Source organism: Coffea arabica, chromosome 9e (assembly GCF_036785885.1).
Source record: "Coffea arabica cultivar ET-39 chromosome 9e, Coffea Arabica ET-39 HiFi, whole genome shotgun sequence".
NCBI lineage: Eukaryota > Viridiplantae > Streptophyta > Magnoliopsida > Gentianales > Rubiaceae > Coffea > Coffea arabica.
In genome coordinates this window covers 26,287,446-26,359,534 of record NC_092327.1, presented here as the reverse complement: position 1 = coordinate 26,359,534, position 72,089 = coordinate 26,287,446, and the positions used below count along the sequence as shown (strand labels likewise).

General features: G+C 36.3%; 3 protein-coding genes across 5 annotated transcripts; 1 reads left to right on the top strand and 2 right to left on the bottom strand.

Annotated features, from left to right (window-relative positions):
* The first annotated feature begins 28,511 nt into the window (after window positions 1-28,511).
* LOC113710274 (auxin response factor 6) lies at window positions 28,512-36,656 on the top strand. Of its 3 annotated transcripts, XM_027233189.2 has the most exons (15): window positions 28,512-29,608; window positions 30,031-30,143; window positions 30,770-30,868; window positions 30,985-31,041; window positions 31,152-31,310; window positions 31,411-31,495; window positions 32,360-32,450; window positions 33,034-33,198; window positions 33,296-33,418; window positions 33,766-33,841; window positions 33,958-34,105; window positions 34,322-34,890; window positions 34,993-35,514; window positions 35,670-35,860; window positions 36,296-36,656. In XM_027233189.2, the coding sequence occupies exons 1-15, from the start codon at window positions 29,566-29,568 to the stop codon at window positions 36,492-36,494; spliced, it is 2,640 nt and encodes an 879-aa protein (XP_027088990.1). In that variant the 5' UTR covers window positions 28,512-29,565; the 3' UTR covers window positions 36,495-36,656. The 3 variants fall into 3 exon arrangements, with proteins under 3 accessions (XP_027088990.1, XP_027088989.1, XP_071921697.1); XM_027233188.2 differs by having other exon boundaries at window positions 28,513-29,608; window positions 34,322-35,514; XM_072065596.1 differs by lacking the exon at window positions 30,031-30,143 and having other exon boundaries at window positions 28,514-29,608; window positions 34,322-35,514.
* A 3,078-nt stretch (window positions 36,657-39,734) lies between these two features.
* LOC113709288 (F-box/FBD/LRR-repeat protein At1g13570-like) lies at window positions 39,735-40,703 on the bottom strand. The gene is made up of 3 exons (XM_027232016.2): window positions 40,605-40,703; window positions 40,355-40,513; window positions 39,735-40,049 (listed from the first exon to the last, which is right to left on the bottom strand). The coding sequence occupies exons 1-3, from the start codon at window positions 40,701-40,703 to the stop codon at window positions 39,735-39,737; spliced, it is 573 nt and encodes a 190-aa protein (XP_027087817.1).
* Window positions 40,704-40,768: 65 nt separating this feature from the next.
* Window positions 40,769-41,443, bottom strand: LOC113709940 (F-box/FBD/LRR-repeat protein At1g13570-like). Its single transcript, XM_027232782.1, has one exon. The coding sequence runs from the start codon at window positions 41,441-41,443 to the stop codon at window positions 40,769-40,771; it is 675 nt and encodes a 224-aa protein (XP_027088583.1).
* Window positions 41,444-72,089: the final 30,646 nt, after the last annotated feature.

Genomic DNA, 72,089 nt, shown 5'->3' with positions numbered 1-72,089 from the left:
CTCAAAAAAGACCACTCCACTCTATCAAAAGCTTTGCTCATGTCTAACTTAATAGACATGGATCCTTCCTTGCCAGAATTTTTACTGTTTAGAGTATGATTTACTTCATAAGCAATTAAAATATTGTCAGTAATAAGACGACCTGGGATGAAAGCTGATTGAAAAGGAGAAAGGATTTGTGAGAGAATTTGATTGAACCTATTAGCAATAATTTTGGATGCTATCCTATAGACGACATTGCATAAACTAATTGGACGAAATTGAGAAATGTTGGATGGACATTGACACTTCGGAATAAGAACAATATATGTGTAATTAAAGGAATCATCAAAAACCTCATGATTTAGGAATTGAAGTATTTCCGAACAATATGCCAGAATTTTTGGTAGAAAATTGGGGACAAACCATCTGGACCTGGGGATTTAAGAGGATGCATTTGACCTAACGCTTTGGTGATCTCATTGGTTGAGTAAGGTCGTAGAAGCGAGTTGTTCATCTGAGTTGACACCTTACTTTGCACTCTGTCCACAAGAGCATTAATCATCTCGTGTGACGGCTGTGAAGTGGAGAAAATGTTACCGAAATGGCCCAGGATGATGTCTTCTAAGTCTGCATGGGAAGTACACCATTTACCCTCCTCATTAAGGAGTCCCTCAATCTGATTATGACGCTTTCTCTGAGATGCCCAAGCATGAAAAAAGGAAGTGTTTCTGTCTCCCTCACGATACCACTGCACTTTACTACGTTGCTCTCATTGTGATCTTTTGTTAATTATCCTAAATTGTCCAAAATTATAAATATTAGAGACCATATTTATTTTGGTGAAAGTCTTAGAGACCAATTTGATACATAGACTAAGGGTCTGTTTGATAACATATAAAAGTGGTGAAACTGAATTTCAGACTTTCAGATGTTTTGACTATTCGATAACTGAAAATACATCTACTGAATTTATGTATATTTTTTTCAGCACAAGAATCCTAATTGAATGCTTAATTCTAATAAGAATCAATAGAATTATTTCAACTACCTTATCTTTTCTACCAAATCTATCCATATTTGTTAATTATGTTCAAAATTCTTATCTAATTAAACAATATGATATTCTCTATCTAACGATTTTCTGTTTCTCTTTTCGCCCTTTTTAATGACTTTCACATCTTCTCCATACTTCTTATATAATATATTTCATCTTTTATATTAATTTGATTTAAAAATAAATATTGTCATTTTCATACTTAACAATTTTAAGTTAATTAAATCATAGGTTCTGTTTCTTTTTTGAATAAAAAGATGTAAGGGCAAAATTATCAAATTAAATTTTTTAAACATTCAATTATAAATATTTATCAAACAATATAAATAAGTTTAGCATTAAAATTCAAACATTCATTAAAATTCAGACATTCATATATTTCTTTTCAGTGCTCAAAATTCAGCAAATTAATTGGTTCAGTATTTAGATTTCAGACTTCAGAATTCAGATTCAGTTTTATCAAACGAAACCTAAGGGTCTGTTTGATAATATAAAAAAGTTCTGAAACTAAACATTTTCAAACATTCAGATGTTTTGAGTGTTTGATAAATGAAAATCCATTTGCTGAATTTGTTAAGTAGTGCTGAACTTGTGTGTACTTTTTCAACATAAAAATCCTAACTGAATGCTTAATTCTGATAAGAATCAATAGAATTACTTCAACTATCTTATCTTATCTACCAAATTTACCCTTGTTTGTTACTTATATTCAAAATTCTTATCTAATTAAACAACATGATATTTTCTATCTAACGGTTTTTTATTTCTCCTTTCTCCTTTTTTAATGACTTTCACTTCTTTTCCATACTTCTCATATAATATATTTCATCTTTTATATTAATTTGATTTAAAAATAAATATTATCATTTTCATACCTAACAATTTTAAGCTAATTAAATGATAGGTTCTATTTCTTTTTTGAATGAAAAGATATAAGGGCAAAATTATCAACTTAAACTTATTAAGCATTCAATTATAAATATTTATCAAACAGTACAAATAGATTTAGCATTAAAATTCAGACATTCATATATTTCTTTTCAGTGCTTAAAATTCAGCAAATTAATTGTTTCAATATTCAGACTTCAAAATTCAGATTCAATTTTATCAAAAGGAACCTAAATGTTGGGGTTCAAAATTCAATTTTACCCTTGTATTTCAGTTACAAGGAATAAAAGTATATTCGAGTTGAATGGCCTTTGAAGGAAATTAAATCAAGCTGTTTTAGTATTTAGTTTTCTAATTCTTTTAATTTCTTGTTTTGGTGGCCTGTCTGTTCAATTTCCATCTTTGCTTAGAAAATCTCAAGTCAAATTCCAAATAAGTCTCAATTTGCAATTGTGTTTGTTTAGAAAGTTTTGCAGTCTATAAATACTACTAGTCTGATAGATTAATACTTGGAGAGTTGAGTTGAGTGAAAGCGTTAAGTTGAGAATTGCGAGTTGTCATAAACGAAAAGATACAACTTGATATTATTATTGTTGAAATTTGATTCAATAAAATTATTGAGTTATTGTTGTGTATTTATTCTTCTCATCTTTCCACATAATTTTATATGTGTAAAAATTATTTCCGCTGTGTGTATGCTTCTTTTTGTGGCAACACCTTTGCTTTCTGGGCTTCTCCGTGCACCCAAAAGGGGCTAAGAATAAAATATGTAGATTTCATGTCTAACTCGAATTTCGAGTATGTTAATAGGCTAACAATGGGTTTGTTTGGATAGAAAATTATTAGCCAAAATTTATTTGTTTACATCATCATTACAATTTTCAACGCACCTTTTTATCTCACATACATCACATCACAAAAAAGTGTTACAGTAAAAATATCTCAAATAATTTACAATCCAAACAGAGCCATTGAATGTAAAGAACCTTGAGGATGGAAAGTGGAGAACGCTTCGGATGTTGTAGAATATTTAAGAGAGAATTGCATAGTTTTGGTCCCAAATATTTAGAATAAGAGAGTTTTTAGCCGCTAAAGTTTGGAAGAAAGCAAATGTTGCATCAAATGTTTCAATCTCTACACACATTTAGTCCTATTGACTGATTTTTATCAATGACTACTAGGATTTGGTCACATGCTATTACAGACCAGTAACTAATTTTTTAAAAAGAATTAAAAAACTTGAAATAAATATTATTGGCCATAATTTGTAATAAAAAGGACTAATTACTCACAAGCCAATCACGTGAGTAATTAGTCTTTAGTTCAAAAATACAAAAGTTCAATTGACAAAGAAAAAAGATTTAGGTTAAAGACTAATTACTCACTTGCCCAGTGTATGAGTAATTAGTCATATTTTATTACAAATTATGGCTAGCAATTTTTATTAATTTATTAATGTTTTTCAAAAATTAGTTACTAGCACATATCAGATTTTGGTAATAATTAGTAAAAATCAGTCATTAAGATTAAATGTGCATAAAAACTGAAACATTAGGGACTATATTTGCTTTCATCTAAACTTCAGGGACTAAAATCGTTCATGCCCCAAACATTTGAGACCAAAATTCAATTCTCTCAATATTTAGTCAACTTCACACTAAAATTTAGGTGTCACTAATTCTTGTTTCTGTCATCGAAAACCTCTTTTTCCTACTGAGTACAAAGTCCAATGTATCTACATTTAAAGATATTTATGCATCTATCCATTATTTGCTAACTTTGAATGTTGAGAAATATTTGTTTATTACGATTAAAGAAAAGTAGAGAGGATAACACGCAAATTAAGGTTCTTTTGAAGGAAAAACTAAGGTTTACTTACAGAATGAAAAATTAATCATCTATATCTATATGTATTCAAGAAGGGGTTTTTAGCAGAAACCCTCTCAATGGTTTCTAAACTTCTCATTCTTTTTTCTAGATTTTTGTATTTATTTTAATACATAAAAAGTAGTGGGTCATAACCCACCTTATCACCAATCAAATTTAAATTTAAAATATTCCCACTATCTCTTAACTCATCCTACAACCACTCCTACAAATCCTCTAATCATCATCCCACGTTTCTTCCTACATTTCCTCCCACGTTTCTCACTCCAATTAAGAGTCCACTCCAACTATCTCTTAACTCATCCTACAACCACTCCTACAAATCCTCTAATCATCATCCCACGTTTTCCCCTACATTTCCTCCCACGTTTCTCACTCCAATTAAAAATCCACTCCAATTAAGAGTCCTCCAATTTAAGAATTTCACCCCAATTAAAACTCCTCCAAAGAATTCCAGCCCCAATTCCCCCACCCTCTCTCTCAGTTTCTTATTTGTTTTTGGTTCTCTATTGATTTTGTAAATGTATTGATTTTGTTTCTTTTGTGAGCAGTTATGGAAGAGATTATGTGCAGAGACTTCAGCGGAAATCAACCTTCTTGTGGAGAACTGGAAATATATTCTTGCCGGCTTAATTTTCCAGGTCAGTCCCCTCTGCATTTTAAGTATGTTTTGCTTTTGATTTGTTTTTTGTCATGAATGATATTGCATTGATTTTCTGATCATCCATTATTTCTGAAATTTTTTTATAAAATCCTATGAATGGTCGTTTGCTTATTGTTACACCATAAAGCAAAGATACTCAACAGTGGGATAAAGTATAAACACAAAATCACAAGCACATGCTTCAAAAGACCCATTAAAGGCATGATTTATGTGTCGACCATGCTGTTGCTACTCAAACAGCAGCAATTCAGCGAAAATGGAAAGTGGAAACGATGTGTGTGAAAAACAAAATTGTAAAGTTTAGTTGCACTTATTGTTCATGATAAGACACAAACTCGAACCATCAGAGTAGGGCCTGTTAAACCTCTAATAATTAACCGACGTGATCTTCTGGAATCTCAATTTTTAGGCCTGCAATAGCCTTGCTCATTAAAGCTACTTGGCAATGTACTTGAAGGCCCTGTATTGAAAACAAACCACTTATTGATATATCATTTGTAGAAATATATCATTCCCTTTTTTAATATAAATTTTTATTTTTTTTTCAAGATCCATCTTCCGAAAAAAAGACAATTCTTGAATGATATACACATTTTATTATATTTCAAACTATTGTTAAATATATATTACATTTTAATTTTGTTGGTACAATTTTTTCACCTTTATTTGTTCACCATTTTATTTTTATTTTTTTTCAATAATGTCAGCATCGTGCGTAGTACGGGTATGCACACTAGTTAAGAAGTAAAGGGACAAATAAATGGTTCTAAGGGGAAGAATTGATTGAATGATACTTGGGAGAGAGTGTAAATGAGAGTTCTCAAATTCGAGACTTATCACTTACATAAAAAAAAAAAAAAAAGAATGAATGATTCTAAATAATTGATCTAAAGTATATGCAGACCTATACCTATCAACTCATGATGCATGTCATCTTAACCATTTCTACTTAAGGTGTCCAAACTAAGAGTCCTATTGCCAATCTACGTTCATTGTGTTAGCGATTTACTATTTTGGGGAACAATAATCTTGGGTTTTGTAGGATATTATCTAGAAAAAATTATTTCAACTAATACTCTTAACACTTTTTTGTGATGTGATGTACATGAAAAAAAATTGTTAAAAATATAAAAAAGATAATTAAACAACGTGTTTCTAATTTTTATTGACTTTCAGTACTATTGAATTTGACACTGCCAATTTTTGGTACTTAAAAATTAACAAAAAACTAAAGTTGCAAACGAGCCGAGTTGAACCTAATTTTAATCTAATTGATTCGAATCTCGACTTAATTTTACCAAACTCGAGTTCGAACTTAAATTCGATGAACTCTCAATGTAAAACTTGAGTTCGAGCTCGATCTCAATCTCAAATTCAAGCTAAGTCGAACTTGAGTTCGAGTTTGGTAATTTCACTATTAAAATAAAAAAATAATATGTTTGTGTGCATTAAAAATCGAACCGACTCACAAGTTAATAAATTGAATATCTTTGAACTCAAGTTCAATCTTGAACTTGATTTGATCAGGTCGAACTTGACTTGATCTCAGTGCTGACTAAGTTCGAGTTGAACTTTAACTCAGGTGCTCATGATCTGTTCACGAGTGATTCGACTCATGTGCAGCCGATCCTAAACTAAATGCCAAACTTCAAAGTAGTGACAAGTACAATTTCTAGATTAGATTTGCATATGTGAACAAGCTTTAAATTAAATGTTCACCAATAATAAGAAGATTTTTGTATCTACAGCAAAATTTTCTTGACAAAAATGTTAACTAAAAATCAAGAAAGTAGAGCTTGTAGTCCCCTCTCCAATCATTACTGTTCAACTGTATTCAAAAATTGTGGTGGCAGAGACCTCTAGTGAAAAGAGAGAGAAAAATAAAAGTGGAGTATAAAAGCGATAGATGTCAAAAGAGAGACAGCTCATCTCTTGGATTTGTAGGGCCTATGAAATTTACCGTATCTAGATTTCGTCGCCCACACACTCACCATCTCTCGATTTCTCCGTTCCACTTTTTGACGTTGACTGCTTCCTGTTAGAAAGGTGGCGTCAAAACTTGGACGTTTGGACTGACAATAATGCTGTACTAGTCTGGTCTTCTAATACTTTCTTCCACTAGATCGAGGGACATTAGGCTAATTTCTAGGATATTGTTTTCCACAACCGCAAAAGAAGGAAAAGAAATGAATATCTCTAGTTCTTTTTTTTTTTTTTTATCAGTTTGGTTAATAGGTACTCAAAAGATGTTCATTGAGGGGGATTTCAGATGTTATATTTTCTAAAAAATAAATTAATTTAAAAAAGTGTCTAAATGTAAGGAGAGACATTAATTGTAACTGTGCATATCATAATAGTAAATTAGGCGTAATTTAGGTGTGTCATAACTCATCGTGCGCCGGCACAAAAAATTCTTTTTTTTTTTTATATGATAGGACTATTAGTATTTGTACTTTAGTCCTTGTATTTATATTAGGATTTCATATGAGGGAAGCATTTTTTTTCTAATTCTAGAAATACTTAAAAACTTAAACTCTATTTTGTAAGCCAATGTCTTAACTTCAGAAGATAAGGCGAGTGATTTTAAGCGAAATTTTGAAGAAAATTAACGTGGTAAAAGAGGCCAGCCAATGACTATATTGAAATTATCATATACACTACCTGTGTTGTGCAAAAGCCTCACATCATCACATAAATTGCTCTTCCCAACTTATTTTACCCATCTAGATGGCTAGAATTATTTATGCAAGATGAATTACGTAGGAAAATTTTGGCTTAGGTGTTATCATCCACATATATTTTATGAACAAGTGAAGTATCAGGAAGAATTGTAATTTGAGTCCCCAAACTTTGGCAACTACATGAAATAAATTTCTAAATTTTCAATAAAACAAATATTGCCCTTGATGCTTTAACTTTTGAAAAAAGAATAATGACAAAGTATAAGCCTAGATTTTTCCATGTCAAAAAGACAATGACAAAAATCTAGTACTTGATTTTTAAAAATCCATGCAAATTTGTGCATTAGTTATTTTTCATTTCCATGCTAATTTTAGTTGCAGTTCCAATTTGCTAATTCTTGGGGGAAAAAATATACTACTCTTTTGCTAAAAGGGAAATAGACTTTTTTTTTAGACAATTTCAAGCTTTTTTTAGTTATTTTAACTAACAGCAAAATATACAATGGTTTTAACCAAATTTTATCGACTGTCTATCTATATCGTTCAAAAAAACATAGGAGATCATAGTTTGGTTGAAACTTTAGTAACTAATTTGTTCAAAACAATTTAAATACCAAATTTATTCTTTTTGAAACTTGAGGAACTAAATTGATGTAGTGCCTAAACTTTGAGGACCAAAACTTCAATTCTCCTCTCACTTGTTTTGGATTGTCCATACGTTAATAGGTTTGGTAAAGGCAACTAAATTAGCAACTATTTGCTCAACTAAACTTATCATTGCAAACCTAACTAAATGTGTTTAGCTAAGCACCTCCCTCTACCAACCTTTGTTTTCTTATAATAACAGGCTAACAGCATCAGTCTACTCTTACTCCTGCACTCCGGGAAGAGAGAGCTCGACTGGATTTGTGCCAAACCACATTCCACTCGTTTAATCTTTTTATATAATGCATTCTGTAGTGAATGCCTCATGCAGCTTGGACGTCTGCATTATTGATCTGCAACCCGGGGCCTACGCCTAACTTCTTGTCAATTCTTCGCTTAGAAATCCAACCCTATCCCTGGATCAATTGCAAAGCGTTACGAAATGCTTTATGGAGCTGATTAGTCGGGGCAAAGGTAACCAGTGGATTCGACAAAAAAGGCTGAGCAGGAAAAGAAAAATTAGTGTTTATTCTAAAAACATCTCCCAAGTTTTATGACAATTTCACCTAGCACCTCTCTTATTTTGAATATTTGACTTATCTCTATTATTTCCGCTATTTAGTGGAAAAAAAAACCTTAGAAATAGCACAAATTTCGAAGCAAAATCCCAAACTATCCTTCTACCAAAGGAAAAAAAAAACAAAGAAAAGAACAAAAGAAACTACCATCATCCCTTTCATTTGAGTTCCACAACCAGTAAGACAACCGAGATCACAGCACCATGACCGCCATCTCTGTCACTCACTACCATGACAATCACATACTACCAGCCAACAAGGGGAAAAAAATGATGCATAGATAAATGAAGTATTGACTTAGAATTTTTGTTTAACAAAAAGATAACTTTTTCACTGATCAGAAAACAAGGGCGCAAAATGGCTCAAAGTACATCCAGGATCATTGTAATGAGGAAAAAAGAAAGGTTGAAAAGAAGGTGAATTGCGTTTGTCGTTTTGTTTCCTTTTTTTTCTTAAATTTTATTAGGTCCTCTTATTTGATATGTGAACATGAGTCTCAGAGTGATGGTTAGTTTTGTGATCTTATAGTAACAAGGAAGGTAAATGTAATATTCAAAACAAGAGAAAGGTGCTTAATAAAATTGTAGAAACCTCAACAGATGTTTTCCTTAATTATTCCACAAAACTAATTAGGGGTTAGAAAGTACAAGCTGTAAATTCACATCAATCAAACAAAATTTGGCTCTTTAAATGATTATGGAGCTATTTGGAGCATTTCATGACTTAAATTTTTCATATTTGAAGAATTTACCACATCAGATACAGAACGTGAAACCGATGACTTCTGTATATGCTAACAACTCTAGGGAAGCTATTGCGTTTATATATATATATATATATATATATATATACAGTGACGGAGCCAGGATTTTTTTTTTGGGGGGCCAAAATTGAAATTCCATTCAAAGATGACTAATTCATATATATATATATATATATATATATATATATATATATATATATCAACTCTCATAATATAAACTAAAATTGAAAAAATTTAGGGGGGGCTAATTTTATTTTACACACATATTTACATATTATGAATTAAAATTCTCAAAACTTAGGGGGGGCCATGGCCCCCCTCTGCCCCCCTTGGCTCCGTCATTGTATATATATATACACACTAATAACAACTGTAGGGAAGCTGTCGCGTTTGCAAATAATTTGATGATTCCTAGCTTTATCATTGAGCGTGATGAATCTTTGCTTATCCAGCATTTGCTAAAATAGAGGGGATGATCTTTCTATTATACGCCCTACTATTAATGATGTCCGATCTATATTGGTTAATTTCAAAGATATTTCTGTAAATTGAGTTCTTAAAAAAAATCAAACAAAGTTGTAAATGTCTTAGCATCTTATGCTAAGTCTAGCAATTCAGTTGAAACCTTTTGGAATTTATCTTTTTAATTTGTAAAGTAATTAGTACTGGACGACTTCCAATGAGTATCTTAATGAAATTTACACTTTCTTATTAAAAAAATCGTGAACAAGATGCGTAAGTATAATGACTCAAGGATTAACAGTTTTACGTTCATAACTGATTAAATATAAGTTCATTATAACCAGCTCCTAGTGTTTATCTCAGTATTTGTGTGTTATTACTGTTGTTCAGTGTCAACTCTAGTATCAAACATTTCATATTGAGTTACTTGTAATTATTATTTTAAAAAATAAAAACAAAAATATATCCTTTGATGTGAGAACCAGCACAATATACTTGGCTGTGACATATCCACATGAAAAATTAAATTATTACTATATTAATTATTTCTTTTTTTTTAACTTCTTCTTCCAAGTGCAAGATAACTCCAAAGTTTGTGGTTTTCTTTTCTACCAATTGGGACTCTCCCTTCCATAGATGATGGTATATAGGATTTTTAGTTTAAAATTCATCTTATTTCACAAAATTCATCTTACTACTTGTGGGCTATCCCTGTATTATTAATGTTCAACCAATGTACGTATCAAATCTTCCATTTTGAGTTACCCATGATCTGATAAATTTTAGAAAAGGGTGCTACTATTCATGGTGTTTTAATGTCATTATTGACATTGGTGAGAGTTTATATAGAAGTTGTCTTACAAAGATAATGACTATAAAAGATAAAAACTTATCAAACTAAAAATCAAATTACAAGATAAAATCCTATCATACTAGAATTCAAATTACAAATCAAATAATTTGATACAACAACTTATCAAATAAGATGTTGTTAAAATTAAAATTTAAAACCTAACTAATCTTCGAGATGATTATTGTTTGACGAACCCACTTTCTCTTTGGTTTTTCAACCATGAGAAAGCAAAGAAGTACAGAATTCATTACATTTTGTTTTTTGCGGCAAATACTAGTAGATTCATAGATGTCTAGATATCGCATAGAATAGGTCAATCTCTCCCAAGTTGTGGGGGTGGTCCATCAGTTAAACTAGTACCGACTTCCGTACTAGAAGTGCTTTTCATTTCTCCTTTCTTCATTTCGTTTTTGGGTTTTCTGCCACGTTATCTCATTTATTCTTTCCCAAAGGACAACAGTGCATTTATGTAAGAGTTAGGCCAATCGTTAGGTCCCAAGCTATGAACCACTTCCATGATTATGACATTTTATTTGTTTGGTTAGCAAATTATTTTCCAAACCCCTCGTCCATACATGAATGGATATACTAGTACTGTCACATTGTTTTTATCGTGAAGGTTGTCTAATTCATGTTTGCTCGGTATCTGAATGAAATAGGGGATTTGTATCAAAGGCTTTGAAGAAGGAAAATGACAATATACCGACAGAAAATATAGAAGCATGAAGATGACCTAGATTTATGAATGCATGAAAATGACCTAGTTTGCACCTATTATTAATGCATCTTACATGCAAGAGGCTGAGAGTGTTTCTTCAGAACAGGGACAGATTCTTATTGAAATAACAGTTAATATTCTACATCTTCATCGTCTAATTAACAAAAATAGTTCTGAATTTTTTGTGGTTATTCCTTGTTATATGACCATCCTGATTAATTTTTCTTTTGAAAAAAGAATATGGCCATCCTAATTGGGGGTGCTTGCCTGCCAAATTTCTGAGAAAATGACCCTGCACCATGTATTTTTGGCTTTAAATAGTGATTGATGTATGAGATAATCTAAACATATATGCATGATGAACATGGTCTATTTTAAGATATATATCCTTAGATTTTGACGAACTAATTACTTCAGAAGACATATATCCTTCAATGTAAGAAATTTGCTGTTTGCTAGGGATGGAGATAAAAAAGGAAGGGAAATTTTGCCTTCTTGTTAAAAAAAGGTTAGAAAAAAAGAATTCACGAAACTGCACAAATCATGATAGGGAAAACAAGGGTATAAGGTGAGTTTTGTGTTATTTTGCCTATAAAAATTTAAAATTGTAATATAAAATTATGGAAAAATAAATGCAATTCAAAAAATTTCTAAACAATGGATTTATAGCAAAGTCGTACTCTCTTTTTGATGCTTATCCTGTGACTACATATCAGAGAATTGAAAAACCCTATGCTAAGTTAGATACATTAATGAAACTATGATTAAATAATAGGTAAAGAATGCATCATGCCACCTCCCATGTTGCGCTTGTTTCCAAATTATTTATAACTAATACAGATGAAGATTTATGCCAAATCACCTACCCATTTTTGGTGGATTTCTTGTGTGTGTGTGTGTAAGAGAGAGAGAGAGAGAGATTGCAATTGTCAAAAAAAAAAGTAGAACTATAATCCCTGGTTTGGTACAATGGAATGCCGAGAATGGAAAGGATTTTGCACCCATAATGTCTTTCTAATCAGAATGATGTGGAAAAAAAAATTTTCATTCTAATCTATATCTATATCTATATGTAATAGAGAGCAGGTTTTTGACGAGGAGCTTCCACAAGTATCAGAAATCTGAATCCCTTTTTACTATAATTTTAGATTTATTTTAATTCAATAACTCTTATCTTCTCCTTATCCCTTTCTACTCTTCAATTTACGTGACCCACTAACCCACAAAATTAAAACTCCTAAAATTTAACCAACACATAATAACCACCCCTGCAAAATGATATCTGCAAATTACAATTCACGTCGCACATTTACTATTGATATTTACCACATCACTGATAGCAATAACTAACTGTTAATTCAAGAAACTCGTAACTACGAAAGTCACATATCCAAAATGTAGGAACCTGTTTGAATTACAATTTTCACAATTCTACGTATCTTATCATCATAATGTATTTTATTCTCATAATCACTCACAAAACTGATGATCACTAACCCATTTTATCCATTTTCATTTGTCATCACACAAATTAAATACAGTGAAAAAAAGGACTATGTATTATATTCTCACTATGGATGAATCCCACTAACAAGCATTTCAATCAGTGACAAAGCCAAGATTTTTTTCTAGAGGGGCTAAAATTTTTCCTAACATAATTATTTTTATGTGTTATGTTCAAAATAATTTTTATCTATTTAAATATATGACATCTAAAAATATCAAATTTTAATTTTAATTATAAATGGATGTAAAAAATAAATAAAATTTTTAAGAAAAAATTAATTCAAAGGTAGTTAATTCACACACACATGCATACATATATACAAATATATATTCTCATAATATAAACTAAAATTGTAAAAAATTAGGAGCGTTAACTTTGTTTTACACAAATATTTACACAATATGAATTAAAATTTTTAAAAATTGGGGGGAGGGCTATGACCCCCATTGGTTCCATCATTGATTTCAATGGTGTTTTAATTCCAATCCTGCAAGATTACAAAGGAGAAAAAAAAAACTGATCACAAAACGAATTTTATACCATAGTGATCCCACTGAAATATTTTAAAAAGGTTCAGCAAGTTCACTTCCAAGAAATATAAGTCTCACTGAATATTTTTTTTTGTAGTATGAACTCCACAAAATTCAACAGAATTAATTAAACCACCAATATTGGTTTTCATACTAAAAGTTGATTGATGTAAAAAATGTTCGCATCTTTGTACAAAATTATTAAACTGAATGCATAATGTTTGTAAGTATTTCATTTTGAAATAATTTTCATCTATTTAAATATATGACATCTAAAAATATCAAATATTAACTTTAATTATAAAAGGATGTAAAAAATAAATAACTTTTTTAAGAAAAAAATTAATTCAAATGTAGTTAAGTCACACACACACACACATACACACACACACACACACACACATATATATATATATATATATTCTCATAATATAAACTAATAGTGTAAAAAATTAGGAGGACCAACTTTGTTTTACACAAATATTTACACAATATGAATTAAAAATTTTAAAACTTGGGGGGGGGGCTATGGTCCCCATTAGCCCCCACTGGTTCCATCATTGATTTCAATAGCATCTTAATTCCAAACCCGCAAGATTACAAAGAAGAAAACAACTGATCACAAAACGAATCTTACATCATAGTGATTCCACTGAAATATTTTAAAAAGGTTCAGCAAGTTCACTTCCAAGAAATACAAGTCTCGCTGAACATTTTTATGTACTACGAACTCCACAAAATTCAATAGAATTAATTAAACCAATTATATTAATTTTCTTACTAAAAGTTGATTGGTGTAAAAAATGGTCACACCTTTGTACAAGATTATCAAATCGAATGCATAATGTTTGTAAGTATTTCATTTTGAAATCAAATAAAATATGCAATTACATTTATTTCTATGCATATATCATTCATTTTCTAATATAAATTTTTATTATTATTTCAAGATCCATCTTCCGTAAAAATGCAATTCTTGAATGATCTACACATTTTGTCATACTTTGAACTATTGTTAGACAAATCTTAAATTTTAATTATAACTTTTTTCAAATTTTCCCTCTCTTTTAATTTCTTTCAATAACGTAAGCACTGTGCGTAGCACGGGAATTCACACTAGTGTCTAGTATTCAAATCAAAATAGTATGTCCATCCTATTTTCAATGTTTGGTATAATCAATTTTTAAATGTCAGAATGGAATAAAATATGTATAAAAATTACTTCATTACCTTTTTTTAATAGCAATGCTCCTACTCAGGGTTGGGATGCTAGCTCAACATTTTATTAAGAAACGCAAAAAGTACAGGGTTCACGTGTGGCCAGGACCTACACGGAGCTGGTGGGACAAACTAAAGTTAACATTAATTTCTAACATGCTGAATACGACAAAATGGAAATTCTATGGTATCTAATCCCAACTAAGCCTGAATTGAAGCTGGAAGTTCTTGAACATTCATGCAAATAAATTCCCCCTCATGACCTTGCAGTCCAGCTATCTTGTCTGCTGCCGAGTTTGCTTCCCGAAAGATATGTCGGATGGAAGAGTTGAGGGAGGCCATTAGTGCTCTAATCCTGCGAATAATATTACAAAGTGGCCATTTAGTTCCACCCCGAAATTCAATCAAGTGAACTAGCACCTCTGAGTCCACCTCTAGCTCCAAAGGAGCGAGCCCTCATTCATAGCAGATTTGTAATCCTTGTAGCAGCGCTAGTGCTTCAGCCATCAAAACGTCCATATCCTCAAACTCTTTGTAAAATGCAAAGACTAGAGACCCATTGTGATCCTGGAGAAGTCCGCCTCCTGATACCCGTTGGCTGCCTCTACTAGCATATGTATTCAGCTTCATATGAGGGTGTAATGGTCTTGACCAATTAACTGGAATTGCCTTCCTAGTTGTGGGTATCTGTCAGATGTACCTAGACCAATCACAGTCCAGATCACTGTGAAAGTGAGCTACCTTGAAGCCCACAGCTCTCCCAAGTTGGTGCAATAACTTGCCAGTATGGGAAATAACATCCTGAGACGTAACACAACCTCCCCGAAACCTAGCCTGGTTCCTTGCCTTCCATAGACTCCAAATAATAACCATCGGTAAAACAACGCGAATATGAGTTACTGAAGTCTCAGGTGAGGATTGGAGCCAGGACATTAACATGGCTGCCATGGATGAACTTATGACGTCAAGGATGCCAAATTTCCTAGTAAAATGGTTCCATACCATCTTTGCTACCGGCCCATGCAAGAAGACATGGTCTATCTCCTTCTCCTCCATACAGCATTGACATCTCGATGCTAATACCACTCCCCGGTGGTAGAGGATAAGATCCAATGGCACCTCTCTGTGCATCACTATCCAGGCTAAAAAGGATATTTTAATAGGAAGCGGTGGCGACTAGCACGTGTGATCTACCTTAGATACATTTCTCCTCTGTCGCATGAACTCCCACGCTGATTTAAGTGTAAATTCTCCCAAGGCGGAAGGCAGCCATACCAAACAGTCCTTCTCCACCAGATACAACTAAAGTTGAGAGATCTCTTTGGCAATGGTTTGTGGGACCCACTCACATAACCTGTGAATCTTCCAGTCCCGCTCCGAATAAAATTCCGCCAGGAGCATATGCGGAGGATTCTCGACTTGTATCAAGGCCATCAAGGGCTTGTTAAACAGCCAACGGTCATGCCAAAAATCAACAAAACCCTGCCCTACAGACACCCGAATGTGGCTCTCAGCTAATTCTCTAACTGCCTGGAGCCGATGCCAGGTTAACGAGGCAGAGTTGCACACAGCTATCGATGGATGAACACCTCTCACATATTTTGCATGCATGAAGTCAGCCCAAATCGAGTTGTTCAGGCGTAGCTTCCATCATAACTTGCAGGCAAATGCTGCGTACATATCGTCAAACCTACGAAACCCTAATCCCCCTTCCTGGATGGGGTAACAAAGCTTGTCCTATGACAACCAGTTTATACGGTGAGACGTTATGTTTTTATCCCATAGGAAACTATTGCACAACCTCTCCAATCTAAGCAATACCACTCTCGGAGGTTGCAGAGCTTGTAACAGATACATGGGCATGGAAGACAGAACATGGCGTAGCAGAATAATTATCCTTTCTGATGACAAAGGTTTAGAGCTCCAGTGCTGTTATCGGAACCTCATTTTTGCAATAAGGCTGTCGAATAAGCAAATCCTACTCTTCCCTTTCGAGATAGATACCCCCAGTAGCCAAGCGAAAGAGATTGCCGTTGGAATCCTAATTTGGAAGACACCAACACCACTTGTTCTTCAGCTGCTTTGTTGGAGATAATGAAGACGTTCTTCGCTGCATTCACCTTTTGCCCAGAGTACACCTGGTATTGTTGAAAAAACTGCTTAAAGGTCTCCAAACAGTCCTCTGAACATTGAGTGAACACCAATACATCATCAGCAAAAGCCAAATACGATACTCTTTTCCCTGATGAAGCAAAATACCTCCTCGTATTTTGCAAAAAAATCCAAAGTATGCCATGACCGAAAAATTCTGCAACTAGCAAAAACAGTGCCAAGGACAGTGGATCACCTTGACGTACCCCTCTACTAGACTTTAAAAGATCCATAGGTTCCCCATTGACTAGCACTGAAAACCAGGTATTCGCCAACGTACGAAAGAGCAAGTCCACATTCCATTCTTCAAACCCAAAGCGACGCAGCATGAATATTAAGAACGCCCACTCCACTCTATCATAGGCCTTTTCCATGTCAATTTTCAACATCAAATTGGAGTCCTGGAGCCTCTTATCTAAGTCCAGTATCAATTCCTGTGCTATCAAAATATTATTAGTTATGCTTTGCCCTGGTACAAAACCTGTTTGCCATGGCGATATTAGAATGGGGAGCAACGTATTAATCCGGTTCGCTAAAACCTTCGAGATGATTTTAGTAGAGACGTTGCACAAGCTGATGGGCTGGAATTCTCCCTAGTAAGATGCCCTAGGCACCTTCGGAATCAATACAATAAGAGTACTAGTGAAGCCTTTGGGTAGTTGGGCACTCCTAAAAAAGTCATGAACCGCCTCCAGCAAATCTCGTGAGATCACCTCCCAAGCCCTTTGGTAGAATCCCACCCCGAAGCTATCAGTACCCGATGCATTGTCACAACTTATGGAAAATACCACCTCCCTTACTTCCTCCAGAGATGGGAGTTTATGAAACTCCTCATTTGCCACTGTGTCTATGCTCGGCATATCAAAAAATAGTTGGGGTTCCGCTCTCCCTTCTCTTTCTGATGCAAGTAGCGTGGGAAAAAAATGATGTTGCTGAGGATTTTATCTGATCAAGGTCGTGGATCCACTGACCCTCCCCCTCCTTGATACGAGCTATAAAATTGGAGTTCCTTCTCTGCTTTACCATCGTGTAAAAATATTTTGTGTTGGTATCGCCTGCCTGTAGCCACTTCACTACTGACTTTTGCCGCCAATATTCACATTGTAGGGCTAGTTCTCTGTGAAGGAGGGCCTTCGCTTCACTCAACCTCACCTTTGACTACTCATCTCAGTTACCATCAATATCCATTTCCCTTTGCTTCAACAGTGACTCAGCTTCCTTAACACGTTGAGTTAGATTTCCAAATACAACCTTGTTCCATTTTCGTAATTTCCCCTTCATAACCATTAGCTTCCTAAAAAAATTTACCATGCCAACTCCCTCAACTAGCACCTCCCAGGCATCCTTAACTACTTGCAGGAAATTTGGGTGCTTTCTCCAAATGTTCAAAAATCGAAAAGAAGTCCTTCAAGAGTACATATTCCCACATGTAATTAATAAAGGCGCATGATCCGCGCGCCCACATGACAAATGAGACACTTTCGTTGCTTCTGCGAATTCCATCCATTCCGCATTTGTTAGAGCTCTATCCAATTGTTGCCACATTGTCCCATTCCTCCACATAAACGCTGGACCATCAAAATCCACATCATTCAAGTTACAATTATACATTGTCTCGTTGAATTCATCCATATTTGTAATGTTCGCCGGAGCCCCCCCTCCGACCTCTCTTCTGCCTTGGATACTACGTTAAAATCAACTGTTACTAGCCATGGGGATGAGATACGGGCAGCCATCTCTTCCATAGCCCGCCACAAGCTCCTTCTCCCAACTCGAGTGCATCTTGCATATGCAGCAGAGAAACAAAAGGAATATCCCAACATAGAAGAAACAGTCATGGCCACCATTTGGTCTGCCATCTCTTGAAACAAAATCTTAAACTCATCCACCCAGAAAATCCATATTTTCCCTTCTAGAAAAGACCGACAATTATTAAAATGAAGCATAGTACAAATGGCATCAAGCAAGTCCACATTAGACATGGGTTCAATTAAGACCAACAACCGAACACGGTGTTGATTGCATAAATGTCGTAAATAGCGCTGTGTCTTGCTGTGAGACACCATGAATATTCCAAATCAAGAAATTACACGGATGTATCATTAATAGAGTGAAGAGACTTAGCTTGAGAGTGGAAAGTCAACCACTTCTTCTGGTAATTTTGTGGTCGCCCGACTTTCTTGTCCAAATTATTTAAGAGCATGCTGTCTTTTGAGCCTATCAACGCTGCCGATGGACCAATGGACTCCAGCAGCAAATTCCTTCGAAGCCGACTCTCTAGCTTTCCATGAAAGACCTTAAGGTGCTGAATAGTTGTTTCAGCCACAGTTGTCGAATGCTCTGCTGACTTCCTTCTTACCGTAGCTGCTCTCCGACTATCTCCAGGACCCTCCCACGTCAAGGAGCGTCCCTTCGTCACTTTAGTTGTCGTTCTCGTCGTCATCTCCATCTGGTCCTCTTCATTCTGCAGCACAGCAAAAGGGTTGCCAGTCTGCAATAGTGCATCATCGAATTCATGGTCTTCCAACACCCTATCCTGCAGTTCGAACCTAGTTCTCTCCTTCGCATTGCTTGACCTGTGGAGTCGCAGTTGCGTCTAGCTTGCAATTCCAGCCTTGTGCTGTCCACTGTTGACAGATGCAATGCGGGCTTAAATTGGGATAGGTGCCGCCGAACTGTCCTGCACGACCTTCGCTGATATCATGTTCTTCTTTGAAAGTACGTTACCTCCCATAAGACTCACAGCCTGGGCGGTGTGGTCTCCCTCATGAGTTGGAGTCATAGCAACAACGTCAGCCTCCTGCACTTTTGCTTTTCTCTTGTCCATATTCTTAGGTAGGTAAACCTGGTGGGAGGTCTTCTCCTTGGTATCGTGTACCTGACGCTGAGGCCGTAGCGCTGGGTTTTTCCAAAAGCATTCAGGTTCTACATGGCCGACCTTTTTACAGTAGGTGCAGAAAGTCGGCCAATTCTCGTATTCGACCTTTTGCCAGAATCCATAATCCTCATCTCCCACCCAAATCCGCCTAACAGGAAGTTTGGCAATGTCGAGCTCCACCAATATACGAGCCACCGAGGGTCTTCGAAGGTCTGAAGTTGCCACATCCACCTTCAAAGGGCGGCCAAGAATCTGCGCCAGTTTGTGCAGATGTTTTCTGTTAAAGAACGGAATAGGGAGCTCTGGGAAGGAAACCCATAACGGAATTATTGGAGATTCTTGACAAGCTCTAAAATCCAGCGACCATTTGGAAAGTATCATTGGTGACTTTTAGATATACCATGTTCGTCTTGCAAAGAGTCTGGTATAAGGTCTGTTTGGATTGTGAATTATTAGAGATATTTTTACTGTAGCACTTTTTGTGATGTGATGTATGTGAGATAAAAAAGTAATTGGGAAGGTAAAAAGGTGTATTGGAAATTGTAATTATGATGTAAGCAAATAAATTTTGGAAAATAAAGCCCAATCCAAACAAAGCCATAGTCTTCTTCAAGCACAAGGCGAATGAGTACATGATTTGAATCCAGCTAGCCCACTGAGCATTCCTCTCGCAGGCCTAGAGTCGAAAAGAACTTGCGTATTACCTCCATGAATGGTCTTCGGGCTGCAAACCTCCTTACCAACACATTGCGAAAAGGCATAGCGATTGTCTGCATCTCCTGTTTTGATAGCTGAAAAGAGAGTTCCCCATATATGAGGAGATGTAGCCCAGTTCTGGAGCGTCTGTTTCAGCAATTGCATCTATCTGCACCACTGCCGCGAAGCTCCCCACGCCAATGGGGGGGGGGGGTGCTGGAAGATTCCGATGGCCCAGCAGCCGCCATAGCATGAAGCCATAGAGAAGCAAACCCTAGCCGTCTTTTTTCGGTCCTTGAGCATTACATATTACCTTGAAATCTATTATTGAGCATTACATATTTTTATATTTATTTTATTTATTTGTGCTATGCTATTTGTTACCTTATACAAGGAACTTTGACACTTTTCTTTTTTATATTATGAATAAGTTATGTGCTTTTTGAAATAATTTGATTATAATATTTTATTATTTTTAAAATATGAATATTCATTTTAACTTTTGTTGTAAATAATAGTATAATTATTAGCTTACAAAAAAAGAAGTCACATGAAGTTAAACATTTTTATTATATCTTTATTATTTTTTCACTATCTATAGCAATTGCAAAAAAAAAAATCCTTAGACATTTGCACAAAATTTTAAAAGAACAGTATCTTTAAATTAGCACAGAAAAATATTTTAAAAATAACTGGAGTAGTTTGTTAAAAAAATTATGATCGATTATTGATTAAATTGACAAAATACCTACTATTTGGTAATAGAGCAAGAAATGTGTGTGGATAAACTTGACCCAATAATTTTGAACATTCCAGATAAAGATGAAAAGAACTTTTCTCAGAAATTTGTGAGAAATGGGGTTTCCAAGAGAAAGCCGGAATTCCAAGGAGAAACACCCTTGCAGCTTAAAAGGTCCATATTAAATATGACAATGGAATGGGCAAGCCAGAAAAGTATAACTATTCTAGACGATCCCTACATACAAAACGAGGGGTAAGGGTTAGAATCTTCTCCATTGAGTGTCTCCATTGTTCCTCTATTTATTTATATATAAAACTTTGTAACTCAATAAATTAATTTGATTGAGTCATTATTTTTCTTTTGGTCTTTAGATCAACATACCAAAATAATTTTCTCCTAAGAAAACTTTAACATTCAACTTACATGCAACATTTAAACGGTGAAAAATGAATCAAAATTATAACAAAATATATAATGATTAGTCAGAGCATAAAACAAAGTCAATGTTATACTAAATCTAATATATAGCCAACACAAGTGATCAAATATATAATAAATGCTGTTGATTTTTAAATATAATTTTAAATTAATTCTATTCTTTGTGTAATCGAGAGAAATTCTCTCCAATGTAATGAAGAGGAGCCTAACCTGAAGTTTAGAGCGCAATTCTAACTGTTAAAATAAGTTGCTTTTAAATTTTTTGAAGTTAAAAACCTATTAAAATGATGCCATTGGACAAATTTTAACTTTCGCCTTTGCCATGAAATGTCCTGCGATTCTAATTTTTGGAAGTTGAAGGCCAATTCAAATGATGTCACTGTAAACAATTTTTCCTTTCACATTTGCCTTATACTTTCTTCTAATTGGCTTTGGAATTCTGTCCAAAGGATCCATAACAACTAATGCCTGAGTAGCTCTGTATTTTTTTAAATAACTTTATATATAAATTATACTTAGAGGTGTCAAAATGGGTGACTTGGGCGGATTGGGGTTGGGTAAAATGGGTAATGGGTATAAGTGAGTCAATTTATTTATACCCATTTAATTAGATGGGTATAAATGGGTAAGTCAAAAAATGAATTGGGTAACCCAATTACCCATTTATAACCCATTTATTTTAACTTTTTATAAACTCATTTAAATTCATTTTTGCAAACTAAGTTATCAATTTGTACCACTCTTTGTACCCATCATTAGTTTTAAATATTTATTTATAATGTTCAATAAACTTAATTACCAATTTTTTTTCATTTATACTCTATGTCACAAAATTACCTATTATTTAATAATTGAATAATAAGAATATAAAATTTTGAACTAAGTACTATAAAAATTAATATAAAAAATTTTGAACCCCTAACATTTTTTTCATATATAAATTTAAAATTTTATTTTAGAAAGATAAGAAAATATGCTAAAATTTATCATAAATTAGTAATGCTGAAAAATGAGCAAGTTAACAAACTAAGAGAAAATAAAATAATAAGATAAAACCAACAAATAATGAAACAATAGTAGTTAACATCATGACAAAATGAAAAATTTGAAAAAAAAATGGGTGGGGGAAAAGAAGGGACTTGGGGGGAAGAGAATTCTAAATGGGTTAATTGGGTTTGATAGGTTACCCAATAATACCCATTTATTAAATGGGTATTATTGGGTAATCCATTTATACCCATATACAAAAATTTAAGATACCCATACCCATCTATTCATGGGCGGGTATAGGTAAATTTAATTAAGAGGGTTGATTTGCCACCTCTAATTATACTAAATAGTCTAAGGCTATAAAAGAATGGAGAAAAAGCTGGCATAATATGGACAATAAGAGAGAGCACAAAGGTATTGTTTGTATTGCTTCCTTTCTACAATTTTTTTTTTTGAGTTCATTGGAAATATTCTCTAAGCATATTTTTCAAATCAATTTTTACACATACATCACAACTCACAAAAGTGTTCCATGTTGCAACTTAACAAAACTTAAAAAAAAAAAAAATCCAAATAGACTCTTAATCTGTTACATGAAGGATGACTCATGAATTCTCAATCCAGATTGAATCCTCAATTATTCAATGTTCACTTTATTATCGTGTTGATTTTAAGTTAGTTTCTATTGCTTAATCTTTGAACTCTAGTTTAGCAAATTGCAGTGAGGATTAACCCCAGCGCTCTCTGATTATACGATGGCTAGCTTTCACCAACGTTAGTATAACGGGCCGCTTGAAAACATTTGAAGCATGTATTGAAAAGTCAAATGCGTACATTTTACCTTAACGTTCTTTTGAAAGTTCAAAATTATCCTTATCAAATTAATTACAATTTATTACTTATAAAGGGTAAGAGTAGTATTCTACTATTATTATTCAGTAATAATTTTCAAATAGCATATTGAATGCTAAATTATTCAATATAATTTAAGAAGGAGCAATTTATACCTACTACAATAGTTACTTAGATATTTTTTGAAAGAGTGATTTTTTAGATATTTTAATTCATGGTGGATTTAACGATAATAGTACATTAGAAATACAAATGAAAGTAATGAATTAGCTTCTTTTTTCTTCTTTTTTTCTTTTCCCAAGTGAGCTACTCCATCCATAGTGGAGGGGGATATGAATTAGCTCATTGATAAGCAATAGAAATTGAAATTCAATATATATATATATATATATATATATATATATATATATATATATATATATAAGATAGCAATAGCAATATTGAGAAATGGACCTCAGTTTGCACATTTGAAATTGTTAACCAAGAGAAATTGAATAAATAAGAGAATTGTAGATTCAGAACCACTTCTAAAATGTACATTCACCACATTTCTTATTTTTGTAAGCTCCTAAAAAACTTATTTCCATAATGTAGTTCTACCTTGGAGAAGTTATCTAAAACGTGGCCGATATTTGATATGACAAGTGGGATTTTTGTAGAACCCAAATTTAGGATTCTAATAATATTTCAATGCGTAGGGCTGTAAAATTGAAGGATAAAATAATCACAAATATTTGTATGATGGAAGAAAAATAAAATAACTAGGATAGCTCAATTTTACCAAATAATATTTGACTTGCATTGTAAACACATTTTTTAATTTATTTTTTTATATTCCCAACCACTTTTTTATTTTACATACATCATATCATAAAAAGTGCTATAATATTTATTTCAAATAATACTCTATCCAAACACTCTCATTGTTTATTGATATCTCAGATAATGGCAACAAGTAACAGCATCATAAATATCTTATAAACTCTCTTGAACTCTCTTAAAAAAAAAACACTCCATTTAGTACCCTATATATACCCTACTAGACTTACTAGACTTTTCTTGCCTCTATGGTTGGCAATAGGGCTGCAAACGAGCCCTATATATACTCAAGCTTGAGTCGAGAGTCGAAATCGAGCTCGAACTCGAGTTCAAAATATTAAGCTCGACTCGCGAGCTCGAGTATATATATATAATATTTTTTATTTTTTTTTTATTTTAAGTATATATATATTTTTTATTTTTTTATTTTAATAGTAAAATTACATATATATCCTTAATATTTTTATTATTTATTAAAAAAATATTATATTATTTATTTTTTAAAAAATAAAATAATTTTTTTTATTTTTTTCGAGCTCGAGTTTGAGCTTGGTAAAATTTAATCGAGGTTCGGCTCGATTAGCCCAAAACTCCATTCGACTCGGCTCGTTTGCAGCCGTAGTTGGCAAACACATCAAACCTTCAATTCGACAACCTGCAGTAATCAACAAGTTTGACATGATTCTTGTCTGGTCTCTATCTTATTGCTCGCATTCAATCAACAATCCTGGACCAATTTATGGTATAATATTCATCAACTAGATATCTTAGAAACGATTTTGTGATCTTACTCGATCAACTGAATGTTCTTTGACAATCTTTGTGCCCTCTAACAGGAAAGCGCCATACACCTACAGAAATAAGGAAGTACACATGTTGTTAATAGTTGGTGTGGAATCTGATGAAAATAAGGTGACAGAAGAGGAAGAAAAGATCGTTGAGGATAAAGGCAATCAAGACATAGAGCTATAGAAATTTAGGGTAATAATATTTCAATGCATAGAGCTATATTATTAATGCATAGAGCCATAGAAATGAAGGATAAAATAATCACACAAAAAAATATGCATAGGCGAGAAGAAAAAAAATAACTCACATTGTTATTATATCATAGATAATAGAAGAATACGACTACTAAAAAGTTGATTCCATGTAAAACTACTAAACAATCAAATAAAAATTTTTAATCTTGGTTTATTTGCCAACAATTTTAACATAAACCAATAAGATCTGTTCATGATCATATTTCATTTTCAGTCTAGTTTGACTTGATAAAGTGTTTCTTTACGTCCTAAATTTAAGCACTTCTTTTCTTTTAATGTTTCTGAGCATTATCTTCATTAACATTTATTGAAAACACAAACTTGTTTTTCAATTTCATGAAAGAACAAGGCCGTGTTTGGATTGTGATTTTCTGTCAAAAAATTTTTACTTTTTTTGTAAATACATTTTTCAATCATTTTTTAATCTCACATACATCAAATCGCAACAGCACATTTTCTTACAAAAAATCCTAAAAATAACAATCTAAACAGGACAGTTATTTCCATATGCTTTTGATGAGTGTCGAATATCTTCTATAACACACTTCTGTAGATTAAGAGGATTGTGAGATTTGATTCCTTGTTTCTTGGACAAGAATATATCATCAAACCAATAAGTAAACTTGAGATTAACTATTTTCTTAAAGTACTAAACAACTATTTCTCGTGCAAATTAATTTATCCAATAACTAATGACTAACTTTTTTTACTCTAACTTCGTGGTTGAATTCTTTGATTCACTTCCTTCATTGTGCATTCAAAGATTGATTAACCAAGATATTTACAAACTTATCCACACTAATTTTCTCCGATCCACCAGCATCCCAATGTACTTATTCTATAACATCAAATGATATTGATCAATTAATTGTATATTTAACATCTCTTATTTTTTAAATAGTATTAAGAATTTCATAAACAATAAAACAAATATTTTGTTTCATAGCAAAAACAGTCACGAAACTATTTAGGATTTTCTGTTTTAATCACTAAATATTCTATTTAGCCAAAATATTTATTTAACTAATATAAAATTTTATTTGTAGTCGCTCCATTAATAAAAAAAATTACACTTTTAGTTACTCAACAAACTAAAATATACACTTCTCGGCTGTGAAATGTATCTTTTAATTATTTCAATGGCCATTTTGGCTAAGTAAAAAGTCTAGTAGCAAAAATAGGAAATCTAAAATAGTTTAGTGACATTTTGTGTAATTTGCTTTTTATTACAAAAGTTAGAAACTAGTGAAGAACAAAGGAAGTTACCGAACAATCCACGACAAGATTGACGAAGGAAAACAAAATGGTAGAATAGCAATTGTTGGAATCTTGGAGGTCTAAGAATAACTGAGCCCTTTCCCTAAATTGTCACTCATCGTCCCATGACAAAACCTATGAACATGTCACTTTCCTCTCTCTTCATTGGCACAGTAAAAATTGACATGTGAGAAATTAATAATAGCGACGGTGCCACAGTTGATTGCAGACAAAACATAGAAATATATGGATAGGGAAACATCCATCTACTTTTACCAATACATGCAAGCATTTTATTGGGCATTGCATTGCGCACGTATACTACTTATATGTGGTTTGTATACATTTTAGAAGTGCAATATGGGTTTGTATAACCATGTACTTAATAAAGGGGAAATCGTTCAAAATATTTTTCTCATTTTTTAAATAAAATTTTTTATATATTAACATTATATTTCTTACAAATTCAACTCAACAAAATTTAATCCCTATTTAGGTTTTCGACTGCTTTTTAACCTAAAATACTACATGACTCATATGTAGTCATTTTTTATAGACAACAAGGTCAGATTCCACTTTTTTAGAGGTAAAAATGAATATGAATCGAGTCAGATCCCACTTTTTTAGAAAAAATAAATATATTCAGAACAAATCTCATTTTTTAAAAGGCAAAAATGAACATGGATTGAGTCATTTATTTAACTACAATTGTAATCTAGCTTTTTTGTCCCTAAAAGAAAAAATATGTATAAGTTACAAAATGGATCGGGCTAAAAAGTTGTCGAAAATCTAAATTGGAATTAAATTTTATTGACTTGATTTTGTAAGAACGTAAAGTTACCATTTTAAAAATGAAGGACAAAAAAAATTCATTTATTGAAATGTAAGAAACATTTTGAGCAATTTCCTTTTAATAAAAGGTTTATTATACATTGTTAGAATTGCAGTATTGGTTTGTTAAACTATTAACTATTCATTGAGATTGAAAAGAGGGGTTCAACTGTTAATTTAAAAAACTGTTAATTTTTTAAAACTATAATAGTAAATTAGAAAATACATCTGAACTTGGAGAGGTAATGGCTAAAAGTCTGTGCATATGAATATTAAGCTTAATTATATAGTGCCCCCACAATTATAATCACAAAAGAGTAAATAGCAAATATGGTCAATAGATTGTCTAAAATGGCATAATTTGGTCATTCAACTTTTTTTTTTTTGCCAAAAAGATCTCTAAACTCCTTAAAATGGGCCTTTTGAGTCATATAGTCAATTTAGCGAGTAAACTAACCGAAAAAAAGAACATTTGACTTGCTATTATAAGTTTTCAAGGGCAAAAATATCCTAAAATGCAGGTCATTTTCGATTGATTTAGTAGAGAATGACCCCTCATTTACTAAATTGCTTTTTAATCTAATACCAACCCAAATATTAAATAAAACACTAAATTTTGCTGTATTAGGGATTAAATCACATATGACATTAAAAATAGTATATCATTTTACATATTTCACTTAATGTAAGATTCAAATTACTTATTTTAGTTACAAATCAATTGTCAAACAAAATCAACAACAAATAATCAAAAAAAAATTGTAATCAAAATATTACAAAGAGTGTACTTTAATACCATAAAAATTCCAGAAACAAACCTTAATATGTTGACAAGAATATTTGTGATGTTAAAGTTTGTTCATTGTAATATTTGCAAATTTTTTAATTATTTATTATTGATCGTATTTGACAATAGACTTTGAATTGAAAAAAATAATTTGAATCTTATATTAAGTGAAAACTATAAAATGATATACTATTTTTTGATATTATATATGATTTTTTCCCTAGCGATAAATAACAAGTTTTAGTGTTTTTTGTTTAATGTGTGGGTTGGTGTTAAATTAATTAAATAATATAGTAGATAAGGGGTAATAATGAAATCATATTATTTTCTCTCTTCTAATATTATTTTTCAATTATTCATTGGGTCTAAATATTACAAAATAATTAACCTCAAGAGAGGTTAATGTAATTTTAAAAATTAGAGGGAGGCCAGTGAAATAATTAGAAACCTCAGGGGAGCTTCGTGAAATTATCCCTAAAATTTACTAAAGAAGTAGTATTAGATATTTGCTGTAAAATCCAAAACATACAATACAAAATTGCAACGCACTAGCGGTAGATACAGGATTTGCCCACTTGAAAGATGGATATATGATAACACAACATACTTATACTGCATACGCTGTAGCGTAGAGAGTCTAGAGACTTGAAAAAGGCACAAAGTAGTGAAGCAGAGCCAACTCAGTACCATCTTAGTACCCTCACTCAAACTCCTACCTGCTGCATTATCATTCATTCCTGGCACCTCAAAGCAAAGCCACAGCTTTCTAAATCAACCATTAGTGTACGATATTCTCTACTGGATACATGAATAAGTATAACCTTTAATTGCCAAAAGTGCATGTGAGTGGAAAGCTGAGATTTGACATTGAAGTGTCTGTCACTCATGTGGTTGAGCTTCCATGGAATTTGCACAATATGCTTGTTTATGAGCTGAATTCACTGAATTTAGCGAAAATAAGATCTGGGATTTTCTCTAAGGTCTTTTCTTGAGGTGGGTTTTGGTTCTCTTAAGCTCCCTGAGGAATTTTGCTGGTTGTGGTTAAATTTTGATGTTTTTGCTCTCCTTTAACTGAGATCTGTGAACTCGGCAAAGCTTTTGGCTTTTTAGTTTTTGTGAGTTTTGGTTGTTTGGGCTGAAAAGGTTGGATTTTTTGGGGAAATTGGGAGCCTGGAGTTGGATGGAATGTGGTCGTTGACAAGTTGATACATATGAAGCTCCTGATTGCATATGCGCGCTTTTGGGTATGCTGGGTGAGGAAATTCAAGAACTGATGAAGCTTAAATCTATCGTCTTTTATAGTGGAACTGGTTTTGGTTGAAGATTTTTGAGAGGCACAAAAAGCACATTTTTGATCAATTATCAACTATGAAGTGTTATCTCTTGAATCCTTCCTAAAAAAGCTGGTCGGTAGGTGGTGGTGGTGGTAGTGGTGGTGAGGGGGCTGTGTCTATATATTCCCTGCATGGAGATTTTTGTGTGTTTGGAGGAGGCAAAGTGGAGGACTTACCGGGGGTTGCAGTAAAAGGTGGTCACTGAAAGAAGGTCTAGTGCAGTAAGTGCAATACTCTGGTGTGGGGTTAAGGAACTTTCTGGTGAGTGATTTGGATTAGCTATTGTGGCTTCAGAGTTTCTTGTTGAAACTACAGAAATGAGGCTCTCTCCTGCTGGTTTCACCCAGCAACCTCCTGAAGGTGAATCTGCTTTAATTTGCTTTTTCATTGTTGATTGAGTTTGTTGGTTGGTTTCTGTGCCTGTTTTAATTGCTTTCCTCTTTTGACATAACACTTTTTGGTTCTGTATCTAAGATGTGAACTATGTAGTTAGATTCTTGAGTTTAGCTGATACTCCAATCAAGTTTTCCATCAAGGAATCTCATATCCACCTATAAGAAATAATGTTCTCGAGTTTAAATTTGGTGGTACGGTTGAGTTTTGGAGTTCATCTGCCCTCTTTTTCGTTTTAGAGTATCAGTGAGGGACGATTAGCGTGTCTATCCTCCTTGATAAGTTGTCTTTTAGCTTGTGATTGCATAAGATTTAAGCATTGGTTAAGAATACCCTCCTACTGAAAGGATTTTATGCCTCTATCGTCTTGATGAAAATTGAAACTGCAGGGGAAAAGAGGTGCCTGAATTCTGAACTTTGGCATGCATGTGCTGGTCCTCTTGTTTCCCTACCTGCTATTGGGAGCCGCGTGGTATATTTTCCTCAAGGTCATAGCGAGCAGGTCAGTTTCTTGTTTTTACATGTCCCTTGATTTCCAGGTCGCTACTTGAAGTGATGTACTTTTTGGGCTAAAAAATTCATGTATACAGAAAGCCCTTCTTCACAGTTCTAGGTTAGGGAACTTTCTCTGTGCGTCTTCCAGATTCAGCCTCCCTCTCTCTCTCTCTCTTAATATAGGGCTATGTCATTTCATGGCTAATTTCAGCATACAATAAGTAGCTGCTCGTGTTCATTTGCTTTTGAGTCAATTTTATTTCTGTCTATGTGTCTCATGGAAACTATTTAGTTATCAAGATTTTGAGTTTCCTAGTTCTCCTCTTTGAACATTGAGCATGGAAAAGTTTGTCAAAATATTTGAGAAGTTTGATTGCTTGTTAATTGTTTTTCTTGTCAAAATAATTCCTTATGTTTTTCCTGTTTGGCTGGGCAAAATTTTGCTGCTTTTTTTGCCTTTTATCCTTTTAGTTCGTCAACATGCTTAGGTGTCTACTTGTTTCTTATGTCTGAGTTTGACAGTTTGCTATTTGCTCTAACATTTTAGTCCTTGAGTTCCAAAGCTGAATGTTTCTACCTAATTATAAATTTATGAACCGTGTTATCATCTTATTATTGATACATACTGTGTAGGTCGCTGCCTCAACCAACAAGGAAGTTGACGCTCATATACCTAATTACCCAAGCTTACCACCACAATTAATCTGTCAACTTCACAATGTCACTATGCATGTGAGTTTTTTTCTCTGCCTTGTTTTCAATTTAGTAGACAAAGTTTTTTCTCTGCCTTGTTTTCAATTGAGCAGACGAAGGACTGGTTCTAATGAACATTGTTGCGTTGACTTTAGGCCGATGTGGAGACAGATGAGGTCTATGCTCAAATGACCTTGCAACCCCTGAGTCCTGTATGTCAACTCTGATTTGATGAAGAAGTTCTGATTCTCTTTCTTTCTGATTCTCTATCTCCTTACTGTCCTTTCAACTTTTATTTGAATGGCAATTGGCCTTCATGCAGCAAGAGCAAAAGGAGGCTTCCTACCTTCCTGCAGATTTGGGTTCTCCCAGCAAACAGCCAACAAATTACTTCTGCAAAACATTGACTGCAAGTGATACAAGCACTCATGGTGGTTTTTCAGTTCCTCGCCGTGCAGCTGAAAAAGTTTTCCCTCCGTTGGTAAACATTTTTAAATACCTATGAAGTGGCCATCTAGCTTTGAGCCTTCTGTCCTGTGCATGTATGCAGTACGCATCTGATGTTTGATACCAACTTGCAGGATTTCTCCCAGCAACCTCCAGCCCAAGAGTTGATTGCAAGAGATCTGCATGATAATGAATGGAAATTCAGGCATATTTTCCGAGGTGAGGACTATTACGATTTTGATCATGAGAGGCAAGAGGGCAGGGCGATTTTTGTTGGGATTTTGGGTTTTTTGTTGGTACTGGATAGATTAGAAAATATAAAGCTACTGCCGCTGCCCTGTAGTTAAAATTACATGATCACTAAAGTAATCTAGGTTTTTTCTTTCATTTTTTCCATGAAAAAAATTTCACCTTCCAGGCAAACTTGACATGTTGGTCCGATCAATTTGTCTCTGCACACTTAAGCTTTTGCTTCTGCTTTATGTTGGAGGACATAGGCCTTAACTTCAAGTAACAACAAGGAGTAACACCACTTGGTAGCTGTGTTCTTATAATCTTAAAAGCTTGAGGATGGTGATAGTATACAACATCTCAGGCTTCTTTTGATTGAGTCATCTCAACAAAGAAGGATTCTGACTTTGAATCTTCCAGTCATGAACCTGTGATTTAATAACTTTCAAGAAAAAAAACACATGACTCTTGCAAATCATGCATTGCATTCGCATGTGGCCAGAAAAAAAATTTACTTTTCTAATTAGCCAGAATAATTATGGAAATTATGAATTCTGACCACTTGAAAAATTATTGCTTTTTGTTAGATACCTCACCATGGGTCTTCAAACACCTCCCCCCTTTTCTATTCTAACTTTTGCTTTATCTGGTAATTTTGAAGTTTATAGCAAGGTCTACATGGTAGCTAGTATTAGCCATTGATATTCACGTTCGTCAAATCCAAGCTTGTACCGCATACATAGAAAGAAAAATTGTTGCATGAAAACTGTGACTTCTGAATTAATTACGTAGAATGTGTCATAAATTGGCAAAATGATGACTACCAGGACTAATGGTTTATTCTTATCACAGGCCAGCCAAAGAGGCATCTTCTCACTACAGGTTGGAGTGTATTTGTAAGTGCAAAACGGCTTGTTGCAGGGGATTCAGTCCTTTTCATATGGTAGGTGGTCGAGTCATCAATATGTTCATACTTTTATCCATTTTCCATCATTCCTATGAGATGTATGAATTATATTATTCAATTCTTGTAAAGAAAAGAAATGCAAGGATTTGATTGCATGAGATTGTTTAACTAACTGATCATCTATCATCTATGTCATGGAACTTGGCATAACAAGAATAAGGAAATTTCGCAGAATGCCAGAAACAGGGATGATGTTGTCAGCAACCACATACTTTATTTGGTTGTTACTACAGTGATCAGGATGCAGCAGTTAATTTTAGCATGCAAAGTTTGGAGTTAAGAGGAACAGGAGGGGTATGTGAATATAATCATAAAGGAAGAAACTTAAAAAACAGTCCTATAACTTTCTCCTAAAGATGTCTGACAACCTTGTTCTTTATGCAGAGGCTTTTGTTTTTGCCTGACTGATAGAACTTGTGAAGATTCAGTTGTCTGCTAAACTTTTTTAACCTTAACGTTTCATCTGTTTCTCTTGCCTACCTAACTAATTCTTTGACATGCAAAATAATATTCACACTATAACCCAAGCATGTATTTTGACTCGTTTGCAATGCATCAGGAATGAGAAGAACCAGTTACTTTTAGGTATTCGACGTGCTAATCGGCCACAGACTGTGATGCCTTCTTCAGTTTTATCAAGTGACAGCATGCACTTGGGGCTTCTTGCAGCTGCTGCTCATGCTGCAGCAACTAATAGCCGTTTCACCATATTTTACAATCCAAGGTATGTCGACTATCCCATCAAAGTTTGTCATACTGTAATTAAATTCGACCTTTCATATCGTCGACTTGTGTCTTTTCTTATTGAACTATAAATTCAGGGCTAGTCCATCAGAGTTTGTCATACCACTGGCCAAGTATGTAAAGGCAGTCTACCACACTAGAGTCTCTGTTGGCATGCGCTTCAGGATGCTGTTCGAGACTGAAGAATCTAGTGTTCGGCGGTAAGTTGCCTGCTTCAGCTGTTTTTTAGTTTAGTTGTCTGTTGCTATTTATTCATTTACCCTTTGCTGTGTAAGGAAACAATTTAACTTGAAGTGTTATAAAAGATCTTTCTTCCTTGTTTTAGCTTCACATTTTCAAGTTTTCATTCTTTAGTCACTTATATGGACATTTCAGCAAATTATACTCAAAATGTGCAAGCATGTAAAAGAGAAATTGCAATTGGTATAATAGGCATCAATTTCATCACCATTCTTGGTATCTAAATTCTTTTTACTTCCCTTAACCTGGAAAAGTTCTGTACATTTTCTAGTTTTAAGATTTTGAATATGTTAATCTTTAAATTCAGCTACATGGGCACAATTACTGGCATAAGTGACTTGGATCCAGTTCGGTGGCCGAATTCATATTGGCGATCAGTGAAGGTATGCACATATACCAACATGAAAATGATCAAACACTTTGAAATGACAGCACTGGTGTAAGCAATCAATTAAATTACTGGATACTGGTTTGAGGAGCTTTAACTTCATTTGTGTAGGTTGGCTGGGATGAATCGACTGCTGGAGAGAGGCAACCAAGAGTGTCTCTGTGGGAAATTGAACCTTTGACAACATTTCCGATGTATCCATCACCATTCCCATTAAGACTCAAGAGACCATGGCCACTGGGGCTGCCTTCCTTCAATGGTATATTTTGCGGTACCTATGGTTTATTAGATTCTTATACTCTCTCTCTCTCTCTCTCTCTCTCTCTCTCATGGTGTGATTTACAGGGTAGGGAGGAGATTTTCTTATCCTGCCATGCATATTTGTTTTGCTACGTGTCATATCAAGCCTTAGAGCCTAGAGCTCATGTCATATCATGCAATATGGCTATAACCTTTTATCTTTTGGCGGCCTCAGGGATGAAGGATGATGAAATGGGAATCAATTCTCCACTAATGTGGTTCCGTGGAGATGTTGGGGAGCGTGCATTACATTGTCTTAACTATCAGGGAATTGGAGTGGCACCTTGGATGCAGCCAAGGGTAGATGCTCCAATTCTTGGCATGCAAACAGACCTTTACCAAGCTATGGCTGCTGCTGCTCTTCAGGAGATGAGGGCTGTAGGCCCATCCAAGCAGGCCTTATCTTCTCTTCTACAGTTTCATCAAACCCAAGGCATTGCTAACAGACCAACTAGTTTAGTGCAACCTCAAACGTTGCAGCAGTCTCAGCCTGAGCCTACCTTTTTACAAGGCCTTCCAGGAAGCCAGTCCCCAGCACAATCACAATCTCAAGCTCCATCACTGCTAATTCAGCAACAATTGCATCATCAGAATTCTTATAGTAATTTACAGCAACAACAGCAGCAGCAGCAGCAACCTCTTCCGCAGCAGCAACCTCTTCCTCAACAGCAACAGCAAGTAAATGATCATCAGCAGGTTTCAAGTGTTGCAACTGTCCTGCCTCAGTTGACTTCAAGCTCTCAGGTCCAGTCACATTCGATCCAAGCTATCTCTCCCATGCACCAGCAGAGCTTTTCGGACTCTAATGGTAATTCTGTGACCAGCTCTATTCTGTCTCCACTGCAGAGTCTGTTGGGTTCTGTGCCCCAGGATGAAGCATCCCATCTTCTCAGTGTGCCTAGATCCAGCTCCTTGTTATCTCCTAGTGGTTGGCCACCAAAACGAGTGGCAATTGATCCTATCCTTCCTTCGGGTGTATCACAATGTATATCACCTTTAATGGAGGAAATGGGACCACCTAACAACAGTATATCTCAAAATTCAGTTTCTTTGCCACCATTTCCTGGTAGGGAGTGCTCCATAGACCAAGAAGGGACCAATGATCCCCAGAATAGCCTTTTGTTCGGAGTAAACATAGATTCTTCATCACTTCTTATCCAGAACGGGATGTCAAACCTTAGGGGAGTAGTTAGTGATAGTGGGTGTACTACGATACCTTTTCCTTCTTCCAATTATGCTGGTACTACGGGGACCAAGTTTCAACAGAATCCAGAAATGACACCTTCAAGTTGTATTCAGGAATCTGGTTTTCTGCGGTCTCCTGACAATATTGGGCAGGGAAACCCCGCTACCAGAACTTTTGTTAAGGTAAGTTGCCTTGGTAATGACACTTTTGCTGGTGACAACTATGGTAACTCCAGATGACACATGAATCCTCATGAGAATTTGGTTGTCTTACTATTTAACAAAGCACTCCCATAAATGTCTTTCCTGCCTTTTTTCATATGTTGCGCTTTTAATAGGTTTACAAGTCAGGGTCCTTTGGGAGGTCATTAGACATCAGCAAATTCAGCAGCTACCATGAGTTGCGTATTGAGCTTGCTCGACTATTTGGCCTTGAGGGCCTTTTGGAGGACCCTTTGAGATCAGGCTGGCAGCTTGTGTTCGTTGACCGAGAGAATGATGTCCTTCTCCTTGGTGATGATCCTTGGCCGTGAGTATCTTTATTTTCTTCTGTCATAGATTTTTACCTATCTATTATCTTCAAACACCAATTTGCTTGCGTCTGTGGTGTTTGTGCATCACTTGAGTATGATGCATGACAGCTTATTGCTATGTGCTTTATCAAGCTTCTTTTGTTGTAAAGCAGCACATTGTACTCAATTCATGTCGAGGCTTTTATGGTATTTTTCTTTGCTCTTAAGGTTGAAGGGGCAGAAAAGAGAAGGGAAAAACAAACCCAAAGAAAAATGCAATGAAATAGTCTATTGTTCGTTTACTTTCCTTTCCAATTGTTAATATCCTTATGAGGTGGTCTACATTTGCTTGCCATATTAAACAATTCCTTTTTGGTCGTCTTTAATTTTTTTTTTTTTTTTACATCCCCATGAAAGTGTGGCGTTTTAATTGATTCTGACAAACACTGCAGGGAGTTCGTTAACAATGTGTGGTGCATTAAAATACTCTCACCACAAGAGGTGCAGCACATGGGCAAACGAGGTCTCGAGCTTCTCAACTCAGCTCCCAACTCAAGGCTACCAAATGGAAGCTGTGATGACTATGCAAGCCTACAAGAGCCCAGGAATGCGATTACCAGGATGACATCAGTTGGATCTCTCAATTACTAGATTGATTGAAGTAATTAAGACGTTAATCTCATTCTGTAATGTTGTAGCATATAGCATATACTCCATATATTTCAGTAGGAAGAACTGTCTTCTCAGTTAGTATTTTGTATAAAACTTATATTTAATGTAATTATGCTAATATGTGATCCTCTTAAACAGCAACCGTGTTTACGATCCACTATTTCTTCTCATTTTATACCCATTTTAGATTGAAGAATAAAATATGTTCTCCATTTTATGCATACTGATCGTTTCCAACATTTGAACGTGCTCGCCTTTCTGGGTACTTAAAAGTATGTATGCCAAATCATTATGAGCACCGCTCTTTTTCAGGTATCCTAAGCCTAGTTTTCAAGCAGCCAATAAACCGACTCTCGAATTTTCCTGCATTACCGCAAGTATGCTAGTTATATTCTGCTTGTATCTTATGGTTATGCCTTGGCAAGCTCCAGAAAAAGATCAATGATAAATTTCCCTTGCAAACTTGTGGGACAGTTCATTGTGCCCTGTTTGACATCTATTCTCTTGCAACTGATATGTTTGATGCCATCTCAAAACCAATATGGAAGTTGCCATCCAGGGTCTCATTACATCTGACAAATGGGGTTCATCATTTTCGTATGTATTGTTATGGCTTGGAGGTTAAGCAGGCATGTGGGGAGCTGGAAAGAGATATTGACCTTCAGGGCATGGGCCTAGGTTGGGTGCATGATATGGTAAGACGATAATCAAACAATAATAGGTGCGTTAAAGGTAGGGTTGGCACTTCAACAACTCTACATTAATACTACATGGGTGGGGTTCTTCCCCAACTTTATCCACACAAGGAGATGTCGCAATGCAACTTGACAGGATGAAACAGTACCGGGTTGCAAAACAAGTTGACATCAACTTTTGGCAGATAGAAGAGTGCGGTGCTGCTACAATTCTTAAACTGTTGGAGTATTTTAGTAGAAAATACAAAGATCATGCGTAAAGAAAAAAAATCTCAAAATTATTTGATGACCCTTAAAAAGAATAAAGAAAAGAAACGAAAGTCACTTGTTGTAATAAAAATTAGGATAGAATTCTACCCGTTTTACTGATATTTAATGAAAAGATACAAAAGAAAGCGATATAGAGCTTTCTAAGTGTTATACAATGCAGATGTACACGACATGCAAAGTGTCCAATCCAATAAAGCCCCAAAATCATTTGTCAAATCTAAGTTATTGTGCACCTTACTTGTTCTTGAAGAACTAGCTCCATTAGCTTACAAATTAGCTACCAATTTGCCTGTTAAGAAACGTGTTTAAAGACAAAGGACTTTCCATGTGATGTGTAAAGCGTTTGAAGTTCCACTTCCACATGGTGCTCTCAATTTTCCCTGGTATCGTCGCAAGACACAAAACCCATATGAATCATTAACTTAGAATCAATTTCAACAGTCACTTGATGAAGATTCCCATCTAAGCACAGCTTAATCCTCTTAAGAAGAGCTGTTACTTGTGCTTCCGTACTTGTCTTATACTCTAGAAAGGAGGAGAAACCAACAAGCATATTTTTCCCAATCTGTCTCAATGAAATCCTCTCCTCCAAAGTAGCTTGGAATTCTAAGAGAAGAACCATCAGCTTTAAGACTCGGCCGAGACCGAGATGACTTGGCCGAGTCGTCACCGGAACGGAGTTTTCCAATCCGATACCGGGACGAGATAACTCCGAGATAATGAATCGCTGAGAACTTGACAGAATCATCGAGAATTCGGCCGAGACATCTCTGAGACGGATAGAAACGGCAGAGTCGTCCCGAATCAACTCGAATTTTTATTATTTTTGCTAATTTTTTATTATTTTTGTTTATTATTATTTTTTTACTTTTTTAGAATATTAAATATTTTAAAAATCTGCGTCTCGCCGAAACCCCGACTGATATGTCAAGACTGATGTGGAACGGTTCGAACCATGACCGCGACTTTGAACCATGCTGTTGAAGCGACTTTTGATCTTTTTGCAAAGCAATTAGACAACCAAGCCTTTAGTCAACAAAGCAAGATCTAGGACCAGCAAATTAGTAAAGGAATGTGGCTGCGAAATTGATAAGATTACATGAATCTTCGCATTGCTGGGTTCAGGAGCTCCACTATGGTGAAAAGCTGCCTTGTGCATGGCCCTTTCCTTCGTCTCACAAATTTTTATTCTCTTTCTAGAAGCTAGCGGTTTTCTTGTAATAGAAAGGCTCACCTTTCACCGCCAACATAGAAGTTTTGGCGTTCCAAAAGTGACCTCTAGAAAGAAATTAGCTTCAGATCACCGCAGCTAAATGCTTCATCTTCTAAGCTTAACTCAGACTACCAAACTTGCCCGATTGTCATCACAGTTGCATAACTGGTGCTGTTTGTAAAAAATTTTCAGCTTCTTCAATATTCCCTTGTTGCTAACATTGGTCTTTCTTTGTTTAAGAAAAAATAAAAAATCAAATTTGCACCATGTTTAACCAAAAAAATCAACCCTCGTATAATTAGGAAGATATGTTTTCATAGATATGATTAAATCATTGACTTTGCTTCCATGATGCATTCTCAGAGAACTGTTCATAGAATATACTTAGAATCTAAAGCTTATTGGACAAATCCATGATTGTTTTTGCGTAAGAGACATTAGGGTAAATAATATTCAAGAAGCTTCACCATCACATCGATATCCTGTGTCCTTGTCTGTCCACGGATCACAGGATTGCGTGAAACTCCAAGGACATAGAAATCATATAACCACTCCCAGAAGATACAACATTGACGGAGCACCACGGAAGGCCGAGGCAAATACAATTTCGTCGTTTCTTTTTCTGCTTGCAGTCAAGAAACCTGGTCTGCATTTACCACCAAAGAAAAAGAAACCTTGTTTGTCAACTCTATCACCGGTTCCCTGAAACAAAGGTTGGTATGCAGGTGGACTTGCCTTCTGCTTTCAGTTGCATGGTAAAAATGTAGCCAAGAAGCACATGGCTTCTCAAGGAACGGGTTCAAATACTTACTTTTTACTCAATATAATTTCAACTAAAAAAAATTACCAACATAATCCAGGACGAAGAGAGAACCCAAATTAATTACTGTATTATTTACCAAGAATACAGTAACACAGTCTTGCAGAATCAAAAAAAAAAAAAAAAAGTTTTGAAAATGCCAATTAACTTGAGAAATGACTTATTTGGGTACTAATTAACTCCAAACCTTGAACCCTCTTCTCTGACTGACTTGCTTTGGATTAACTAATGATTGGATCTTCATATATGACTGCTGCTCTAGGTGAAGGCCTGTGAAACCTTGTCACTTGTTTCAAGATCCCAATTTCTGTTACTTTGTTTTTGATGTTTTCTTTCATGGGGGCTTGCTTGATCAACATTTTCTCCAGAATTGAGGACTTTTTCAGTAAAAGCTTAATGATTTCCATCTCAGATCTTGTTCCAGAAATGCTTTGCAGCTTCACTTGCCGAAGTTGATTTAAAGTCAGTTGAGAATATTCCTGCACATCCAGAAAATTTGAAGCTTGACTTTCAGCGTACTCGTCAACCTTGTATACCTAAGATGGAGAGGAAGATCATTTATATAGAGCTATAAATGTTAATTTCATCGGAAATGGAGCTTCTCCAGTTCCAGTTCTATCCAGCTATATAAACTGATAGAATGTCAGTGTAAATGGGTTTGCATAAATGTGAATTAGAACTGAATTGGTGCAAAACTAACAAATAAACCAAAAATATATTAGTTTACATTGAGATTGTACAAGTTTACACAACTGGATGGAAGTGGATGGAACGTCGACTAGAGAGGCCCCAGATCCAATTGCATCAAGTATAATATGGCAGAAAAGCATCAATAACTGACCAGAATTTCTAACTCTTCTAAGTTGGGAGAGCTTCTCAGTAAACACAGAAGAACAGCAATCTCATTCACCTCTTCAAAGCATAAATATTCTAGCTTAACAACTTTAAGGTGGATTAGTGTAGTTGTAATCTTTGCAGGGATTCCACCTGCATCTAGAGACTTTAAAGCAAAGCAATAAACACCCATAGTGAAGATATATACAATTACCTCACAATCTTGAATCCAAAGCAAAGGAGCACCTTCTTTTTACCTTGAAGTACGCATAGTGCAAATGCAGATTCTCAAGACTCAGGAGATCATGAAGTTGCTCGATAATACTTGTTCCCCCCACATGAAATTTTCCGTCCATGTCTTGGTTTCTAGGAACAAGCGAAACCCTTGCAAGAACCGGGGTATTCTTGAATAAGATAGATTTTACAGAGCTTTTGAAGAAACAGATTTTAACTTGGGCGCTATGAGCTCAAGGGAGTTCAAGATGGCCGGGATCTCTACAACGGTCAACTGCTCCAGTAGCAGGGAACTGGACATCAAACTTCCCAGTACATCCTCTGCAATATTCACTTGACAGAGTTTCAGTCTAATCAGATGGCCAAAACCTTGGAAATTGGTGGGGGGTTTAATCAAACAACCCCGAAGGTTCAAATGCCTGAGCTCTAGACAGGAAAAAAATGCCAATGGCATTCTGTGGTATTCATTCAGCCAAAGATTGAGGGTAAACTCCCGAACCCCACTCCTTGACAGAAGCACTATCAAGCTGTCAATGTCACGACAATCTTTAAGGCCAGTTAAAGAACAACGAAACTTGGATATGGGTCCTTGGTGTAGTGACAGAATCTGAAATAGAATTTCTGCAAACTTTTGCCTAGGTAATGCATGATTTGTTAAAATTTTATTGAAAATCTTATCATCAAGTACCAGCTGTGGGATTCTGGACCAATTATACCTCCATTTCCTTGATAAGATGCTAGTTCTTGCAGCGTCTCGTGTTGGCAACCACATTAAAATGCTTTCTATTATACTGCTAGGAAGATCACTAATTCTATCGCATGCAGACATTTTGACATTACGAAAGTTTGCAGCTGTTGACATGTCATAAAGCCAATATTACTGTTGATGAAGAAGAGAAATATACGAAGGTCCTTCTCCAAGATCACCAACCAAATCAACATTGAGAAGTATCCATCTTGTTTCCTGGTACAAAGTGAAAACAAGTGTGCAGAATACCATGTCAACCAGATTAGCTAGCAACAGAGAGAAGAACAGAACCAAATTGCATGTTTGCAGTTCATAAAACAGTTTATTCACAGAAAATTTTCCTTTCAAGTAATGTACCAGATTTCTGTCGTCATTGATTAGGAGTGCTCATCTAACACATTCCTAGGTCAGGAATTACCATATGAAATGAATAATAGATTATAAACCAACCATCGAACATGATGAAACAAGGTATAGGAACAACTAACAGATACTTGATTACATATACTGGCTATAAACAAAAACTAATCACTAAGAGCCCAAGTGAGAACATTGAGTCCATGGATACACAAATGGTGGAATGAGTGCTGGTGCGGTTTTGTTTCTATGCCATTCAGTCTGATTGTTATACTTGTTATATTAATTGGTTTACAAAATCACATTGCATTGTTGAACTCGTGAAAAATGTAGTGTACATGGATAAAATATTTCACATTATAATATAATTGTATATCGAAAAATTTAAATATGTACAATAACTGGACCAAATTCTACACAATGCAGCCGCACTGGTGCCCAGTCCCTCAAATGGCTTCCATGTAAAAGAGAATATCGCAAAAGTGAAATCAAAACAAAGGTTTGAAATCAATGCGTTTCCCTCAAGAAAAAAAAAAGAAAGAGTCCATCCATCACATCCTCATAAAAATAAGTATTTGTCACTCAAATTTTTATGTCAAAGACAGTGATTTCTCTCTAGTATACCCATCTTGCAGTACAATTTTCAAATATTAGCACTGTTCCTAGTTGTTAAGATGAAAGGCTCATTTTTGCATCATGATCTGAACATATACTAAATTCTCTCGTAAAGCGAAATGGAAGTCTTTTGCCTTTTAACATTATGAAAAAACAAAAAGAGGTCACAAGTAGTATTCCTTTTTTCAAATAAACAGGATCAAGAGTGATTTCCCACTTACTCCCTTGATGACTTGAACCGCAACCTATTACATGTAAAGCATCTTATCAACTTTTAAATATTTGCTTGACATATAAGCAGCGAAAAAAGACCTGTAGATTCTATCCTTCAAAACACATGAGCGTCTAATAACCACGTTGAAAACTGGGTAAATTGTACCTTGCATGCAAGTTTTTCAATGTCTTCCAGTCGATCTTTTCCCCCCTTTTCCCTTTTCTTTATCAGTAATCCAACGTCAAAATCATGAACCCTGTTGTTTATCCAGCGAAATAAAAAAAAAACCAACAAATAATGCACAAATTCCTTCACACAAAATACATATTTATACGGGAAAAAAGGAAGGAAAGAACAGAAAAATTTTGTTTGAGAAAATTTGAGTATATTAAAAACAACAAAGAAGGACAGCTAGACTTACTGGATACGAGTTTGGCTGAAATTTTCAGGAAATAATCTGTATGTAACCTAAGCTAAGCTAGGTTACGAGTTTGGTGTAATTTTCAGGAAATACGAGTTTGGTGTAAAATTTAGTCTTTTAACGTAACCTAAGCCAATATAGTATGCATGAATAGGTGTAAACGCCTACACGGGGAACGAAGAGAGGAATACAGGATTTGTTATAGGGTTTTTGGACGTAACAAGGGGTCCCCGGCCCACCAAGTTTTCAAATTAGATTATTCACCCTTAAAAAATTTATAATTTTCAAAATTGTACCTCTTAACTTCAAACTTTTGGCACAGCAAAAATTTGATAATAGTTCATACTATATAGTTATGTTTAGATGTGTTGCTGTTCGCCTCTCAGAATAAAATTTCTAGTTCCACTCGTGGATCTATGACTCATAAACGTACGTAACTTTCACTAAAATTACTATCTAATGAATGAAGGACAATCTTTCAAAAGAAAAAACAAACTATGAAACATTAAAAAGGATAGTACAATAAACCGATATAGCAAGGCAAAACATTTGTTACAGGGTTTTCAACCTTTCCTACATTGAATTTACGATTTTTCTAATGGGTGGCCCTAGTTAATATGCCTAAACCATATTAAATTTACCATATGAATGAGCACACACACATATTTATTGCCCCTCTTATATTTAGACACTTTTCTAAATTAATGCCACTTTCGTTAGGAAATTATGGATGAGGCTGCAAAGAGTGTCTAATGAGTACCTGTTAACTAACCAAAACCCTAAATTTGCTAAATAACACAAGAAACCTATTTTTAAAAATTACCCATCAATCACGCATTACACTAATCCTTTTTGTACAAAAAAAAAGAAAAGAAAAAGAAGTTGCTGATTTACAAATGTTTGTCTTGAGAAAGTTGAAGATCATTGCATTTGTGACGGAGTCAATAAGGGTTTTTGTTTTCTCTTTCCTTTTCTTTATGAAGGAAAATGAAAAGAAAATAACGTGTAAAACCAAAAGTATACTACACATCCAAAATTACTTTATCCATACTTGAGCAAATTTCTCAACTATGATAAATGTTAACCAATACATTTAGGATATGATATAGATTGACAATAAATTCTTTTAGATGAATGACAACTATATAAACACTGTCAGTTTTAGATGAAAGAAGACTATGAAAAATTTGAACTTAAAATCCTATATACACTAATGATATATACATTGATGATATATATATACACATATACATGTATACATACATACATATGTAATTGTGAATACAAGTTACTTATGGCATAAGTGGTTAATGTAGGGGTTGGTGTAATTTTGTTTGGCCTATAGTGGGGCCTAACCCTACCATGGCTTTGGAGGTGTTATTGGGGAGGTTATTTGAGCATTAGGAGGCTGTTTAAGTAATTTCAATTATTGGTGAAAATTCAAGATGCATCAATCTCTCCTCAATCTGGAATTAGAATTCATAATCTCTAATTTCTGGGGCCTCAATTTCTAATCCTCCTTTCACTTTTTTTTTTAATTAAAAAGCTTTGTGAAATCATAAGATTGTGATGAATTGTTATTAGGAATTGGGAATTATGTAGCTGACTGTTTGTTGCTAATCTATTGTTAGTTTAATTTCTGTTAACAAAGCTTCTAACTTTTTCTTTGGGATATTTTTGCAAATAGCTTTTAATTTTTGTCGAACCAAATTGGCCAGACTGGGAATTGGCCGACTCCAAGTCTCTTAAATAACCGTTTGTCAAAAATCAGGTCAAATCTGGGCAAAGTCTGAGTTTGACCTGGAATTAGTAAAACTGGCTCGAACTTGATTTTTTCCATTTTTGACTTCTTGAACCTTTTCTTTCTTTTTTTCAAACTCTTTGAACAATCATTGTTGTTGATTAAACCAAAGATAGTGGGCCATATCCTTCCATGTTCCAATGGGTAAGTTCCTCATTTCCTAAATATTTTTCCAATACTGATTTCTTTCAGGCTGAAGAAGGATCTCGACCTTCCTAGTCTTGGCGTGGATTATGTGAGGTCAGGAAGTATATTGAAACAGTAGGCAGATGGCGAATTAGTTCTGGAAGTTCTATCAAAATTTGGAAAGATAGATGGTTTCCGCGGCCGTCTACTTTTAAAATTGTGTCACGGTCCACTACATTATCAAAGAATTCAATGGTTGATTGCCTAATAGACTACAATCAAAAGACTTAGTGAGTTGACTTGTTACAGGAGATTTTTTGGCCCAAGGAGAATGAATTAATTCAAAGCATTCCAGTTGGAGACGCTCGCAATAAGGATAAGGCAATCTGGCACTTTCAAAGAATGGGTCTTCTACAATGAAGAGTGTGTATCACTTGATCAAGCAACAATCTTTTAATTGGGAGAATTTGCTACCAAATAGTAGCACTCTAAAGCAAAGTGTTTGGTCTTGGCTTTGGCACTTGAATCTTCCGGAGAAAATTAAAATTTTCTTATGGAGGGCATGTAAAGATGTACTACCAACTAGCACTAAACTCAATACTAAAGGGCTTCATTTAGATATCTCTTGCCCTTTATGTCTCACTCCAGTTGATGATATTGATCATACCTTCTTAACTTGTCCTGCAGTTGTACAATATTGGGCACTTAGTTTCTTAAGCCAAAAAGTTCAACTGCATTCGGCTAATCAGATCAAATCTTGGCTTCCCAACCTACTTTTTTGACTATCAAGCAAAGGGATGGAATTGGTGGATGTTATTCTCTGGAATTTATGGAATAATCAGAATGGAACGATTTTTGATGGGCCTTATAGGGATCCTCTTAGTTTGGTCTCCTTGCCTATAGCATTCCTCAATCAATTCCGTGAAGCAAATTCCAAAGATAAGTTCAGTGCTCCAACTTTTATCCAATCAAGGTTGTCAATATCTTATTGGATATGACCCAATGCAGGTTTTGTTAAGGCAAACTTTGATGGAGCTGTGTTTATGGATGATAAATCATCAGGGGTAGGTGTTATTATCCGAGATGATAAAGGAAGTTTCATTGCTGGACTTTCTAAAAAAATTCTTGGTATATTGGAACCAAATGTAAAAATTCTCATTGGATATGAACGTATTAGTTTTCCTTGTTTCCGCTGCCTTGTTTTACAAAAAAAAAAAAAAAAAAGTCACTGTTCACCGACACTGTTCATAGACACTGTTCACGTTACTGTTCATCCGAACACAAAATCTATTGGTGTGTTATCTCCTTTGTGTTGTGTCTAGTTTGTTGATAATTTCTGTCCACAACTTTTTCTTGCGTTTGAGTCGTTTGTTGCATCAAAAATTCTGGTTGTTGGTGTTTCAACGTTGCTCCCAAATCTGTCTCGTTAGTTGGTTGTCGCTTGGGCAGCAAGAACAATAACGTGACGGCTGCTAGGGTTTGCTTATCTTGCTAGGGTTTCCTTCTCTTGCTAGGGTTATCCTTGCTGCTAGGGTTTTCTACTTGCGGCTAGGATGTCTACTTGCGGCTAGGGTTTCTTTGTTTCACTTGGACACTCCTATATTCTCTCCTATATTTTGGAGCACTCTCCTATATTCTCTCCTACATTTTAGGAACACTCTCCTAAATTCTCTCCTACATTTTAGGAACACTCGCCTATATTCTCTCATCCATTTTAGGAAACTCTCCTATATTCTCTCATCCATTCTAGGAAACTCTCCTATAATCTCTCATCCATTTTAGGAAACTCTCATTTAATCTCTCATCCATTTTAGGAAACTTTCCTATATTCTCTCATCCATTCTAGGAAACTTTCCTATATTCTCTCATCCATTTTTGGAAACTCTCCTATATTCTCTCATCCATTTTTAGGAAACTTTCCTCCATTATATTCTCTCATCCATTCTAGGAAACTTTCCTATATTCTCTCATCCATTTTTGGAAACTCTTCTATATTCTCTCATCCATTTTTAGGAAACTTTCCTCCATTCTAGGAAACTCTCCTATATTCTCTCATCCACTTTCGGAAACTACTCCTACACTTTAGAACGCTAGGGTTCCTTTTCTTTGTGACGCACATACCATTGCTGACCACCATCAACATCCCTTCCAAATTCATCCATTTCACTTCATTTTGCACCCACATTTGTGTCTTACCTTCTTGGTTACTCTTATGGCAAAGGTGGTGACAATTATTGGACTTGAGCGGCATTTCTCAACTACCTAAACCAACAGGTAAAGGTATTTGGTAAGTCCCTTAGAATGTTTTATTTGAGTGATACACACGAGGATGAGTGATACACGAGAGTAGAGTGTACATACGTGAGCTTGTGTGTGGGAGGAAAATTCCTTTTCTTTACTAACTTTTTGCAGGCTCCCTCATACATCATGGCGAGTACAAGATGCATAAAAGCTAACTCACAACATTGTCTTCCTGATCCTAAGGGAGTCAAAAAAGTGGCGTTACGTGGCTTAGATGAGCAATTGGACATCGTCACATCGCAATCACTTGGTTGGTTTTATACTCGTTGCGGTGTCAAAGATAAAATTTGTAGCTTGGCCATTGATGAGAGTTGTGAAGTCAATCTTGCAAGTGCTATCATGGTTGAGAAATTAAATCTTCTAACCATTGATCATCTTCAACCGTACAAGTTGACGAGCCCTCATGGTGATGTTTGGGTTACTAAGCACACACTTGTACCTATTCAAATCGGCAAATATGTGGATGAGATGTTGTGTGATGTAGTCCCAATTCAAGTGACACACGTGTTGTTGGGCAATGCATGGATGTCGAGGCGAGAAGTTAAATATGTCGGACATACTAATAAGTATTCCCTCTTACTTAATAGTCATCGTTTGGCACTTGTATCACTTACGTATGACCAGCTTTGTATTGATCTAGCATACATGGAAAGTGAGCTTGAACGTTATAGAATGGAGAAAAAGCCAGATGAGAGAATTGTACCTGAAGCGGTAAAACCCGATGGAGTTGAAAGCAATGAGATGAAAGGGTCAGCCGTTGAACTGGAAGAAGAGATGGAAAAATTTGATGAGATAGGTGGTCAAAAGGAAGAAAAGAGAGAAAGTGGGCGGATCTTGAGCAACCCGGTGAAGGCCTATTATTTTCCTAACGAACTTACCTTTGCTTTGTTTAGTGTTTCTTCTTTTATACAGATCAAGCAAAGGCAAGTTGAGCTGATCTTGGTATGTTCCATTCCAAAATCAATTGTAGACTTTGCAAGCCTCCATGGAGTTGGAACTTCAACAGTTAAACCCCGTTGGTATCCATTCATAGAACCATGTCAACCCAAATCAGTCCACACCAAAGAGGAGTTGATTCAAGCTCATCTTGAAGGGAACACTCCACATTTTGGGGATGGTTGTGTACCAAGGGTTCGTTTAAAGAACAAGTACTTCAATGACCATTATGATTTTTGTCTTGCCCTTAGTCTACATGAAGCTCCAACATCACCAAATCCGCCTTGGTGTCTTGCAAGTGTGTTCGAGCCGGAGTTCGATTTCATGGGATACACTTCACACCACTTTGAGGACCCCTACCTCATGACCAGAAACGATCAAGTTGAGCATACATTGGAGATGGTTTGTGAGATTCAAGGTTCGACAAGGGTTATTTTTCAACTTAGCACGTGGGTTTTGCATTTGATGACATCTGTAGCCATCATAACAAGATTGCACCGAAGGCATGTAACTCGTCTTGTCACCATTCGTGCTTCAATTTGTGGGCAAATTGCTTTCAAGAGGAGGGGAATGATACGAACAAGAGGAGTCCTTGGAGTAAAGCCATGAGTTTTTCTTGGCTGGTTGTGAGCATTTTCAAACTGACTAAGAGACATGTGAGCTGAATTCTCATTTCCATCCAGATTTGAGGACAAATCCTTCTCAAGTGGAGGGGACTGATGTGTGCACGGACCTTAGCCCAAGTAATGACCCAGTCCGAGTTCCATTGGGCCCAGTCACACATGCACGAGCCAAGCTCTTCAAAGAATCCCTCCAAGCCCTTGTTCGAACTGTCCAAGACCAACATGGAGTCCATAGAGATATTGAAGGCTTGGAAGGAGACAATCAAGTTATCTACACCATGATCCAAGCCCATGAAGAGTTAAGTGGGCCTCCAAGTGAGTTGGCCGAATAGGGCCTTAGGCTTTGGTGTTAGAGTGCAGTTATTTAGAGTTGGATTAGTTATTTAGTAGAGCATGGGCCGGCCCATCTTGACCCCAAGATGGCCGAATTTCCCTTCCTTGTTTTCCTTAGGGTTTTAGTAACCCTTAGCCTATAAATAGGCTTGCTTTGTAAGGTTTTAGGTAGTCGTTTTATCAATAAAATTGGTTTATTTCGTTCCTTCTTCTAAGAAGAGAGTTCGAGCACTTTACTTGCTTTGGCAAGGGTTTTTGAGCAATCTTGTGCCTTGTCCTAGATTGTTCTACCGACCTATCCCGTGGAGTAATCACCTTCATTGGAGTCGTCGTCCTACCGTCTTGAATCAAGTCGTGTCGTCCGTTTGGTTCTAGATCCCGCAATTCCAAGCGTTGAACATCCTCGCTAGATCCTTGGGCAAACGTGCTACGTGTCTCGAAACGTGTTGATCGAGGAACGTATCACAAGTGGTATTATGGATCCAACTATATAAGGGAGTCCAAGGAGTGAAGTGTTGTGAAGATTTAAGTACCACATTTGATGAGGGCCACCTCTAGTGCCCATAATAATCACCTCTAGAATTTGCACATGACTAAAGTAGACACTTTATATTATGACCAGATTTAAGTACCACATTTGATGAGGGCCACCTCTAGAGCCCATAATAGTCACATCTAAAATCTTTTTTTCCAACAAATGTTAACAGATTTATATAAACACTTGATAGTACAAGTATTAATTACAAAAAGGGGCCACTACCCTTATTTCCTTCTGTGTTAAATCTATCAGCCATCTTGGGAAATCTTGTTCCCATTCAATATCATGCACTAACTTAACAACAAACTGAGCTAGTGAATGGCTGATTTCATTTTCTGATCTAGGTATAAATACAAAAGTACAGCTTCAAAGCCTGTTCTGAGTTCCTGCACGTCTTCTAGAATAGTTGCAATGTTGTAGTCATAGTCATTGCATCTGTTTATCTGATCTACTACTGATTTGCAATCTATATGGACTATTATTTTAGCCCATCCTGCATGTTTAGCCATCAGCATTGTGTTCCTTATTGCTAGAGCTTCTTCTTTGCTTGATGTTCCTTTCCATTGGTTGACAATCCTTTTTGCTCTCACAATCGTTCCTTTCCAGTTTATTTCTATTATTCCTTGGCCAGTCCTGATCATTTTTGCTGATATTGCAGGATCCGTGTACATGCATATCACATCTTCCTTTGGTGTTTCTCTCTTTTTTTGAGGCTAACTGTTGGTGTGAAGTGCAATGTTCTCTTGTTTTGCTTCCCTTGCCTGTTCATACTCGATCCAGTCACCTGGCGCTTTCTGAACTGTTCTGTATGGATCCTGGCTGGCATTTTCAAAAATATTTTTGTTTCTTGCTTTCCAAATTTTCCAGAAGATGTTGATGGTGAGGTTTACTCTATCTGTCCTTTTATTTGGATTGAAAATGTATTTCTACATTAGAGTAATGATTTCAAAATATATATAATATAGTTTCAAACCATTTTTCGGATATTGAATTAGAATACTCCAATAACACTATCTATATCAACCCAGACCCATTTAAATTTTGTTCTATTTCACTAATAAAAGTCTTTCGATTTTTGTGTGAAAAAGGTTTGTGATACGAAAATTACGAATTGAAATTTGTAATATAGACTATTTAGATTAGAATGGTGACAGGGCAGTTGTTCAGTTGATTTGATAGATACGAAAATCCAAATGATCTCTGGATTGATCAGAAGATCCTTTCAGTTGGCTAGAATCCGTTACTTGAACGAAACTAGATCTTGGGGAATCATATTGAATATTTGACGATACATTCCGTACCTTGCTAAAAAACCGATCCTTGTTTACCAACTATACATTGTCTAACCAAATCAAGCCTTCAAATTGTATCTGATTAAATCCAGGTATTGTAGCCATTCCCTCATTTCCATCCCCGAGCATTTTGAATTTCCCATTTATCAAAAAATCCCACTATTAGTTCATTCTTCGCCGAATTATATAGATGATCTAGCAACGATGGAATTTATATTCTGTTGACTGAATCGCATGAAATTTTACCCAACTCCATATCCTTCGAGATTGATTGAGTAGCCATCTCCTACTAGAGCCACAGATTGTGCTATTTGTCTTTTAGTTCATCCCATCTTACTGGAGCCATTTTCCATACTTTTGCTGCATTTGTACAAAAGAAAAGCAAGCGCTCTATAGTTTCCACATTTTCCCCACAACAGTCACATCTTCCCTCTCCTTTCCCCAACCTTTTGAGAATAATCTTGTTTATTGACCAGGACGATAAGAGTTTACGCTCCGGCTTTTAGTTCCTACGCTCTCTTATCAATCATAGCCGTCTTGTCACCATCGGTTTATTAGAGGAGGAGGCAATTCTGTACATAAAGTGTTTCAGCTTGGCCTTCACCTTCAATTGCCACAGTTTCTTCCACACACTATGTTTTCTTATATCCCAACTAGTTTCAGCATTGCTTACTCCTTTTCTATAGTGCTGGACATCCTCCTGTCTTGCCAATGCATAACCAGTCTTCACAGTATATGCTCCAGTTTTGGAGAATCTCCTGAAAATTCTGTCATTTCTTCTTCCTATGCTAGTAGGGATGCATTCGATGAGCTCAACATCTTTGTTGCAGAACCATTTCTGTAATTGTTCTTTTTTCCATTTCCCCTCTTCTATCATCTCACTTACCCATTCTAATTGGCAATCATCAGGTTTTTCAGAGGTCACTTTACCTTGTTCTAATCTAATTATCCAATTATCCTTCCATATGCATACGGTACTTCCATCTTCTATTCTTTTCCATAACCCAGCAAATAGTAATGTTTTGGCATTGTGTATACTCTTCCAGCTCCATGATGCTTAGTTTGGAGGACTTTTTTCCATCCAGTTTGGATCCTTCATGTATTTTGCCTTCATTACCTTACTAGCAAATTTGGGGCAGTTAAGAATCTCCAACCATCCTATACAGAAATTGCATATGAAAAGTAGCTCAAAATACAGAAAAAGAGAGATGGATGATGCAAGGCCAAGTTGAGAGGTTGACAATCAGCACAATAAGCAGATGTAGAATACACTATGGAAACTAAACATCAAACACAAGGCCAAGAGTTTTATTTGGAAGTGTATCAATAAAGCTCTACTAGTAAGGAGATCCTATGTGCAAAGGTCGTGGAGAGGAATAGAAAACAATAGAGCATTTGTTGCTAGAGTGCCCTCAAGTGAGGGATGTGTGGAACATAGCTCTAATACAATGGGATGGAGCTAAGAAGCAACAAGGAAACTTCAAAAAAAGTGGAGCTTAATCAATGAAGCAAGGAGCAAACATGTAGGAAGGGATCACATTGGTTTAACTGCAAATATTTTGTGGCAATTGTGGAATAATAAAAATAAGAGAGAGTTTAGTGACCAACATTCCCAATAGCCAGTAAAAATCATTCAAAAAGCCCAAAGAGAATGGTTGGAACAAAATGAAGTAGTGACTGATAGAATTAGATCAAGCACAAGTGAAACAACATTACCTCAGGAATGGCACCAGCAGGAGTGGGAAGCACAAGGAATCATAAGGTTAAAGATTGCAACCCAGGGCGATGCAAGAGGGACGGCTGACTATGACTCCTTGAGGGTGGACCAAATGGAGTTAAGTGGTCCAATGACAAGGGCACGTACCAAGAAGCTCAAAGAATCCATGCAAGCCATAGTTCGCACCATACATGATGGAGTAGACCTTGCAAATGTCACTCGCGAGCTTGAAAAGGACGAAGCAACTCATTACACCTCAGTTCAAGTTGTTGAACCCAATGAAGAGGAGTTGGGAGCTTCATTCGAAGTTTAAAGTGTCAAATTTCTATTTTTTAGTTGAGTCGTTTGTAGCATTGCCTAAAGCAAGGGCTTAATGATAAATTACTTTGCTTTAGTTAGTGCTCGATTGCTTTCATAGGTTCGGCCAAGTCCAGGCTTCCAAAAGGGCCGAATTGGTCCCTTAATTTTTGGGAATAAAGTGACAACAAGTCATATTAGGATTTCTAGACCAATTCCACAACACCTTAGGTTTTGTGTCTATGTAAGGCTATAAATAGTCCACACCTTTCAACGTTTTATTCATTCAATAATACATCAGGAATTTGAGTGTTTTACACTTTTCTCTTGTCTAAGAGAGCCCCTTTTGAATACTTGAGAATTGTTCGAAAGTATTCATCGAACTTATCAATCAAGTACACACCTTGATTATGGCGTTCTTCTACTCATAACATCGTTTCACTTATTCGAGTGCTTGTGGGTTGAGATTAAATTCAAAGTTCGCATCATAGAGTTAGAGGATCGAGGGTTACTTCGCAAAACCAACTTGATTTCCTTCGTCTAGATCCGGGGCTATGTGGGATACGAGTTCTTAACTTCGGGCGGGTTCGTATCAGCTGGTAATCAGAGCTAGTTGACGTTATCAAGTATATCCTTTTGAGTCTTGTAAGTTTTCTTACGTTTTCCAAATCTGGTCGTTTGTTTCCTTAGATTGTCCTTGTCGTTATGCTTGTTTAATCCGCATTGTTCTTGTTGTCGTTGCTTTGTGGCTGTCCGAGTTAGTTTCTATTGCATCGTGTCTTGTTCTTGTCTCCTTGTCGTCTTGCTTTAGGTCCTGTGATCGTTAAAAGTAAAAAAAAAATTTCTGGTCGCTATCTTGTCCTTGTGATCCGAAGTTTTACACTAGGGTTTGTGACAAAGAGGGTTGGGAATTTTTGTGTTTTGCACTAAACAAGTCTGTTTACCTTATTCTTGGAAGTTCTTGATATATTTACCTTGTTTCTTGGGGTCTCTTGGAATTTTTGATATATCTTGAAGTGTTGGTTTGGTAACTAGAGTTTTCTTGAAATTTTGATATACATAGTTCTTACTCTTGATATAATAAACGGCTGCCTTTTAGCACAAGTCCCAACCATTCCTTGTTCTTGAATTCTTGAAACAAGGTTGATCAATTCTTGATCCAAGTTCTTGTTTCTTGAAATCGAATAGCGGCTGCCCCAACCGTTCCTTGACCTTGAAACTTTGATCCGAATTTACAAAAGAAAAACAAAGAAAGAAACAAATTTGTTTTGCGTTTGGAAAAACAAAATCAAAAGAAAAAAAGAAGAAGAAGAAACGCAATAAAGGAAAATGGATTCGGATCAAGAAGTTGTTTTGGTTTGGGAATCCTAGTTGGTTTGGGTTTGACAAAAACAAGTTCTAGTCACCATCAAACACTACCAAATCTGAACTTTCCAAAATTATTTGCTGCCGTTAGAACTTTCCAAAAAATCGCCACCATCACTTGCCAAAAACAATCCCAAGGAAGCTAGTAGGAAGTTTCCAACAAACAAAATCAGCCAAGTGCAAGTTGGTTAGAGTACTTTTAAGTTCCCAAAATTCTGCCGCACTCTTGGTTACGTTTGCAAGCTGTCCAGCCACAAACTTGGGTCTTAAAAAGTGTTCTTGGGTCTATATACTCGTCAAATCAGTCTCGGTTCCACAGTTTCCTAATTGAGTCTTAAGTTTCCAAAATCGCAAGTCTAAGTCCAAGTCAAATTTTCCAGCCGTCTTAAGTCCTTTGAACCGAATCCAATAATTTCCTCCAACTCCAGCCAACTAAACGTTGCAATCTTGGTGTAACTTGGAGAGAAGCTGGTTAATACTCATTGAGGAGTTCTACTTCTTCAAGAGGGACAATCCGCGACTTGAGAGGTGTTGGTGAGATCAATAGAGTGACTTATACACTCGAGCGATACACGAGCGCGAGGGAAACACGTAAGGGAGTGAGGTGAGGCATTTACTACTAACAATTTGTTGAGTTTTACAGGTTTATCATGGCTCACGAAAATGACCTTACCATTGCATAACTAGCATTAAAAATGGATGCTATGTGGACTGAAATGCAAAGAAGATTCGACCGCAAGCTCGAGTCCATGTAAGAGCAAATTGAACAATTGGAATCATCAAAGAAGTCCTCTAAGAAAAGTAGAAGAAAGCTTACCTTAAACGAATTAAGTGACTCCAATTCAGAGAGGGAGTTTGAGGACGAAGAGCTAGGACCGAGGAAAGAGGTACATCGAAACAAACATGGAGATGATCAACTCAAAGGAATAAAACTTAAAATTCCCACATTCCAAGGCAAATCGGACCCTGAGGCGTACTTGGATTGGGAAAGAAAGATCGAGTTGATTTTCGAATGTAACCATTACACGGAGCCTCAAAAGGTTAAGTTGGCAGCCATAGAATTCACCGACTATGCAGCCATTTGGTGGGATTAGCTACGCATCAAACAAAGGAGAAATGAGGGGCCAACCATCCGAACTTGGGAGGAGTTAAAAAGGATCATGAGAAAGTGCTTTATACCGGGTTACTACCATAAGGATTTGCACCATAAATTGCAAACCCTCACCCAAGGTAGTATGACCGTCGAAAACTACTTCAAGGAGATGGAGATGGCCATGATGAGGGCTGATGTTCATGAAGATGAGGAGGCAACTACGGCTCGATTCATTAGGGGATTAAGGGCCGAAATTGCAGATGTCGTGGAGCTTCAACACTACCTAGACATGGGGGAGCTAATGGAAAAAGCTGTCAAAGTGAAGAGGAGGCTCAAGAAGAGGGGTACAACTTGCCAAAACTCCAACTTCCAATCTGGAAATTGGAGGAGCTCGGCCATGAGGAGCGAGAATACCACCTCAATTGTAAAACCGATTGGCGACTCAAAAGGAACTTCGAAACAAAATGCTCCTTTTCCCAAGCCAACTCCACGGGAAGGATTCAAGGCCAATCAAGAAGCCTCTAAACCGAGAAATCGCGACACTAAATGCTTTCGGTGTCAAGGATTTGGACACATTGCTTCCCAATGTCCAAATCAACGAGTCGTGCTCATAATGCCCAATGGAGAAGTACTAACGGATGAAGAGGATGAGAATGAGGAGATTCCATCCTTGGCCGAGGATGAAGGAGAGGAAATCGAAGTAGAACAGCCTACATCCGATCGTGTTGGCCTAGTAGCTCGACGTGCGTCAGCTACTCAAATCAGCATGGAAGATCTACAACGCGAAAACATATTCTACACGCGTTGTCATATCAAAGACAAGGTTTGCAGCTTGGTGGTTGACCTCGGGAGCTGCACAAATGTAGTAAGCGCACACATGGTGGAAAAATTGAACCTAGCTACTACCAACCATCCTACTCCCTACAAACTGCAATGGCTAAATAATAGCGGAGAGGTACGCGTACTAAAACAAGTCATAGTATCTTTTCGTATTGGTAGATATGTTGATGAGGTTCTATGTAATGTTGTTCCTGTGCAAGTTGCTCATGTTATATTAGGCTGACCTAGGCAATTTGATAAGAAGGTTACTTGGGATGGGCACACTAATAAATATTCATTCTCCCATTGTAATAAAAGGATTGTACTTGTGCCTCTTACACCTCAACAAGTGCAAGAGGATCAAGCTACACTTCAAAGGGAATTTGAGTTAGAACTTGAGAAAAAGAAAAAGCAAGAAAATGAAGGGAAAACCCGAGTGTGATGCCCCCACTTCTCCCTAAGGTGAACCAAAGGGTATTGGCGGGATGCCTGCCCAGCTCTCGCCAGGACTCGGTACAATTCTCGTTCAAGCTTAATACAATGATAACTAAAGTGACAAGACAAAGTAAGAAAATGCAGATGCTTCCATATATAAATATTCAATCTTACATCGCAACTTCAAAATACATTAATTTCGCAAAATATACCACTGCCAGAAGATGTCTAATCGATTACATTTGAAACCCTAACACAAAAGTACATCCCAAGGGTTTTTTCAAGTTTTACTCCAAGTCCGTTCCTGTTAAGGAAAACAAATCTACGGGGTGAGCGATTGCTCGTGAGGCTAAGAACACACATGCAAGCACGTTGTCCAAGTAACAATCCCATCCAACAAGTAAAACAATAATATTCGAGTAATTAACAATTCAAGTGAAATTTAAACAGAAACAATTCAAGGATATGGTAGCTCTCAGGAGCTAATTTCCACTTGCTTTGCCAACCTCGATTGAATACCTTCCCACGATGACACTCCGTCACCCGGGTCGGTATTTTTAAGTCCGTAGAACTCCACTTTACTTCACAGGTCCTTCAACCTTACAACCCCTCATTCATAGGGTTACAATTTTGCAGAAAAAATGGTTCTGAAATTTTGTCTATAACTAGCTCAAATTCAAGCAACAAGTCCCAGCACCTCATTGTCTCTCTAGCACAGTAACAAAACAGGACAGGTAATTTTGAAGAGCTGGTACGGTTCACTCAAGTCAAATCAGAGGACATTTTATACTATTAGAAAACTGGAAGTGTCTAGTTTCAAATGCCATAAACGGCACTTGATTTCGACGTCGGAGCAAAGATTTATGGTCGTTTAAAGTTCGCTGCCAGAGTACCTCTGTACACGTTTTTCATATTTGAATATGTTTCAAAAATGCAACTTTTACCCAACCAAATCAAGTGATTTTTGGTGAAAATATTCCACACAACCTATACAACATATCTACATCAAAATCAAGGCAATTTATCCACAAAACAATCGAACCAAGACCTCTGCAACAACATGGTAGAATCGGCTCTTACCTCCCTTTGGTTTCCTTTTGTTTTCCTTCTATTTTTTTCAAATTTTATCCACTAGTTTAACACTTAATCAACATAAATAACATCCAAAATCATCATATCAGTCCAACATATTCATTGTGGGATTTTGTAAGGATCGAAGACAACCTAAGAGGGGGGATGAATTAGGTAGTTTTAAAAGCTAGCCAAAATATAAATCACTTTTTTTGAACTAGCCGTCTTTTTCTAATGTATCAGACCAGGGAACAATTTATGATAAGGCGGAAGTAATTTAGAGCAGAAGAAATAAACAGTTAGTGTTGCAAAACAGTGAATAAGAAGATGGAATAGCAAACCAAATCTCAAACTCGACTAGAGTTTGAATATCCCCTTTATATTGTAAGCTTCTTCAAGTTGATTCAACAAACAACCAATCTCTTGTGTACACGGGAAGGATCACTTCCTCCTTGCCTCAAGATACACTTGATCAAGCAAGGAAGTTTTACAAACACTCGAAGAACCCTCACAGAGCTACACTATTGAAGAAATTGAATCACACTTGAAAAGCTAAAAGATGATCACACAACTAAGAGTACAAATCTTCTTTTTGGAGTATTCTTATGCTTGAATCACTCAAGATCTGATGTAGACTTAATGTGTATTCGTACTTTTGGTGGTTGACTTTTATCCTATTTATAATAGACCAAAAACATCTTCAATTAGAGCCACCAACGGACACAAGGCAGCTGAAGAGTCAACTAGCCGTTAGTAGTGTCGGACGTTCGGTAGGCTGGTTTTGTGCTTCCGAACGCAGGCAGTGAGTTCAAGAAATTTTCTTGAAATATTTAGGATGTCCGGCAGCATCAGAATATGCGTCCGACCATATGATGAAAAACTTGGAATCCTTCATTGATTCTTTCGGACGTCTGGTGCTTCTAATGTTTGTCGTCCGAAGTGTTGCAACGATTTTCGGACGTCCGGTGCTCAGGTATTGTGCGTCCGAATTGAGGTTAGAGATCTTAGAAGTGCTGACTTATCAGCTTCGGACGTCCGAGGATAGGTTCTTTGCGCGTCCGAAGATACTCAACGGTTATCGGACGGCCGATAGGATGTATTTGTGCATCCGACAGATGTTTTAGCAGATGCTTGGCCTTTGAGCCTGTCTTGCTCCATTTTCTGACCAAAAACAAACTTGGAAAACATTAGTTTTATCCACTTGTTTTGTAATCATCAAAAGGTACGATCAAAGAAAAACAGATTTCATAGAGCCCACTCACATGATTTTCAATCAACCAAAGCTACCCACATGAAGTTACAAGCTTCCAAGTCCAATCTAACTTACAAAAATCAAGTTTAGAAGGTTAGATCATTCACTAGCTCTTGGATGTTGAAACTCAAAAATTTCGGTCACCTAGAATCTCCAAGAAAACCGTGAGAATGAAGCCCTCTTCCTAGTCCAAGATAGTCTCCAAGTTGTTTTGAGTTTGTACGGTAAATTTGAAGTGAAATGGTGCAAGAAATTGAAGTGAGATGATGAAGGTTTTTGGTTCTTCTTCTCCTTGGGGTGGCCGGCTGCTTTGAGAGAGTGAGAGGGAGTGAAAATCTGATATGGGAAGCTTCTTGGGGAAGCGTGGAGGTTGGTGGCTTTTGTGCACAAAAGTCAACTCTCCAATAGTGCGCGTATGGGCGCGTTTCGTACCCGTTTCCTCTCGGACTTGTTTCACTTGTGCACTAAACCTCTAACGCACTTCCTTAAGCATTATAATTATTCACTTTTATTAGTCTAGATTAAGTTTCTTAAATCTCCCCTTAGCCACTCCGGTTCGATTTACGCGAATTTTCGATTCGCGCGCGATAAAGTGAAACTTAAACGAATTTCTTGTAACGATAATAGAAGAAACTAATATTAGGGTAATTAATCATAAAAATAGTTATCTTAGAAATAAACCATGAGTACTCACACATTGATTCCTCAAGTCTCCAATTTGCCGCGCGGTGTGATTTTTCGAAAACCTTCGATGCGAACACGGGGTAACTTAATTAAAACTCATTCACCTCTACTTCCTCAATAAATTTTTCTCAATCTACTATTGATCATTCTTAATTTTCCAAAGTAATTGCACTCTCGGCTAAAATATCACCTCGAAACACGAGTATTTGTTATTCCTCACTTAAACGAACTTTCGAAAAATTAAATTTGCTAACGGGACGTTTAAAAAATATAAGAGAGACATCGTTCCATACGAATGGACTTAAAATGGTTGGAAATAATTATTCGGAGAAAACGGGTGAATAAATATTTAAATAAACCAATAATACTCGATAAAATAAGAAATTTTTTTTTTTCGGGTCCTCACATTGTGACAGCCCCACCTCACCCTAAGGCGAACCAAAGGGTTCGGCGGATCGCCTGCCCAACTCTCGCCAGGACTACTAAGACGGTTATACACAACTCAAAACGTGCCGCAATACAGTAGTGCGCTTAAACAAAGCAAAAATCACGAAATAGAAAAATGAAAATCGAAACGGAAAGTGAATAGTGCCTGCCACGTCACAATCCGACTGGGACCCAATCGAATACAAGTAACTTCATATAATCCTTGAAATGGACATATACAAATCAAATATAACACATGAACATGAGTACACACTTTTATAAACCACATTCGTATTTTTACAAATCAAAAGCGAACATTTGAATCCAAGTACAATTAGGGTTTCCAACCATTGAGGAGCTATACAAAATATCTAAACTAGCTCAACTCATGCTTCAAAATTACAGTTCCTAAAAGTGGTTCTCTATAAGGAAAACAAGGATAACGGAACGGGGTGAACTAGAAACTCAATGAGGTACCAAAAGTATAACAGTAGAAATCATGAGAAAACACTTTTAGGGCACATATACACATCAAGTAAGAGAAATGAACGAACACCACAATTTAAGGGATACAGGTGGCCCTCAGGAGCCAAATCCCCGTTGCAATACTTGATCCAGTCTCGTTGACTCTCCGTCAACGTTTAATGACACACTCATGTCTGTAGACCCCTCTTACGCCAAAATCCCGTTCACCAAACATACCCCTTACCGGGCCCGAACGCCGAACAGGAACAGGAATGGTAATACTCGAGTATACCGGAATCAAGAGTCTCAATACCCAAAGATTCCCCAAGAACAGGCACCCATGGATTGTCAATTACCTCAACCAAGCCCTTACTGGCTCGACTTAATTAACTCCCCATGAGGTTGAGCTCAAGTTAATAGGAAGATCGTTGGACACACTTCCAAACGATCTCATAACAAGCGCAAGTAACAAGTTCACGTTCATAACAAATACAAGTAATAGATTCCAGTTCATTCAGTACAGGCAAGAGAACGAGTGTGATAAAGTACACCCTCGTCTCATTCAGAATAACAGAGTTCATAGTTATCCATGTCACACATTTCAAGTATAGATGAACCAATTAAACAACAATTCAGGGGAGTGATACACTCACCAGTTAAACCAGAGTTTCAACCAAGGTAGGGCTCTAATCACCAAAAAACTCTAGAATAGTCAAGGTAAACAATTATGGTTCCCATAGCCACAATTTCAGTAAATAAAATGCACAAATGAGGCTCGACTACAAGTCGTAGACCTCGCCAACTAATTACTCATGCAAGTGTGAAAAACATGATTTCAGGAACAAAAAGGTAATATGAAACCCTAGGGCTCGAACAACCCCAAAAGCCTATCTTATATATATCCCAAATCAAACCAAACTCGAAGGAATCCAACATTTCCAAAATTTGGACAGCATGTCCCCTACATTTCCTTACTTTTCCATCCTGCAAGCAACACCAATTCATCTCAAATCAACCACATACACATTATAGACTATAGAATACACCTTTTGGCACAATAAGCACAACTGAAGCTACACTTATCGGATTGAAACGAATCTTATGGCGCTTTAAAGCCAAAACATAAACCTACATTTCTTATGAAGATCTCCAAAGCCAAATCATGCATTTTTATGGTCAAAAATGGAAATCTCCACGAAAACAGAAATCTGTTCGCGAAACAGGGTTCATGGGCAGTCAAGGGTATATTTGTCATTTCACATGATACAGTGCTCCGATTGAGATGAAATTTTGTAGGCAGTTAGTTAACATCATTTGCTACAATTTTTATGTTTTAACCTAAGCCTGATTCGACCTCTAACATGCACTAATAAAGCCTGCCAGAACAGGGCAGATTAGAACCCTAAAACTGAAATTTTCCGCACAAGCTGAAATTTTCCGCAAATAACCGCAATTAACGCTCAAGGGATCCATTTAACACAATTTAGAACCATCAATCCAAGGCCAACCATAATCATCATATGAAAACAGAAAATTCCCCAAAAAAATCAGAAATTTAGCTAACTCCACTTTAATCCATGAAATCTTCCACAAAGTAGCATCTATAACAACTATAAGCCACTACTTATCAATTAATTGAAGTAAAGAAGAAATTTGTAAGCATTAAGAAAGATAATAACTTAGGGATTTTCTTTCCAAAACAACTCCACCAAGACCTTGAAACTTCCTTAGCAAGTCACTTTAGTGGACAAATTTGAGATTTAATCGGATGGATTTCATGTTATAAGCAAGAAATGGATGATGAAAGTTGAAGCTCTCTTTCTTTTTTCTCCCTAAGAGGTTCGGCCAAGAGGATGAAAACTGAAGATGATTTTGGGTCAAAATTGTTCTTTTAGTAAAGGTAAGAAAGTTAGGCAAGTCAACCATCCAATCGGGTCGCGACACATGGCACTCTTAATGGTTCAAGCTTATCCTTTTGTCTCTCCAAGATTAAACCATCCAAGTAACCTCTAATTATCTCTTAACACCTAGTAAATTAATCCCGGTATACAAAACGTAACCTAAGAGGTCGAATTTATCGCACTTAAAGCCACTAGCGGGTCCCATGTCCAATATACACTTCTAATATATCATGAACTAACTTATACTAGAAAAATAATTTAAAAACTATATTAACTTATAAAAAATATCTCTAAAGTTAACATAACAACAAAAATATAGAAAACGGGTGCAAAGAAAGAAAATAAGGCCTAGAAATTCAGAAAATTTTCGGGTTCTCACACACATCCTCCCCTCCTTAAAAGAAATTTATTCTCGAAATTCACATCTAGGATAATATCACTCCCTTAATCGTTATGCTCTTCAAATCAATCACTAACTTACACTTTCCGATCCATATTTCACAATTTCTATTCATCCAATTAACAATCGAACTTTGATTCCCCAGTAGGCGTCCTAACCTCTAAATCATATAGTAACTTAATTGGTTTCAAGTCTATTCCACCCATAAAATTAGAGTTTACAAAAGAATGTGTTGCACCCTAATCAATTAAGACCATAGCTAAACGGTGAAAAATAGGGATCGTACCTTCAACCACCTCAGTCGCATCGGGTATCTGTTGATGGTCCAGTGCGTAAACCCTAGCAGGTACCTTAGGTCGACTTCCCCCAGCACTAGTCTGCTTAGAGGTTGACTTTTCTGGCCTTTTGGTGCTACCTCCTACCTTCAGCTTATTTGGACAAGTCGCGAGCTGGTGCTCGGCACTACCACAGAACAAACACTTCCCAGACTTTCTCCAACAGTCATTCTCCGAGTGATTTGATTTACCACAGTAACCACAGTTAACTTGAGGTGTAACTTGAGGTTCACCCTTTATCAGCTCCAAAATCGGAAAACTTGGTACCGTTGGAAACTAGTTCCGAAGTATTAATAGTTCTTAGAAGAAATTTTCCATGATTCTAAGTGGAAGACACTCAAATTTTGGCTTGAAGTTGCTGACTTGTACTTCCAAGACAGATTCGGGGTTGGTTTTTTGCAAACTTTGAAAATTCGGCAAAATTCAAAGAATGTGAAATAGCCTCTCAAATTTGACTCAAATAGAGTTACAATCAAAGTTTAAAACACAACAAACAGAACATGAATCAGAGTTTTGAGCGCCAAGATATAGCAGCTCAAAGTTGGCAAAAAATCGAGACTGTTAGGCAATTTTCCAGATTTGGAAGTTTAATTTTGGTAACTTATTCGTACGTCAAAACAGTTTTGGAACGACACTAAAATTGGTACAATTCAACTCCCATATGAGGACTACCCCTCTACCAAATTTCACTTGAAAATTCACAAGGGAAGGTAGTTAACTAAACTACCAAAGTTCAAGGGAATCCGAAGTCAAATCTGTCTTCAAGCTTCCGTTTTCCGTTTTAAAACATTTGGCCAACGAAATCATCTCAAACATGGTTCATTTAAGAAGAAAAGGTCTAAGAAACATCCAAGATACATTTGGTAGGTGATCAACACCAACAGTTTCAAAATAACAAGTCCCAATTCGAGCTAAGCCATCGCCTAGCCCAAAATTAGGGTTTTCTATCTCTGGTGCAGGTCTGTGATTTTGCCATAACTCAGGAAATTCAACCTGGAATTGGTCATAGTTGCTGGCGTTGGAAACTACATTCAAAGGGCTACGATTTCACAGAAGAAATTGTTCTGAAATTCTGTCCATAGCTAGCTCAAATTCAAGCAACAAGTCCCAACACCTCATTAACTCTCTAGCTGAGTAACAAAACAGGACAGGTAATTTTGAAGAGCTGGTATGGTTCACTAAAGTCAAATCAGGGGATTAATTTTATACTGTTAGAAAACTAGAAGTGTCTAGTTTCAAATTCCGCAAACGGTACTTGATTTCGACGTCGGAGCAAAGATTTATGGTCGTTTAAAGTTCGCTGCCAGAGTACATTTGTACACGTTTTCCAGATTTGAATATGTTTCGAAAATGCAACTTTTACCCAACCAAATCAAGTGATTTTTGGTGAAAACATTCCACAGAATCTATACAACATATCTACTTCAAAATCAAGGCAATTTATCCACAAAACAACCGAACCAAGACCTTTGTAACAATAGGGCAGAATCGGCTCTTTCCTCCCTTTGGTTTCCTTTTGTTTTCCTTCTACTTTTTTCAACTTTTATCCACTAGTTTAACACTTAATCAACATAAATAACATCCAAAATCATCATATCAGTCCAACATATTCATTGTGGGATTTCATAGAGCCCACTCACAAGATTTTCAACCAACCAAAGTTACCCACATGAAATTACAAGTTTCCAAGTCCAATCTAACTTACACAAATCAAGTTTAGAAGGTTAGATCATTCGCTTCCTCTTGGGTGTTGAAACTCAGAAATTTCGATCACCTAGAAGCTCCAAGAAAACCGTGAGAATGGAGCCCTCTTCCTAGTCCAAGATAGTCTCCACGTTGTTTTGAGTTTGTACGGTAAATTTGAAGTGAAATGGTGCAAGAAATTGAAGTGAGATGATGAAGGTTTTTGGTTCTTCTTCTCCTTGGGGTGGCCGGCTGCTTTGAGAGAGTGAGAGGGAGTGAAAATCTGATATGGGAAGCTTCTTGGGGAAGCTTGGTGGTTGGTGGCTTTTGTGCACAAAAGTCAACTCTCCAACAATGCACGTACGCGCGCGTTTCGTGCCCGTTTCCTCTCGGGTTTGTTTCACTTGTGCACTAAACCTCTAATGAACTTCCTTAAGCATTATAATTATTCACTCTTAGTATTCTAGATTAAGTTTCTTAAATCTCCCCTTAGCCGCTCCGGTTCGATTTACGCGAATTTCAGATTCAAGCGCAATAAAGTGAAACTTAAAGGAAATTCTTGTAACGATAATAGAAGTAACTAATATTAGGGTAATTAATCATAAAAATAGTTATCTTAGAAATAAACCATGAGTACTCACACAATGATTCCTCAAGTCTCGAATTTGTTGCGCGGTGTGATTTTTCGAAAACTTTCGTCGCGAAAACGAGGTAACTTAATTAGAACTCATTCACCTCTACTTCCTCAATTAATTTTTCTCAATCTACTGTTGATAATTCTTAATTCTCCAAGGTAATTGTACTCTCGGCTAAAATATCGCCTCGAAACACGTATACTCGTTATTCCTCACATAAATGAACTTTCGAAAAATTAAATTTGCTAACGAGACGTTTAAAAAATATAAGAAAGACATTGTTTCATACGAATGGACTTAAGATTGTTGGAATAAATTATTCGGAGAAAACTGGTGAATAAATAATTAAGTAAACCAAAAATACTCGATAAAATAAGAATTTTTTTTGTCGGGTCCTCACATCCTCCCCTCCTTAAAAGAATTTCGTTCTCGAAATTCAAATCTAGGATAATATCATTCCCTTAATAGTTATGCTCTTCAAATCAACCACTAACTTATACTCTCCGATCCATATTTCACAATTTCTTTTCATCCAATTAACAATCGAACTTTGATTCCCCAGTAGGCGTCCTAACCTCTAAATCAAATAGTAAATTAATTGGTTTCAAGTCTATTCCACCCATAACATTAGAGTTTACGAAAGAATGTGTTGCACCCTAATCAATTAAGACCTTAGCTAAACGGTGGAAAATAGGGATCGTACCTTCAACCACCTCAGTCGCATCGGGTATCTGTTGATGGTCCAGTGCGTAAACCCTAGCAGGTACCTTAGGTCGACTTCCCCCAGCACTAGTCTGCTTAGAGGTTGACTTTTCTGGCCTTTTGGTGCTACCTCCTACCTTCAGCTTATTTGGACAAGTCGCGAGCTGGTGCTCGGCACTACCACAGAACAAACACTTCCTAGACTTTCTGCAACAGTCATTCTCTGAGTGATTTGATTTACCACAGTAACCATAGTTAACTTGAGGTGTCACTGCAGAACCACTAGAAGGTATTCCTCTTAGTTGACCCCGTCCATTGTGACGTTCTCTATTTTGAGTCCCCCTTTTTGTACTAGGTATCTCCACTCCTCCCATTCCTTTTTTCCTTTTTGAAGGTGGGGTACTCTTACTAGCCTGTCCAGAATTAGGGCTAGAAAAGTTCCTTTTCGTATTGTGGAAGGCCCTAACTTGCATTGTTGCACTCTCGACTCTCTGCGCTTTCTCTAGTGCCTCAGAAAATGTAGAGATTTGGGTTGCGGCCAAACCCTCCTGGATTCATACATTAAGCCCTTGTACAGAACGTCTTATCCTTTTCCGCTCGTTAATCACCGATTCGGGAGCGTATTTAGAAAGCTTAGCAAACTTCCCCTCATACTCCGCGACACTAAGAGTTCCTTGTCTCAATTTTATAAACTCATCCTCTCGCTTCTCTTGAATCAGAGACGGAAGAAATTTCCCATTAAATTCCCTTATGAAATTCTCCCAAGTCCAAGGGGTTTGGGCTCTCTCTCACTTTCCCTTTATCACGTCCCACCAAGCACGTGCTACTCCCTCAAATTGGAAAGCAGCACAATTCACTCGCCTATCTTCGGTATAGTTTAAGGCGGCGAATATATTGGTCGTCCACTCTAGCCAATTCTCCGCTCTCTCAAGATCAGGTTCACCAGTGAACTTAGGCAGGTTAAATTTCAGGAACCTCTCCAAGGCTCTATCTTCCCCTCTATCCTGTCCCCCAGGTTGGTTAAGTGGTCCTGGACCCTGTCTCTCAGCTTAGCGTTCAAGGATATCAGTCATCCTATTGATAGCAGTAGCCACTTGATTACCCTCTACATTCTGGATCATTCGCGGCTACCACGTGGAATCTCCTCCTCTGGATCCTCCTCCTCAGCCGGGCTCTGAATAAGGTCCATCACCTCATCAACCAACATACTAGTATCTGCTAGGATCCCGGAAGCCCGATCTCATACCTCCTCACCTAACCTAGTAAGTCGAGCCCTAGCTCTCTGAAGTTCCTCGTGAGTGACCTCAGCCGTAGCCACCTAGCCAGCTAATACCTCCTCAAACTCAGTAATCCTCTCACCCTGAGCACTCACCATCTGGCTTAGCTCCTCCACCTCCTGGAGTAGATGTCGGTTGGTGTTCAACAACTGACGATACTCGTTGTCGAGGGCTAGTACAAGGTGGTTCAGGTATGCATATGTCAACCTACGCGGACATCGAGGATACCTAGTAGCGGGTGAGTAACGCACACGAGCTCCTCCACCAAGAGCTCGATAGTAAATAGGCCTAGGAGGCTCTACATGACCATTCCCATTAGCAGCAGGGTTCTCGTTTCCATTCTCCATCGCAGCAAAACAACAAAAATTTCCGGATTAGAAACTTAAAGCTGCTAAGTCGCACAATATCACTTAAGGAATAACTAAGTTATCTAGTCACTATTCTCGAGAGTAAAGTCTCTCAAATGTCTCCCCAAATAACTCTTTAAACCTAGGCTCCGATTTTCAGCCCTACAAGCTGTCACTAAATTTTTAAACTAGTTCCACAGTCCGGCATCCTAAACTTTTAAACCTAGGATACACTATAAAGATCTGAAGCCGAGGCTCTGATACCAACTGTGACGCCCCCACTTCTCCCTAAGGCGAACCAAAGGGTATCGGCGGGACGCCTGCCCAGCTCTCGCCAGGACTCGGTATAATTCTCGTTCAATCTTAATACAATGATAACTATAACGACAAGACAAAATATGAAAATGCAGATGCTTCCATATATAAATATTCAATCTTACATCACAACTTCAAAATACATTAATGTCCCAAAATATACCACTACCAGAAGATGTCTAATCGATTACATTTGAAACCCTAACACAAAAATACATCCCAAGGGTTTCTTCGAGTTTTACTCCAAGTCCGTTCCTGTTAAGGAAAACAAATCTACGGGGTGAGCGATTGCTCGTGAGGCCAAGAACACACATGCAAGCACGTTGTCCAAGTAACAATCCCATCCAACAAGTAAAACAATAATATTCGAGTAATTAACAATTTAAGTGAAATTTAAACAGAAACAATTCAAGGATATGGTAGCTCACAGGAGCTAATTTCCACTTGCTTTGCCAACATCGATTGAATACCTTCCTACGATGACACTCCGTCACCCGGGTCGGTATTTTGAAGTCCATAGAACTCCACTTTATTTCACAGGTCTTTCTACCTTACAAGCCCCCACCGGGCCCGAACAGCGTTAAAGGCGCTACTACACGAGTAGGCCAAATAAGATCTCTCCAATAGATCAAGCTTATCATTTCATTCCCACGGCTCACCAAGGTTCCCAACCAAGTCCATGCCAGATCGAGTCCAAGGTCGGCCTATGAGTTTGGGCATTCCCCATTTAACATTTATGAGTCGAGGAGATTCACTCCAACGACGTATGCAACCATAGCATACCATTTCATTTCATTCAATCCATTCAATACATTTCAATCCATTTCAATCATTATTCATTCAAATGAGAACGAGTGCGGTAAAGTACACATACGGCTCAACATTTTCAAAATCTCGAATTACTAATAACAATTAAGCACGTAACAATTTCACATACACTTGACACACACCTTTCAAAATAAGAGAGTGTGTTGCACAATTCAAGTACTTAAGCGTCCGTTGTGAGGTCCTCTCGAAGGTCCCCTTGAATGCCAGAGCAAACAATAGTTATCTATTGCACACTATCACTTAGAAACCCCAATTATCAAAGAAAATTGCACACTTGTACAATCTTAGACAATATCATGAAAATGAGCCTTAATTGCTGAAAATTCAAGGTTCGAAAGTGGTGTTTAATAACACAAGGAAAAACTGATTTCCTTCATAAAGACAAGTCCAAAATGGTCAATTAGTATTGGAGGATAGGGAAGAGTCTCCAAAAACTCAATTCCCGTCAAGTTTGAAAATTTCAGATTTGACGTGCATTCTTTGAAAAATCATATCTCACTCTTTGTAGGTCCAAAATCAGAAAACTTGGTACCGTTGGAAAGTAGTTCCGAAGTACTAAAAGTTTGTAGAAGAAAATTTTTCATGATTCTAAGTGAAAAATACTCAAATTTTGGCTTGAAGTTGCTGACTTGTACTTCCAAGACAGATTCGGGGTTGGTTTTTGGCAAACTTTGGAAATTCAGAAAAATTCATAAAATGTGAAATAGCCTCTCAAATTTGAAACTTAAATAGAGTTACAATCAAAGTTTAAAATACAACAAACGGAACAGGAATCAGAGTTTTGAGCGCCAAGATATAGCAGCTCAAAGTTGGCCAAAAATTGAGACTATTAGGCAATTTTCCAGATTTGGAAGTTTAACTTTGGTAACTTATTCGTACATCAAAACAGTTTTGGAACGACTCTAGAATTGGCACAATTCAACTCCCATATGAGGACTACCCCTCTACCAAATTTCACTTGAAAATTGACAAGGGAAGGTAGTTAACTAAACTACAAAAATTCAAGGGAATCTGAAGACAAATCTGTCTTCAAGCTTCCGTTTTCCGTTTTCAAACATTTGACCAATGGAATCATCTCAAACATGGTTCATTTATGAATAAAAGGTCTAAGAAACATCCAAGATACATTTGGTAGGTAATTATCACCAAAAGCTTCAAAATAACAAGTCCCAATTCGAGCTAAGCCATCGGCTTGCCCAAAATTAGAGTTTTCTATCTCTGGTGCAGGTTTGTAATTTGGCCATAACTCAGGAAATTCAACTTGGAATTGGGAATGGTTGGTGGCGATGGGAACTACATTCATAGGGATACAATTTCACAGAAGAAATTGTTCTGAAATTCTGTCCATAGCTAGCTCAAATTCAAGCAACAAGTCCCAGCACCTCAATGACTCTTTGGCAGAGTAACAAAACAGGGCAGGTAATTTTGAAGAGCTGGTATGGTCCACTCAAGTCAAATCAAGGGATGCATTTTATACTATTAGAAATCTGGAAGTGTCTAGTTTCAAATGCCGCAAACGAGACTTGATTTCGACGTCGGAGCAAAGATTCATGGTCGTTTAAAGTTCGCTGCCAGAGTACCTCTGTACACGTTTTCCAGATTTGAATATGTTTCGAAAATGCAACTTTTACCCAACCAAATCAAGTGATTTTTTGGTGGAAACTTACCACACAACCTATAAAAAATATCTACATCAAAATCAAGACAATTTATCTACAAAACAATCGAACCAAGACCTCTGCAACAATAGGGCAGGATCGACTCTTTCCTTCCTTTGGTTTCCTTTTGTTTTCCTTCTACTTTTTTCAACTTTTATCCACTAGTTTAACACTTAATCAACATAAATAACATCCAAAATCATCATATCATACCAACATATTCATTGTGGAATTTTATAGAGCCCACTCACATGATTTTCAACCAACCAAAGTTACCCACATGAAGTTACAAGCTTTCAAGTCCAATCAAACTTACAAAAATCAAGTTTAGAAGGTTAGATCATTCACTACCTCTTGGGTGTTATAACTCAGAAATTTTGGTCACCTAGAAGCTCCAAGAAAACCGTGAGAATGAAGCCCTCTTCCTAGTCCAAGATAGCCTCTAAGTTGTTTTGAGTTTGTACGGTAAATTTTAAGCGAAATGGTGCAAGAAATTGAAGTGAGATGATGAAGGTTTTTGGTTCTTCTTCTCCTTGGGGTGGCTGGCTGCTTTGAGAGAGTAAGAGGGAGTGAAAATCTGATATGGAAAGCTTCTTGGGGAAGCTTGGTGGTTGGTGGCTTTTGTGCACAAAAGTCAACTCTCTAACAGTGCAAGTATGCGCGCGTTTTGTGCCCGTTTTCTCTCGGATTTGTTTCACTTGTGCACTAAACCTCTAATGCACTTCCTTAAGTATTATAATTATTCACTCTTAGTATTCTAGATTAAGTTCCTTAAATCTCCCCTTTGCCACTCCGGTTCGATTTACGCGAATTTTCGATTCGCGCGCGATAAAGTGAAACTTAAAGGAAATTCTTGTAACGAAAATAGAAGTAACTAATATTAGGGTAATTAATCATAAAAATAGTTATCTTAGAAATAAACCATGAGTACTCACACATTGATTCCTCAAGTCTCAAATTTGCCCCGCGGTGTGATTTTTCGAAAACCTTCGACGCGAACACGGGGTAACTTAATTAGAACTCATTCACCTCTACTTCCTTAATTAATTTTTCTAAATCTACTATTGATCATTCTTAATTCTCCATGATAATTGTACTCTCGGCTAAAATATCGCCTCGAAACACGTATACTCGTTATTCCTCGCTTAAACGAACTTTCAAAAAATTAAATTTGCTAACGGGATGTTTAAAAAATATATAAGAGACATTGTTCCATACAAATGGACTTAAAATGGTTGGAATAAATTATTCGGAGAAAACGGGAGAATAAATATTTAAATAAACCAAAAATACTTGATAAAATAAGAAATTTTTTTTTTCGGGTCCTCACATCCTTCCCTCTTTCAAAGAATTTCGTCCTCGAAATTCACATTTAGGATAATATCATTCCCTTAATAGTTAATCTCTTCAATTCAATCACTAACTTACACTCTCCGATCCATATTTCACAATTTCTATTCATCCAATTAACAGTCGAACTTTGATTCCCCAGTAGGCG

What these genes read in the sequence shown, in the direction of transcription:
- LOC113710274 (XM_027233188.2), top strand. Translation starts at nt 29,566, where the DNA reads ATGAGGCTCTCTCCTGCTGGTTTCACCCAGCAACCTCCTGAAG. An exon ending in CTCAAGGTCATAGCGAGCAG is followed by an intron (nt 30,144 to 30,769) that starts GTCAGTTTCTTG and finishes CATACTGTGTAG; the next exon opens with GTCGCTGCCTCAACCAACAA. An exon ending in TTCACAATGTCACTATGCAT is followed by an intron (nt 30,869 to 30,984) that starts GTGAGTTTTTTT and finishes CGTTGACTTTAG; the next exon opens with GCCGATGTGGAGACAGATGA.
- LOC113709288 (XM_027232016.2), bottom strand. Translation starts at nt 40,703, where the DNA reads ATGGACGGAAAATTTCATGTGGGGGGAACAAGTATTATCGAGCAACTT. An exon ending in TGCACTATGCGTACTTCAAG is followed by an intron (nt 40,514 to 40,604) that starts GTAAAAAGAAGG and finishes TTTGCTTTAAAG; the next exon opens with TCTCTAGATGCAGGTGGAAT. An exon ending in TAGAAGAGTTAGAAATTCTG is followed by an intron (nt 40,050 to 40,354) that starts GTCAGTTATTGA and finishes TCTCCATCTTAG; the next exon opens with GTATACAAGGTTGACGAGTA.
- LOC113709940 (XM_027232782.1), bottom strand. Translation starts at nt 41,443, where the DNA reads ATGTCAACAGCTGCAAACTTTCGTAATGTCAAAATGTCTGCATGCGAT.